General features: G+C 39.3%; 1 long non-coding RNA gene and 1 pseudogene across 1 annotated transcript; one reads left to right on the top strand and one right to left on the bottom strand.

Annotated features, from left to right (window-relative positions):
* Nucleotides 1-5,752: 5,752 nt before the first annotated feature.
* LOC101432495 (UDP-glucose 6-dehydrogenase-like) lies at nt 5,753-8,180 on the bottom strand (annotated as a pseudogene).
* A 12,278-nt stretch (nt 8,181-20,458) lies between these two features.
* Nucleotides 20,459-49,760, top strand: LOC131277929 (uncharacterized). The gene is made up of 4 exons (XR_009184990.2): nt 20,459-20,552; nt 20,666-20,743; nt 46,136-46,237; nt 47,453-49,760. It is a non-coding gene; the product is annotated as an uncharacterized lncRNA (long non-coding RNA).
* Nucleotides 49,761-72,089: the final 22,329 nt, after the last annotated feature.

Raw genomic sequence — 72,089 nt, forward strand, 5'->3', positions numbered from 1 at the left:
ATGGGTCAGATGGTCCATGGAATTGGAGGGAAGGTTTGGGAGGAGCAGGTGAACACAGGAGATTGTGAGGTAAGTGGTTGAAACTATAATGTTGAGAAAACTCTTTAGAAAATATAATAACTAAGGGTTACTTGTTTAAGATGTTTGACAGGTGGCTCCCAATGGGAGAGGACAGACTAGGGTGTTAAGCGCTCAGCATTGTTGCAAGTATCTGTGAATCTTGTCCTTCAAGCAGTGAAACTTGGTTGTCACTGTGGGCCCTGAGGGGAGGGAGAGATAGGAATAGAATAGATGGAAGAGGGGGTAACTGGGGGACAATGAAAGTGTTCCACAAGATCGTGCAATGATGGATATAGGCCATGTTAAATTTTGCCAGAAATTTATAAAAATGTATAGTCTAAAATGTAAACTATAATGTAAACCATAATGGAACCATGGTTGGTAGCTATGTTTCAATATCTGTGCATCAGCTGTGGCAAATGTGACATCCACATGTAAAGGGATCATTGCTGGGGAAGCGGGAAAAGAATCTGATGTTGGGTATATGGGAGTCCCCTGTGTTGTATATGTGACTTTACTGTGATCTAAAACTGTTTTGAAGACATTGTTCCTAGACACTGAAGAAGGTGTGGAAGAGACTGCCTTGCCAGTGTACATATAAGACAACACCTATTGCAGTGATGAGTGGCAAAACGTCAAAAACAAAGCTTTATGATATTTTTCAGTTTTTAATACCCCAATTTATATTTTACTTTATTTTAATTTTTTAAAATTAATGTTTTCTATTTCTAATCTTTAAACATATCATTACTATTTCATTTTCCAACTAATTGAATTTGGCAATATATTAGGCTACATTTTTCAAGAAGTTTTGGATCACAGAGGGGTTCAACTATGGCAGGGGAGGGCTGCTGGTGTGGGTGTCACTGATGGGGGATGCATGGGTGGGAGGGAGTTCTCCAGGGCATAAAAATATCTTTGGTTTTTGTTTGGTATTGTCATAGTGGGTAGAGTTACACATGACAGCTGAAGGAGTGCTGAGTTCCCATCTGGGGGAGCTCTTCCGCATTCCCCAATGGAACAGCAGCAATCCCCCAAGTGCAAGAGCAAAGATCAGTGAAGAAGGATGGTCCAGTGATGGGTCCTTGATACTGATGACTATGCTTATGAACCTGTGTGTTTGAAATTACAGCTAGGCCTAGAGCTGCAGGGTGCCTAAGAGTTACCTCCTGAGGGCCTCAGTGTTGCTCAAATGTGGCCACTCTCTAAGCCAAACTCAGCATGTAAATGCATTACCTTCCCCCCAGCATGGGACATGACGCCCAGGGATGAACCTCCCTGGTACCAAGGGATTTCTACCAGTCACCATCTGGTAATGCAACTAGAAAAAGACCTTGAGTAAAAGGGGGAGATGGTAATAAAAAAAAAAAATGAGTTTATATGGCTAAGAGACTTCAGAATGTGCCAGAAGGTCATCAAAGAGTTGCACTTACACACATCTCAGCAGGATTCCAGAGATAGCCAAAGTAGTTACAACCCCAGATGGTGGTGCTCCTGAAGGCTATGGAGACACACAGGCTCTACAGTCATGGCAGGTGGCTCTGTGGTTGGCTCTGGGGTTGGTGTGTGTTTAGGAGACTGAATCTCTGAACTCTCCATGTGCCAGCTGGGCCCTGAGCCTCAGCTGAGCTGCAATAGCTACTTTCTTGTTCATTGTACTTACCCAGGTCAGCTACCAGGGAGGTGAGGATGGTCAACTATCACATCAGGGAACCAAGAGAATCTACAACTGTGAGCAGGAGAATCACATCCATCAGCCATGTGGGATCTAAGCCCCCTCTCTATTTAGAGTTGGAGCAGACATCACCATCTCAGGGTCTGCAGGATGGAGGAATAATACATGGATTAAAGTGGACTTACTAGTATTCTACTATTGAACTATTGTGACTCTACTAGTGGAAGAAATTGTATCTTTGATGTGGAGACAGTGGCCACGGGAGTTGCTGAGGGCAGGGAGAGGGTAGAAGTGTGATATGGGAGCATTTTCGGGACTTGGAGTTGTTCTGAATGATACTGCTGGGACAGATGCAGGATATTATATACCCTGCCAGAACCCACTGAATGGACTAGGAGAGAGTGTAAACTACAATGTAAACTATAATCCATGTGGTGTAGCAGTGCTCCAAAATGTATTCATCAAATGCAATGAATGTGCCGCATTGATGAAAGAGGTTGTTGATGGAGGAGTCGGGGAGTGGGGTATATGGGAACCTCTTATATTTTTTAATGTAACATTTTGTGCAATCTATATATCTTTTAAAAAAAGGCAATAAAAATTGGCTAAAAAAGATTCTTACAAATTAGTAAGATACATTATTAATATATTGATTAATATATTAAATTTTAGTATTTTATGAATATAATGAAAAATTATGACTTTACGTAATGATAAAAATTTGTAAATTGAATAATTTCAAAAACAGTTAGGATCATGGACCATTGTGGTAGGTTGTGATTGTAGGAATCATAGTCTATTGATACAATTTATCTATAAGGTAATGAATGACAGGAGGGTTCAGGGGGTTTATTAATAACAGAGTTAGGACTAGACCCAAGTCTCTTAAAGCTCATTCAGGAAGCAGTATAGAAGGTTTTAACCTTTCTCAGCTCAAATATTGATATAGAACCCAAGAGATTTTAAGTTTTTTTCCACATGTGAGGGCTACCATGGTGTGAAGGGCACAGGCTCTGAAGCCAGACCACCTGAACTAGAACCCAGGTCCACCATGTACTGGCCTTACTATACCTAAGTTTCTGCACTTGTAAAGAGATAGCAACAGCATCATCTCAAAGGAGTAATTATTGGCTTAAATTGCAGTCAGTAAATGTTGACTACTGCTATTCTCACTTCACCTTGGTGACAAGAGGCTGTCTCTCAGCAGCTGTGTTTTCCTCTGTTCTCCTCACCTTGTCTTTGGAACTCCAGCTCACTCCATACCATTGTCTTCTTTATTCTTTTTAATACATATTTTTTTATTAGCAAAGTTGTGAGCTTACAAAACAATTATACTACTATGCAGAATTCCCATATATCACCCCTCCACCAACACCGTGCATTATTGTGGAACATTTGTTACAGATTATGAAAGAATATCATTACACTATTACCATTAACTATGGCCGTAGCTTACATGTGGTATGTTTTTTCCATACACCCCCTATTATTAACAGCATGTATTAGTATTGTATATTTGTTATAGTTTATGAAAGAACACTCACATATTTGTACTGCTAACCACAGCCCATTTTCCACCACATGGTTCATTGTGTTATATAGTCCTATGCCTTGTACAATCTAGCCAATGTGTACATTCAGTAGCTCTCATTTTCATCACAGAGTTGTACAATCATCACCTCAGTAAATTTTTGAACATTTTCCTTAGTCCAAAAGAAAAAATACCATACTCCCTTATTGTTGACCCTTAGCATTGATAATAGTGCCTTCTTTGACATTGATGCAAGAATATTACAATAGTGCTATTAAATATAGCTCGTAAGTTACATTGCTTTTTCCTTTTCATCACCATATTTTTAATACCTTGTAATAGTGACATACAATTGTTCTAGCTCATAGAAGTACATTTTTAATTTGTGCTATTAATCACAATCCTCTTCCAGCTCTGAGCTCACTGTTATTCAATCCCTGGATTACTCTCTAGTTTTCTTTCAGTTGACATTTACATTCCTAAACTTCCCTTTTACCCAAAAATCCATTTATAAACTAGCCATGTTAGTTATACTCATTATAATATGTTATGTCAACTCTATCCATTTCCATACTTTTATAGTCAAGCTAATTAAAAATTCTAAATTCTATATACCTTAAGCATCAGTACCCATTCTCAGCCTTTCACCTATGTCCTAGTAACCTATACCCTAGGTTTTAACTCCAAGTGTTTATTCTTTGTATTTACTTCATATTAGTGAGACCATACAATTTGTCCTTTTGTGTTTGGCTTGTATCACTCAGCATGATGTTCTTAAGGTTCATCCATGTTATCATGTGTCCCAATTTCATTTTTTCTTACAACAGCATAGTGTTCCATTATAGTATATACCACATTTTGTTTATCTATTTTTCATTTGGTGGACACTTGTTTCCATCTTTTAGCAATTGTAAATGACACTGCTGTGAACATTGGTGTGCATATGTCTGTCTGCAGCACTGTTTTCAATTCTTCTGGATATATTCCTAGTAGAGAGATTGCCAGATCATACAGCAGTTCTATATTTAACTTCCTGAGGAACCACCAAACTGTCTTCAACAAAGGCTGAACCATTTTACATTCCCACCAACATTGAAGGAGTGTTCTTGTTTCTCCCCATCCTCTCCAGCATTTGTTGTTGTTTTTTTAAAATAATGATCTCTCTGAGGTGTGAGATGGTATCTCATTCTCATTGTAGTTTTGATTTGCATTTCCCTAATATTTAGTGATATTGCACTTTTTTTCTTTGTGCTTTTCATCATTTATATTTCCTCTTTGGAGAAATGTCAAAGTCTTCCCCAATTTTTAAATTGGATTGCTTGCCCTTTTATTGCTGAGTTGTATGATCTTTTTTTTTTTTTGATGCAAAGTATGTTTTATTTATGTGTGATATCTATATAGATGTATCTATCATCTTAAATTTGTCTCTGTCTTTTTTCTGAACTGCAAAATTCCTAAAGGATGAGGACTACTTTTGCTTAACTTAGTTTGTACACACTCAGCAGAACCAAGTAAACAAAAGAGAAAAAAAAATGTAAATATTAAAGTTAAAAACAAACTTAAGAAAAGAGTGGATGGAAATACATACAAATAAAAATCCTTATTTTAGAAGAATGATGTACATAATTTGTAAAATCTACTTCTTTAAGTTTATACATGAGATTAAATTGTTCTTATTTAAAGAAAAAAGGGGAAAATTACTTTTTTTTTGCTCTCGGACTAAAAGTTAATGACAAGCAAGAAAAAACAAGAAATAAAAGGACAGAAAATTCCATATTGCTGATATTCTCTCTTTTTAAAAGTGCCTCTTAATCATATTTGGATTGATTGGAAATATACTAGGATCACCTTGTTAGGAATAAAAAAACAACAACAATGACACAGATCATTAAAACACAAGAAGCAAGGAAACTTTAACTAGATCACACTTATATGGTTATTGCTAAAATGTAATCATAGAAAAAAATGTTCACTAAAGCACAAAAGGCCCATTCTGTCCATTGCATGCTCCTTCTCAGCTCAGAGAGATAAGAAGTAGCTTGGAAAACACTTTACCCTATTAAACCAGAAATCTGTACATTTCCATGATAGTTTCTGAAAAGTTAACAGGATAAAGGTTAACAGGATTTAGCATAGCAATTTCGTGTCTTCCAAATGCACATTAAACTGAGGACACCAGGAAAACTGAAGCATGCCTTTCCTTTTACAAAGGTTCATTAAAGTGCTGCCTATGAACATTTTGTAAAGAGTGAAGTTTAATTTTTATTTTACAAAAATTGACACCATTAAAACCAACATGATTATGTTCCATCCAATAACTGAAGTAACAATATTATAAAAATATATAAAAAATATTCTAGATTCATAATTACTAGATATGCTGATACCCAAATAGCTAGTATAAATTTGATTATTAAAAAATAATTTTGTTTCCTTAAAAACACTTGGTTTATTTACTATTTAACATCAGATAGATATTTCTTATCCTGAAGTACCAAGAAAATACAAATAAAAACAGTGATGTCTATACTTTGGGTTTCTTCTTAGGTGGATCCTGAAGACTAAACCTTGGAATTTCACCAGAAGGAGCATGTGGAATTCTCTTTGAAGATACCTTTTTGCCGGTTGTTTCAATCTGGAAGCCAATGGTTTGTAATTCATTGTGGAGTCCATCCAAGACACGTCATCCATCAAAAATAAAAGCTGGTTTCAGCATTTTTCTATGAATGGGTTTGAAATCCAATTCCTTAGACATGTCCTACTCAGTGCAAATAACAACAGCATGGGCACTGTCACATACTTCATATGGATCCTTGGAAATGGTCACAAGTCAGGACACTTGGTCATCCCCTGAAACACCTGGATGACAAAGATCCACAACTATTTGTTCCCTTGGTACTTTTGGATCATATAAATGGAGATGTGCACCTTCACCCATCAACTATTTGCTAATATATATACTAGAGGATTTTCCTGTATGACCAGTGTCTTTTTTGAAAGCAAACACCAAGAGAGCTATCTTCTCATCAGTCACTGTATTAAACAGACTGTCAATAATCCGGGAAGCACACCTCCTTCTGTGGTAGTCATTCATGTCTATGACCTGCTGCCAATAACGAGCTACTTGAGGCAAATTCAGAGCATCACAGAGATAAACTAAATTCAGAACATCTTTTTGAAAGTAGCTCCCACCAAAACCAATACTGGCTTTCAGAAACTTATTTCCAATTCTGTGGTCCATTCCAACAGCTGTTGCTACCTCTTCTACCTCAGTTCCTGTTACTTCACACAGAGCACTTATAGAGTTAATGCTGCTGATTCTCTGGGCAAGAAAAGCGTTTGCTGCCAGTTTAGAAAGTCCTGAAGACCAAGAATTAGTAGTAAGTATCTTTTCTCTTGGAACCCAGTGCTCATACATGGCACACAGTGCCTGCTCTGCTCTCTGGGATTTCATCTCCACCAATCAGTACTCTGTCTGGGTTCTTTAGGTCCTTGATAGCTGTTCCCTCTGCTAAGAACTCGGGGTTGGACAATACCTGCAAATTCAAGTTGGGTTTTGTGCAGCGGCTTGCTCGGTCGGTAGAGGTGGGGTCTGGCTGCAGACAAGGGGTCGGTCCAGCTCTGGACGAGGGGTTGGTCCCACTTGGGACGAGGGGTCGGTCCCGCTTGGGACGAGGGGTCGGTCCGGCAGCAGACGAGGGATCGGTCTCACAAGGGGTTGCGCGGTTCGGCTGACGGGGTCGCCCGGCGAAGCCGGCGACGAAGGGGTCGCCCGGAGAAGCAGGCGACGAACTGGGGACAAGGGAGGCCAGGCCCTTGTCGGGGGCTCTCAGGACTGGAGGGCGCACGGCAGAAGAACTACCGCGGAGACAAGGTAAACACGCAAGTCCACTTTACTGAGGGAGAGGCAACAGTTTTATAGGGGCTGGGGAAGGCTGATTGGTCGAAGCCACGCCCTGTTCTGATTGGTTGCCGGCAAAAGGTCAGTGGGTGGTACTGGATGGGGGAGGGGTGGTGGTTAGGGATTGGCTGTTGCTGTTGCTGGGGGAAGGGGCAGGGTTTAGGGATTGGTGGCTGCTGTTGCTGGGGTGGAGGGCAGACTTGAGTTTCCCGCCCACGCCTGGCTGTTGCTGCTGTCGGGGGAGGGGAAAGGGCAGACTGGATGTTTCCGCCCACGCCTGGCTGTTGCTGCTGTTGGGGGAGGGGAAAAGGGCAGACTGGAATCTTCCACCCTGCGCCTGCGCAGGGAGAAAGAAGAAGAAGGGTGCCGCCCTACAAGGCATCGTGTGGCGCTATCCGGGAGGAGGGGCGGCCGCGGAAGCATGGCTGCCGAGAAGGGGAGACCCGAGGGCACTCTGCGCCCATGCCGAGCTTCCTTCAGGGGTGGCGGTGAGTCCGACCAGCCACCCTATTATGGGGGCAGCGGCTTGGCCTGCCGCGGCTGCTCCCCCGCCAGGCCAGCAAACCACACTTCAGCCCGAGGGGTGACCGCAGTTTTGTATTTGCATCAAATATGTGACCGATAGCACAGGAACTGTGCTTTTCTCAGTCACAGTTTTGTACCCATGTGAGTTTTGTACAATGCGTCTAGCACAAGCTTCAGTGTACTTCAGATCTGCTGGGCCTCTCCCGATTCCATAATTTTTTGTGGGAGTATTCACAGAAATAAATACAAGATCAGATTCTTTAACGGCATCATCAGTATTGGCTGAAAAAAAGAGATTCTTTCCGGCAAGATTCTACGACTTCCTTTAGTCCTGGCTCTTAAATGGGAAGTATGGGAGAGTTCCATGCATTGATTCTTGATTCACTGAGGTCAACAACCTTTACCCTGGGGCACATGTGAGCAATAACACTACCTGTGGGTCCTCCAACATAGCCTGCACCAATGCAACAGGTCTTAATTTCAAACATGATTGGCCCGCTTCCAGCAGCAAGCGCAGCATGGACTCCTTATGCTGGCGCTGGGACAGCACCGCTCTGGGCCGCGCTGCCGCAGCTTCTGCACCCGTGTCCTCCTATGCTTAATTTCCTCTCCTGCCCCAGGCTGCCAAGCCGGCACTCCGGGTCCTCCACTCGAGCCAGTAATTAAGGGTTTCTGTCCCAGAAGGAGGAGGCTTCACTCGCCCGCAGCCAGTCCCTCCCCCGCAGCCAGACCCTTCCAGACTCAGCCCTCAGTCACATTCCAGCTTCCCCTCCCTGGGTTCGAACTCTGGACCTCTTATATGGTAGGCGGACACTCTATCAGTTGAGCCACTTCTGCTCCTGTTATATGTAGGTCTTTGATCCATTTTTGAGTTGATTTTTGTGTAAGGTGTGAGAAAGGAGTCCAGTTTCTTTCTTTTGGATATGGATATCCATTTTTCCCAGCACCATTTGTTGAATAAAGTGTTCTACTGAAGCTGGGTAGGTTTGGCAGCCTTGTCAAAAAATCACTTGTTTGTAGATGTGAGGGTCTGTTACTGAACCATCAATTCAATTCCATTGGTCTATGTGTCTCTCTTTATGGCAGCAAGATGCTGGTTTTTTGTTTGTTTGTTTGTTTGTTTGTTTTACACCACTATATCTAGGTATATGATTTAAAATCTGCAATTGAGAGTCCTCCAACTTCATTCTTACTTTTTAAGATGTTTCTGACTATTCAGGGTCCCTTACCCTTCCAAATAAATTTGATAATAGTCTTTTCCATTTCTTTAAAGAAGGCTGTTGGAATTTTTATTGGAATTCCATTGAATCTGTATATAAATTTGTATAGAATTGACATCTTAATGTTTGTTTAGTTTTCTCATCCATGAACACAGAGTGTTCTTTCATTTGTTTAGGTCTTCTTGGATTTCTTTTAGCAATGCATTGTAGTTTTCTGAATATAAGTGCTTTCCATCCTTGGCTATGTTTATTCATAAATATTTGATCCTTCAGTTGCTATTGTAAATGGAAGTTTTTTTCCTTACTTCCTCCTTAGATTGCTCATTACTTGTGTACAGAAACCACTACTGATTTTTTATGGATTACTCTTGTATCTTGTTACTCTGTTGAACTTGTTGATTAGCTCTAGCAGCTTTGTTGTAAATTTTTCAGGATTTTTTAGGTTCAGAATCATATCATCTGTGAATAGCAAAATTTTTACTTCTTCCTTTCCAATTTGGATGTCTTTTATTTCTTTTTCCTGTCTGATTGCTCTAGCTAGAACCTCTAGTACTATATTAAACAACAGTGGCAGTGGGCTTCCTTGTCCCTGATCTCAATAGGAAAGCTTTCAGTCTTTCATCATTGAGAAGATGATAGCTGTGGGTTTTTCATATATGCCATTTATCATATTGAGAAAGTTTTTTCAATTCTTATCTTTTGAAGTATTTTTATCAGAAAAAAGTGCTGTATTTTGACAAATGTCAAAATTGACACAAATTCTCTGTGTCAATCAAGATGAGTATGTGATTTTTCTTCTTTGATTTATTAATATGATGTATTACCCTGATTGATTTTCTTGTGTTGAACCACCCTTGCATGCCAGAGATAAAATTCACTTAGTCATGGTGAATAATTCTTTTAATGTGTTGTTGGGTTTGATTATTGAATATTTTGCTGAAGATTTTTGCATCTAGATTCATTCAGGAAATGGGCCTGTAATTTTCTTTTTTTCATAATATCTTTATCTGGTCTAGGTGACATTGGCTTCATAGAATGAGTTTGGTAGTGTTCTTTCCATTTCAATTTTTAGTGGCGTTTGAGTGAGATTAATATTAAATCTTCTTTGAATGCTTGGTAGAACTCACCTGTGAAGCCATCCAGTCCCTGGTTTTTCATTTTGGAGAGTTGTTTGATGACTTTTTAAATCTCTTTACTTGTGATTGGTTTGTTGAGGCTCTCTATTTCTTCTAGGGTCAGTGTAGGTTGTTTGCATGTGTGACAATTTGATATTATTTATGAATTCCAACTCCCGTCGCCACTGTCTCCACATCCGTGTTATAGTTTCTTCCGTTGCTAAAGTCACAATAATTCTATAGTAGAATACTAGTAAGTGCACTCTAATCCATATTTTATTCCTCCATCCTGAGGACCCTGGGATGGCGATGTCCACTCCACCTCTAACTCTAGAGGGGGCTTAGGTCCCACATGGCTGATGGATGCAATTCTCCTGCTCACAGTTGTAGACTCTCTCAGTTCCCTGGTGTGGTGGTTGACCACCCCTACCTCCCTGTTAGCCTACATGGGCTCCTGAGGTGACTTGTACCACCAATTGGGGATGGGTACCAGCCTCCATGGGGTGGAGTACTCTACTCACAGATCTTCCTTCTGTTCTTCCAAGGATGTGCAGGATGCTCTTCTGGTCTCCTGGAAGCCCCTAACAGGTGATTTAGATAGTTCTGGCTAATTACTAATTCCACTGTAAGATGAGCTGACTCTTGGAGTGCTGCCATTTAGCCCCTCCCTCCCCAATGTCACTGTCTTTTAAGACAGAACCCTGAGCTCAACTTTTTGGCACTTCTGGGCTCATGTTTTAGTTAATCAAAGGGGTATTGATGCCAAGTACCATAAAAGGGATGGTTTTTATATTGAGGATTTATTTGGGGTAAAGGCTATGAAATGTTCAAACAGAATCAACAGAGACGTTTTCTCACCAAAGTCAGCTACTATTGATCCCTGCTGTTGCCACATGTTAAGCAAGATGGTTGCTTATCTCTGCTGAGGTTTCAGCCTTCCCCTCTGGACTCACCATCTCCTCTTGAGCTGCTCCATGAGCCCAGCTTCTTGGGGCTTTGTGCTTAAGCAATCCTGTAGTCCCTTCTCTCCTTGCATACGGCTTGCATCTTAGGGCTTTTCTCCTTGCAGCTCAGCTGTGGGCAAAAAAAGTCTTTTTCGCTCACGTGGCAGAATCAAATATGGCAGTTCTCCTATTTCCTGTGTCTGTCCATGTGAGTCCATTTATATCAGACCCAACAAGGTGATGGGGACCCAAACACATTCACATCTCTCTGACATAGTCCAACCAAAAGCCCTAAAGCAACCCTAATCTAATCAAAGGTCCCTCAACTGAATGTAATGCAATCAAAGGGTACCACACCCAGAGAAGTAGGTTAGTTTACAAATAAAATATTTCTCATTTTCAGAGTCATAAAATAATTTCAAACTGCCACAGTTGGTATGCTCTGTAGTATGAAAACATGCCAAACAAAAACCTCAACTCTCAGATTGGCTGACTCATGAAATCATTAACCCAGATACAAAATCCTACTTATTACTCATACACAGGTAAAATCTCTCTTGAAAGCAGATTTTACTGTCTCCTTAGTGATTTCCTAAGCCCAACAATTGCTGTAAGGGCCATACATATAACATGTAGTGGGAACAGAAAAGTGGAAGCCCTTAGTTCTGATTAGGGTTCTTTTCACCAAAAGAATCAGCAGCTCAAATGTAGGAAATATTTCCTTTCTTTTATAATGGGAACTATTTAATAATTGCTCATTAATTGAAAGATGTAAGATGGGTGGGAATTTGATAGACTGGGTAAGATGAACATTTCAAAACATTGAACATGATATGAAATTAACCACATCAGTAGGGTGAGGAGTTAGACTGGGAGAAAGTCAGAAAGGCTGGCTAGTAATGTCAGTCCAGATTAAGATGGCCTGAAAGTGTAAAATACACACAGGAACAAAGACTGAATATGGAAAAAAAGAAGGCAAAAAACCTCAATAATTTTTATACTGATCGTATTAAAATGAAATTGTATTGGACATATTGGGTTAAATAAAATATTAAAATTAATTTCATCTGTTTCTTTACTTTTTAAATGTGGCTACTGGGAAATTTTAAATTACATATGTGACTCACATTATTTTTCTATTGGGCAGTGCTACTATAGAATGTTGGCAAAGGTTTTAATAAAGAGGAAAATGGTAAAAATTTTGAATAAGATATGATTCTAAAAAAGGAATGCTGTGGTTACTTGAGTACATATATGCACATTTTAGGGAAAAAATCTACAAGAATTATTAAAATTATAGATGTACAGAAAATATTTCTGTTAAATACCCAGTAAGAACCCATAGATTGACTATATCTCATTAATGCAATAAGAGTTGTGTAATACCAGGCATTGTACTTGGTGCTGGAGTTCAAAAAATTCCTCCTTCATATATTTCATTGGCCAGGGCTAGGTCACCAATCATAGCAAAAGATAATGGGATTACCCCATGGACCTGGAGGGAATAGTCTACCTTTCTTGATATCAAGAAATCTCAGGGAAGCAGATTTGGCTCAAATGATAGAGCATCCGCCTACCACATAGGGGGTCTAAGTGTTCAAACCCAGGGTCTCCTGGCCCATGTGAAGAGCTGGCCCACGTGTGGTGCTGATGCACGCAAGGAGTGCCCTGCCACGCAGGGGTGTCCCCTGCGTAGGGGAGCCCCATGCGCAAGGAGTGCCCCCCTCACAGAGAGCTGCCCTGTGTGAAAAAAACAAAGCCTGCCCAGGAATGGCGCCACACACACACAGAGCTGATGCAGCAAGATGACACAACAACAAATGCCACTGACAAGAATGCAGGCAGACACAGAAGAACAGGCAGGGAATGGACACAGAAAGCAGACGATGCGGGAGGGAGAGAAATGAAAATAAATAAATCTTTAGGGGGAAAAAAAGAAATCTCTTCCTGTTACCTGTACAAAATCTGGGCTTTTAAGCAAAAAAAAAAAAAAAAAAGGCAACAATTGCTATATGCAACAAACAGTGTCTGTCACTGTGCTGAGGTTAAAAAATAAGTATGTCACAGTAATCAACTTTATGATTCCTTAAATTAACAATTAAAAAAACATTTGGAAAAAAATCATTTAGTCTAATCCACATTTGATAAAAACTTCAACCACAGAAATGAATTTTAGTTTTTCTGGCATAGCACTCTAACAATGTGCATTTCATTTAGGCTTAGGTTAGGGAAAAAATGGGTTTCAAATGGAAAAAGATACATATAAATGTATGGGCATTTTTTAAAAATTTAATTTTATAATGCCAAGAAAATGGGTGTAGCTTACCACTGATTTTTTTGGGGGGGAGGCTCAAAGCTTTCTAGCAGGTAGGATATTCTTAGATGGAGTATACTTATGATTACATTTCCAAAGACGTAATAAAAGTCATGTCTTTCTCTGGTGACTGACTCAATTACATAGCCTCTTTCAGCATGAACTGAACTAGAGATTTATATCATTAAACACTTGTCCATCTGTATGTTGCCTGTCTTTTTAACGCTTCTAAGAAGGCATTTTAGAAAATAGAAAAGAGAGAGGAGGAGTCCATTGACGTGATTGAATAAGCTTTCTTGAACAAGAATGAGACCATTAAGTAATAAGTGGATGTGGACATAATTCATACTAACCTTGCACATTTAATACCATTAATTCGTCAAAACTAATAATATTAATTCATTCAAAAATGAGATTAAGCCCAGGCACCCCTTGCAGCCGTAATCTGTGACTGATGGCTCTGTGACATTGGGCAGCACAGTGCCGCCAGCAGAGAGAGCTGTGCATGCTTGGCAAATTACAATGGAAAAAAACCATCCACTCTCCTGTCTTCAGTTAAATCACCTTTTTTTTTTTTTTTTTAAGATTGCTTATTTCTCTGCACACCTTGAATGTTACATTTTAGTAGCTAAATCAATGATTTATATTTAATATCAACAGGGACGACTCACACAATTATTTTTATAAACAGCATTTAATGGAAATCAGCAGGTATGAAGAGCCCAGCCAGGCTCACAAAATGATGGCCACTGCAGTTGACATTATTTCCAACCATGGAATTCAGGGGTATCAAATGCAGCAGGCTGAGGATGCTGCGACATGGTACATGGTGTCACTCTTTCCCCTCCTCATTTCCCTCTCTGGCTCGGTTAGGAATATATTAACATGCATGCCTATTTTTCTCCAGTCTTTTCTCTACTTTCAGTCTTTCTGCAAACAATTACTGAGCAGCTCTTAGAAGGTGCTGGGCAAATGAAGATGAAAAGGAAAAGGCAATCTTACCCATGGAGATGTTTTCCTATGGAAATGTGGGCACAGAAAAGAGCCCACAGATCCACCAGAGTCAGGCAACTCCAGTGTCTAATTCCAGCTGGAATTAGAATAACTAACTGCGTGAACTTGGGCAAATTATTTAGCCTCTCTGAAACCTCCATTTCCTCCTCTGTAAAATGGAGATACGAACCTCAATGCTTGCAACATTGTCGTGAGAATGTGATGAACTAAAAGTAACACAATGCATGGAAAATGGAGATTATTTAATAAATGGTGGTTAATATTGTTATCATTTTTCTTGTTGTAAAAAGTACCTAGTAATGTGCCTGTGTGAAGTAGATGCTCCACATACAGTCACACTCTTCTTCCTAGTTATTTAAGATGAGAATCTTCTCAGAGCTAAGCTTAGGGAGTGATGAAGAGAGAGAAGACTGTTTTGGGCACAGTCCCTCTTTGCCTCTTTCTCTCCTTGGTGAGCTTGCTCTCCTAATGCTCCTATGTCTTCTGTTTAAAACAACTGCTTTCAGGACAGAACCTGAAATTTCTCTGAGTTGAAAAATGTGGATAAATGACTGCTAAAGGAATGAAGCTCTAACAGTCAAAGTTTAGTTACTAGCATGTGGGTAGGAAGCCTTCTGCTGCAGAATTGTCATAAATAGCATATTCGTGTGATCTTGAAAAATTCTAATTGCTTTCTTGAAACATTTTACCAGGACCTCCACAAACTCTCCTGGGTAGAATTAATGTACCAGTTAGAGTGAATGGAGGCGCCTAGTCACACATTTTTGCCTTTCTTTATTATTCCATGGTTTTGAGAACAGGCTCTGTAGTCAAACTGCCTGAGCTTGAATCCTGGCCTACCACTCTAGCTGTGTGGTCCATTAGCAAGTTATCTAACCTCTCTGGGCCTTGGTTTTTCTCATCTCTAAAAGGAGATGGTAGGAGTTCCTCACAGAGTTGTTAGGAAGTTTAAATGAGATATTTTTTTCTTCAAGCACTAGAAGATTGCCTGACTTAGAGTAAATGCTAATGTTTTTCATCATCACCCTCATTACTATTTATAAAACATCCCTCTTTCCATTGTTTCTCAATTATACTAATGCCATCAGACCTAGAAAAGGCCTAATTCAACACAGACCTTACTACATTTGTGGCAACAGATTAGTGTTCAAGAAGGAGCTTGAAAAAACACTTATCTGCTCTTTGAGAGAGGAGGATCCTCTACCTGCTGTACCTTGGAGGGCATGGCCAGCACGTGTTACTCCTTCATCTGATGAAACCTTGACGATCACTTCTTCAGCAACTCATTTTAGGGTTGAGACAGGATCAGAAAGTGTCTGGAATTTATCCAAGGACACCCAGGAATTTCCTGGTGATGCACGATTACAACCAGGCCTGGACCAGAGAGTCGCAATGTAACCCTGCTCCCTAGAGCTCTGGGAAAACTGGCTCTGCCCTCTGTTCCCTTCATTGGCTCGCTACCCCTGAAAGCGCACGGTTCGTGAGAATTCTCAGGACAGGGGTGGTGTTCATATTTTCACGGCCTCTCACTTCCACTTGGTCTATGTCTTTGCTGCACTGCGTGATCCCAGTTGTGATGCAAGCTGCATCTTTAACTTCATAGGAAACTCACTCATAAGCATTTGCGATCAAAGAACATTTTCCTGACATTTTATGTTTTATTTTGAGAAAACACTGGGGATGGGGAGTTTGAGGAAATGACAGACCTTACCATTCTTAAAATGCCCTGGAGAATTTCACTGATAATATACTTAACATAATCCCTAATTTTTAAAATCTTGAGGTGTCAAAGTATAATTTTTCAAACATTAAAAACATGACTCCCATATGAATATAAAGTGAACATGTGTTAAAGATTTAACTCATTAAATGAAGGAAACAGTAGGATGGTAAAGATAGCTCAAAGGAAAATTTAAGGAATTAAGATTTATATTGTTAGCCAAAAGAATACCCAAACAAGTTTGTTGATAGATATAAAACTGTTTAATTTCCTTCAGGGCAACAAAATCTTTGGGTTATCTTTTCTACTGGAAAGAAACTTACAATGAACGTGTACTTTCTCTTGAACAGAAATAGAGAAGTTAATATATACCTTCATAGCCTCTGGTCCCTCATCAATAGTAAACAGTATGTTAAACAACAGTACAATCTCCCATAAAATTAGTCTTTGGGCAAGCCTAGCACTTAATGATTCAGTGTGATGCTGAAGACAAGCTATGCAGTTATCCTTTTGCTTTTTCCCAGTTATTTCTTCTTCCTTTTAAAATTTTAAAATAAGCTCTCGTTGATGCTTATGTTATTTTTCCGAGGACCACAATTTGAGACCCACTGATACACCAATAGGTGGCTAAAGGAAAAAAATCTTTACAAGTGGGCCAGTGTGATCTGGTGCAAAATTAGAAGGCTACGCCATCCCCTAAAGGTCAAACTTCTCTATGCCCTTTCTGCCTCAGTGCAGACCATTCTGGCTCCTTTTTTCCCATTTTCTCTTTCCTACATCCAACTCTCAAAAGTGCTCACAGATCTTGTTATCCTAATTCACCCTAAGATACAAATTAATCATAGCAGGTATTCCTCTCAGAGACCTTTGCATTTCAACACGAAACAAAACTTTATAGCAAATAAATGAAATTTGAATAGTGAAAAGGTATTAAATTCAATGGGAAAATTTTTGTTGGGAGATGGTGGCAGGAGCACGATCTTACCAAGAAAAGAGGCCCAAATAGGGAGCATGAATTCAGATAACCTCAATCTCCTATATGTCTATCTTCCAAATAACCACTTATCGTGTCTTACCTTATATGAGAGTACATTATCTTGCCAGAAAGATTGGTATCCTAAAATTCTTTTGCTTAAAAGGAGGATATTTGCCCCTTAGTATTAATAAATGGACCATCGCCTTCTCCGTCTGGTACAGTCAAGCAGGCTGTACACTGTACAACTTGAGAAGGTATCATTGACTCAGACTCTGATGTGGATAATACTGCCTGGAGTTGGTCAGCATGATGGCTTGGATTGTAGAAATAATTTTTATCTTAGATATTCTTTTATCACTTGTTCTAGTTTCCTAATTGCTAAAAACAGATACCATAGAATAGGGTGCTTAAACAATGGGGATTTATTGGCTCATGGTTTTGAGGCTAGAAGTCCAGAATCAAGGTGTTCATAAGGCGATGTTTTCTCATGGAAGACTGTGGCATTCTGCGGCTGGCTGCCAGTGATCCTTAGGGTTCCTCGGCTTTTCTGTCACATGGCAATGCCTATGCTGGTGTCTTCTTTCTCTTCCAGTTTCCATTGACTTCCAGCTTCTGGTTGTTCCCAGTGGTTTCTCCTTCCATGTCCAATTTCCTTTGCGTATAAGGACTTCAGCCATATTGGATTAAGGCCCACCCTCATTCAGTTTGGGCACACCTTAATTAATAATGTCTTCAAAGGCCCTGTTTACAAATGGGTTCATACCTGTAGGACATGCTTCAATCCCCAACACCCCCATACCAATTTTATAGATACAACTCCCTAAATCTCCCTCCTATTGATTCCTCTCAAACCTTACTGCCTCTCTCTACATTAAGCTTTCTTCCATCTCTCACTTGGACTAAGACTGGTTTCTTTACCCATTCTCTACCTCAGCCCTCACCTTTTCCATGTATTGTCTACATTGTGCTGGAGTAAACTAAGTCAAATCTGTTCAAGCTGCCTTCTTTCTTGCTCCAATTCTGCAGTGACTATCCTTTTTCCACAGGTAAATTTTAAATCTTTCTTTAAAAATTTGTATTTACAAACACGTATATTTACTTTTTCTTATTTACTTATTCTCAACTGTTTTTCCCCCTGTCCTCCCAACCCTTCCCTTCTTTTAATCTCTTATTTTATACCTCCTACTCTCAGTCAAAAAACAAATTCCACTCTTTGCCTCATGCAGAGAAGTTCACACTTTTCTGATGCCTGGATACCAGTTAATGTCCAGATCCTTGGGCAACCGTATGCTATAGCAGGCATTTATACTACAATATTTTCTCAAAGACAATTTTGTTTCTAGGATAAATTCCTGTGACAGTTGTTAGAATTAAAAAATAATGATATTACGTTTATAATAAGTACCATTTCTAAGTACTATGTATGTATATAACATGGATTATCTCCTTACATCCTTTAAAATTCTAGGAAATAGATTATTATCTGCATCTCACAGGTAAGAAAACTGAGGCCAGAGAGGCTAAATAACTCAACTAATTGGTAAATCCCAGATGTATAGCTTCTTCTGAATGAGTATAAAGATGCTGTTCATTATGTTATACTGCTGGAGAATCCTTTCACCCAAAGTTTAGCCTCAATAAACTATGTAAAGTTAAATACAAGTTTCTTTCTGTCATGTGCTTATAGAAGAACTTTTTCCTTACAACTGCTTTATCAATGAAGTAATCACACAAATCCTTCAGGAGCAGCTCATGACTCAGGGCTACCTCTGGGTGGCGCAGGCTTTTCACCACTGGCCTGGCTAACTGGGTGGACATGGGCAGGGCCGGTGCATGAGAATTTTGATGCCTACCCCTGTGGAGGGGTGTTCTTTCTGTGGTGCTACATCACTTGTCCTGCTCTCAGGCCTCCACCAAGGCCCTTCTTGTTAGAACTGAGGGCAGGAAACAGAAGTTTATTTTGGCTTTAATTTTTTAAATTAATGTATTACTTAACTAAATTTTCTAGGGGATTGTACCTATTTTTTTTTTGGCATGCTGTTTATGATTGATTAGGGCCCAGACTCTATGAAGTTAGATGTAACTTGTCTTTTGGAAGGTTAGTTTCCTTTTAATTATGTTATCTATTTCAGTGTTTTGAATGAGTGAAATAAAAACTCACCTTGTTTGAGTTGCACAGATCTCAAGGGATTGTGCCTGGTGTTGACCCCTGAGCTGATTGGGGGCATTTCTACAATAGTCTTTGGGGTGCTTGGTAAGGGACACAGGGATCTGCCCTCTCAGTTGGACCCCAAATTAACCTTTCCTGCATGGACAGTATCCTATATTGCAATGTGTGGCTTTCCTTTAATGGGCTCAAGTCAATATATTTTTTTCTTCTTATTTTTTAATCTTTTGGACAAGCACTTCTTGGAAGTACTAAATGAAGATATTTAGAGACCTGAAATTCTGAAAAAAATCTATTTTGTCTCCATTTCCCAACTATGTAATTCAATATACCATTCTAAATCACAAAATAATAAGGAAATCCAATGAAGTTAAGATCTTTCCATTGATGACCAGTTCAGTGTCCTTTTGAGATATTGATTTCTTAGGAAAAATATTTTCTGGGGCCCTTGCTTGTGCTCCATGCTTAGAGAGCCTATTGTGAAATCCAGCAGTGGTTTTTTGAGTGCCTATCACATGTCAGTCATCTTTACCAGTGACACAAGAAGGATTATTCCCCAGTTTCTGCCTTCCAAACACTCACTGCTTGTTGGGGAAAGCAGACTTGTTTGCAAATAAACATAGGAGAGTAGAGGCATGTAAAATGTGATGTGCCCACGAGAAAGCAGAGTTACAGAGTCTGCCTAAGGGAAGGGCAGAAGGGATGTACCAGAAGAAGCTACAGAAAGCAGGTGACATTTAAATGGCGTTAAAGGTTGAGGAATTAGAGGCAAACCAACAGGGAGCAGCTTCCAGAAAGGTACGCTGGGATGAAGGTGCTAGGTTTGTTTGGAACAAGGGAAATAGTTTGTTATGGGAGTAAATAAGAATAGACTGAAGGTGAAAATGCAAACACAGATTTGGACTTGATCGTTAAAGATCTTGATTATCAGGCTGAGGGATTTGTGTGCGCCCTAGTAGCAGGGAGGAGCAGATTGGTTATGTTTAAGACAAAAAGTTATAAATGAACTCTGAGTTTTGGATCACCTGGGCAGGAGGGTAGAGAGTGGAAGGAAGTTGGTGGACCTGGAGGTAGGGAGATCCATGAGTCTGATATGACCCCTTAGGTATGTCAAGGACCTGGGTTAGAGTTTGGTAATGTGGATGAAGAAGAAAGGAAAGGCGTTGGTGGTAGAATGGGGAGGAAGGGCAGCCCACTGATTACTGTGTGGATTAGGGGTCAGGAAGAAGACTCAAGGATAACTCAGAGTTATTAGACAAGAGATGACAAGTAGGTTTCATCCCAATTCTAATTCAGATTGAATGGCAGTGACTGACAAAGCACAGCAAGGAGGTGGAGAGCTGGCTTGACCATCTTGCCAAAGGCACAGAAGGAGCAGCCCACTTGCCAGGTATTTTCAATTCTTTCCAGACTACATTATTGGTTGGCCATGGAATAGGCCTTTGTCTTTAAACTAAATTCTCACTGTTTTCTAATAATGATGATTTTATTGGTCACCTTTAGCACGAATGCTAAAGATCAGAAGATGTTACAAGGTAATACAGAGCCAACACAAGAGCAACTGCAAAGCTGAGCTCAAAGGTAAGTACTGTGGGATACTAAAAATACTAGCAAAGTAAGAAAACACATTCCAGGGAGATATACAACTAAACTTACAGCTACAATTAAACTTTTTCAGACAATGTAAATGAAGGAAAACTTGGGGAAGGGCCTGTTTTAAAAATTTGACTATAAAACTCTCTTAAAAAGTATAAATCTGTGCTAATATATTCTCCACCAGCCAATATGGCTATTGAATATCTGAAATATGCTTAGTCTGAATTGAGATATGCTGTGTGTGTAAAATACACACCAGCGTCTTAAATACTATGTATGAAAAAGAAGGTAAAGTACCTTGGCAATTTTTTTATTGATTGTGTGTTGGAATGATAATATGTTGTATATATTGGGTTAAATAAAATATATTGTTAATTTCATCTCTGTGTTTTTATTTTTAGAAATGTAACCACTAGAAAATGTTAAATTACATAGATGGCTCACAGTTGTGATCCACATTATATTTCTGTTGAACAGTGCTGGGATAGACCTTCTAGAAAACTGGGAAACAAAAATATCTAGTTGGTGGAAATATACCTGCAATTTTTATACCTTAAAGACTCTACTTAACTGACCAAGAGACTCATAACTATTTATTCCCCCTCAAAGAGGCCCTGAGGAAACAGGTAGTTTCTTTCCTAGCCCTGACTGAATCTTGGCCTCTGTTTTCCATTACTCCAGATTTATTTACCTGAGGGTCAGAAAAAGAGGTTTCATTGTTAAGTGGAGGTAAGTCTTAGCAAAGTAACAGACGGGGCTCTGTATCTTTCTGCTGTGACGTAGGTGATGGGGATGCTCTAAATGATTTTACAGGATACAATTTTAAGCCTCCTGAATTGACCATGCTGTACTAAAATATCAACAGGATTCAGTTAAAACCTAATTTACAAATTTTAAAAAAGCAATGGCTGACATTTCATTCACAAAACTGAAACCACAACACCAAACACATGTGCTATAACACTAAACAAATCAGAATTGGGGCAATTTCACATATTCAGGAAAAAAATGACCAAAAAGAAAAAAGAAAGAGGAAGCACTGTATTTGGAGGCAAAACCTGTGATGTCCAAAGAACGATTCTCTGTTTGTAAAATTGAAATACTCTATTAGATGTTAATTTTGCAATTTGCTGGTGCTACTGCTGCTCAGGGTGAAACACAACCAAGGGTTTTCATTTCACTATAAGCAAGCAACAGCTTGGTCTCCGAGTGCTAGAAACAGCTATCATGAATGAACAATAAGCCAGGGAAAATTCCTAAAGTAAGGGCAGAGGGACACAGTTTTTGGATATTGACTATTTATAGACTCTCCTATTGAAGAAAGAGTCCTTGTAAGGTTGACCTCAGCCCCCCTTGGCCTTAGCACCATGCCAGAAGACAGTTCCCATCTCAGGGAAAACTTGGTTCTGTTCCTTTACATTTTCCCAAAGCAAAAGTCCTCCTTTCAATCTTATCAATAATAACATTTGCCTCCAATTTTTACTGTTGGTCAGGCATTGAGGTAGGAACAGTTTATACCAACTAAGCTTTCTTTTCAGCAAATTTTTAAAGTTGGGAAAGATTAAATCCCATTTTGAAGATAAGGAAAATGAAGCTCAGAGAAATTATTGGTTTATCAATCAGAAATGCTTTTGGCTGCCATTGGGGGCTTAGCCAGGTTGGGATTTATTTGGCTCATGAAACAGGACATCTTGGGAAGGCAGTCTAGGATTACCGTATGGGCTCAAAGATCCCAGGAACTCCAGCTCTTTGTGTCTTTTCACTCTGCCCTTCATAGAATGTTGGCTTTCATCACCATATGGCTGCCAGACTTCTAGTGGGAGAAGGACACTGGCAATCGAGCTTTGTCCCTCTTAATTAAAAGTTTCCCCAGAATCGCAGCTAGTGTTTCATTGGCCAGAACATGTCGCATGGCTACCTCTATCTGCAAGGAAGGCTAGGAATCAGCATTTTTAGCTGAACAAGGGACACAAAAAAGAGGTTTTATTTATTTATTTTAGCAAGGAATCAAGGGGATGATTAGGCAAGTAATTATAGGACTTGATTCTAGGATGGTTTGATTCTAAAGTCCATTCTCATGTCTTCAATACTTTGCATCTCCTGAGGATCCTACTTTATTTACCATATTCCCAGTGATGGGAAAATAGTAGGCACCCAAGGTTTGTTAACTTAAGGAACCATGTTGAAATCCCACCAGGCAGGGAAGCTTTGGTACCCTCCTGTGTAAGCATCTTCCTTATAACTTCCTTGGATTACAGTGAATGCAGTGTGATCAGCTGCTGTTCAACTGCACAATATTAAAATAGACTCTGCTTAGGGAAATTTAAAAAGGGCAGGGATGCTAAGCCTTAGCACTTTGCTAAGTGATGTTTTAAAAAGGCTTGGAGACCATTTACATGAAAAGATTTTTTTTACAGCTAGAGATAGAAAACAATTCCAAAACTACTCTTCTGTCCTCCTCCATTTAAGCTTTTACTAATATGTTTTTAGCCCCAAAGACTTGCTTCAAATCCTTTGCCTTTAAGTAGAAAGTTATTGGGACTAATCTTCATATCTTTGCTAAAATGACATTTTCCCCTTAGGAGTTGGGAGATACTAGTAGATGGAATGAGAAATAGTTTAGCAATTGCGAAATAAATGGGTGATTGTGAGTGAGCCTGCATTTATTCACACACATACACATGAACATTGGAGAGGGGAAGGTTTTCCTGGGATTTTGGGTTAATGGGGAAGACAATGGATTGCAGTTCTAAGGAAGGAGTGGTACTACTTGTCATCAACATGACATTCTTCTATAATAGCGATGGAATCCATCATAAGGAAACAGTTATGGATTGGTCAGACTTTCTGAGGCAGCCACAATTTAAAGTAAGCTAATCCTGTTGCAGAGCAAATGTTCAGCAATGTGTTCTGATATATTTTGTGTGAGATATAACACCTTTGTGGTGACCTACTGGCAATGTGTGGAACGTTTTCTTTTAAATGGTCTGAACCCCTTTAGGTTCAGCATCTATGAGGGATTCAAACTTAGCCATTCCCTCTTCTCTGCTCTTTTGTTTTTCCATTCTGTATAGTAAGTTTCCGGGAGTGAAATTCACATTTCCAAGCCAAAATCCTTCTTTAGTTCAGATCACAGAGCTTGGGGTCCTCACAAGGCCAGGCAGTTTTTAAAATTGAGAGTTTTCTTGTACTTGCTGATGATTAACAAATAAACAACACAAGTTCATTTTATCTGAAATAGTATTTGGTTACAGATATGCTAATCAAAAAGATGTAGTTATAGCTTTTCACCTAAATAAAGTAAGCCAAGAAATTGTTTTACTTTATAAGTATTGTTAATAATTGCAGAACAGTTTGGATTTTATCATATAAATAACATACATTTAATTCAACTCTATGGGCTGCTTGGATATTAACTAGGAGTATTTTTTTTAAAGATTATTTTATTTATTCCATCCCTACCCCCCCAGCCCCCCACCACTTGCATTTGCTGTCTGCTCTCTGTGACCATTTGCTACACATTCTTCTGTGTCTGCTTATATCCCTTTGTTGAATCATCTTGCTGTGCCAGCTCTCCGCAGCATGGGCCACCAGCTCTCTGCTGCATGGGCCAGCTTGCCTTTACCAGGAGGCCCGGGAATTGAACCCAGAGCCTCCCATATGGTAGATGGGAGCCCAACAGCTTGAACCACATCCGTTTCTCTTAACTAGAAGTATTGCAACCACTGTAAACAATTATTGCACAAATTTATACTCACTAGTCAACTATATAAATTTTTTTTTACATTTGTTTCACATCTTATACGAACTATGACATTTTTAATTGAAAAATGCTCACATTATCTTCCTACAGAGCAAGAAAATGTCATTTTGCTTAATTTATAATAAGAAAATATTATCCCATGGTCTGTTTTGCCCTTCCTCCCTCACCCCCCTGGGGACTTTGGCTGAAATCTGTATTTTAAAAGATGTTACAGTGAGGGAAGCTTTCTTTCCAAGGGGCTGCTGAAAATTACAATGGACAAGACTAAAAAGGTCAGTGAATCAGTGCTTAGCCTCCTCTAGTTAGCCAGCTCCAAGTTTTCAGTCCAACAAATGCCAGTTTGGGGATATTTCTACAAATTGGCATTAACGGTTTCTGAAGAAGCTCCTTCTATAGTCAGTACTATGCCATCTCAACACACTCTTTATCTGTAATCCTAGGATGGGCTCACATGTGACTAGTTTGTGTGAAATGTTTTCATTTCCTATTGACTGGTTGTATACTTCCCTTGCATTAATCCTTTATTAATGGACACTTTCTTTGAGCTAGCTGAGATCTGAGTTGTGTTGTCTTTGTGATTCTAGAAGATTTTATTACTTGGATATCTTTGTTTTCATTATTTTGAGATTTTGGGATTTTGTCTGTTTCATTGATATTGATTCTCTCAGTTAGAGATGGGCTGGCCTCCCACTGTTTCTGTTTGTATTTGATCTACAAACAGTGGGAGGGAATCCTCAGGCTGTAAATGCTTTGGTTCTATGCTTCAACTGGGAAAGGGATGGTAAGGGCCATTAGCAGCTTTCCCAACAGAAAAGAGATGGATGGGGTTTTAAATCTAGTTGGGGACTTGTACATTGTCATTTAAATGACCTCAGGTTATTGTTTTGGGACACTAATTTTAGAGGGTAATATGGGCTTTCGAAGAGCTCTGGCAATCAATTTCTGAGAAATCCAAGGAAAATCATAGCCCCTTTAGTTGTTAGTTCTCCCTCTTCCTGACAAGTGACTTTGGGCAAGTCTTTTTGACTTTCTGGTCTCAGCTTCCATATCTCTACAATGAAGATACTAGACCAGATGATCTTTAACTTCTCTCTCCCCTTGGTTAATAGACGGAAAGAAGTCCCAGCATTGAAAATATACTAGCCATATGGCTGCATCCAGGTACCAGGTAAAATTCAGATGGCAGTGAGGAGGACCCTGATAGCCCTCCACTTGAGATTCTAGGTATTTATTGTCTTGTCATCCAACTAATTGTCAGAAAGATGTCCCTTTCTATTCAAGCTCCCCTAGGATCTCAGGATAAGTAGCTGTCCATTGTCCTACTTCTGGGTCTTTCCATTTTTTCTGCTCTGCCCTTCTGTATTATATCCCTCTCCTAGATATTTATTTAGTCTTTCATTTATTAAACTTTTTTTGAGCCTTTATTATACACCAGGCTTTCTATGAGGTCCTAAGGCAATAGTTTCCCAGCCATAATGTGCATCAGAATTATCTGAAGATATATGATTTAAAGAGTAAATTTCTACCCTGGCCCCTTTCTTTATTAGTATGAAGATTCCCAAAACCAACCTGAGTCCATTCTATTCAATAGAGTTGGATGGGGGTGGGAATCTGTGATTTAAAATATGGCCCTCAGATGATTCTGATGTAGGTGATCTGGGAGCCTCAATTTGAGATGCTGTCCCAGAGGGTTTAGAGAAAGGACTCACATGTAGTCCTTGAGCCTGGGGAGAAAGATAACAATGAGTTGAAGAAAGAACTGTGAGGGCTAAAGTGCAGGACCAAGGAAGAGGGCCTCTGGCCAGGGAGCCAGTAGGGGCTGGTCTGATCCATGCTGCATTCACAGACCTTGGATTCTGTCCTCTTAATAGGAAGATATCATACGGACAAGCCACAGTCCATATGGTAGACATATGGTAGGCAGAGGGTTACCCCAATATCAGGGTTAGATCAATATTGATCAATACTTATCTTACCCTTGTAAGATCAGTTCCCTAAACTAGTCTGGGTACATTGCTGCTCAGTTTGTTCTGCCTCATCTCTTCTTGTCCATCTGGAGAATCCCATAGAGTTTTCAACATTCAATTAAATATGTCACATTCTGGGTAAAGTCTTTTCCGATACCTCAAAAGCCCCATTGATGCATCCTTGGTGCATCACGGCATTTTGTGCCTGCCTCTATTTGCTTGTCTCACCCAGACCGCCAGAGCTGGCAATGACTCTCAATCTTAGTATCACCTACACCTTGCTAGGGGCTAGCATAAGGCAGACACTCAAAAAATCTTTCTTGAATGGATGCCTGAGGGAAGGAATAGGCAACGGCTGGATCCCTTCACATAGGTAGGAGCAACCTGAGCAAAGGAAGTGAGATGAGAAGATTCTTCCCTTCCCCCCCAGCGTAACACTCAATTCATCCCCCACTCTAAAAAGGGTGAGGAGCAATGGGATGTGAACATCTCACTGTGAGGATCGCTGCATCTAGCAAGCTGACAGATACAGTTCCTCTAGAACTCACAGTCCCAAAGACAACTGGGGCAAAGATAGAGCTAGCCAACAAAGAATAGAAATGAATCAAGTAGTAACAGCTAACATAAAGTACTTTCTGTGTGCCAAGCCCTGTTCTAAGCACTTTATATGTAGTAACTTATACCTTATCCCTATTTAACAGATGAGGAAACTGAGGCACAGAGTGTTTTGCTAACTTACCCAAGGGTACAAAGCTCAAAGTGGCAGAAGTATGACTCAAACTCAGGCAGTCTGGCTCCAGCATCTGTATATTTAACCATTAAGCTCTAGTGGTTCTCTGTTAATACTGGAAAGTGTTCATTTTATGGCAGAAAAAGTGTGGAGAGAAGGTCATCATTTGTGCAAGACTCAATGTTTTCATTTTGTAGGTTTTTATTTCACTGAAAATCATTAATCTAATTTCCCAGTCCATTTGCAGTCAAGACTCATCATCATCCTCAGTCTTTATTGCCACCCCCAATTCACTAAGTTGAGGCTTTTAGAATTCAACATTTTTGCTTACCTCTTCAACTGCTACAAGGAAAGCAAATTGACCATACAGAATCCTTTCCAGTACTTCAAATGATTTTATAAAATAAATTATTTTAGCTATTTAAGCTTAAATAATTTTCAATGATAATTGCTTAATGCTCTCCACTGTGCTTGCTTTTCTTTACTCCTTTCTTTGCTTCAAGGTTCTCATGGGAAAAGATTTAAAATTATTGCTTAGAATGCTCTTTTCCTCAACCAAGAGTAAGAAGCATTATATACACCCAATAACCTGTTAACTCACCTTTTCCATTTAAATTTTCAGAAAAGTTACCCCATGCTTAATATTTGCAAGCAGTGGTATAAAGAAAAAAGCTTAGATATTGATGATTTCTTCAGGAATCAATGCAAGTGAGCTTAGGGCAAACTGGCAGGGCACAACACACAGGAAAAAATCATTATGAAAGGTGGAAAGGAGATGTTCTCCCCCAGGTAGCCTTGGCTGGCAGTGAGATGGGGGTAGGGGCAATGAAGAACACCCAGATGGGAGGCCTGGTACCACAGTCTGCAGCAGACAGCTATCTCCTCTGCCCTAAATTCAGTGCATCAGCAATTAAGAATCAGAGATTTTGCACTTTTACACGCATCAGGGATTATGCATTAATGTTAATGAATTTCTCAAATGATGCCTTAAAGAAGAAGGGAGTGAAGGAAGGAAGGAAGGGAGGGAAGGGGGGAGGGAGGGAGTAAGGGGAGAGAAAAAGAGGAAAGGTGAAGGGAGGGAAGAAGGAAAGAAAAGGAAGGACAGAAGACCCAGAGAGGAAAAACAAAACAAAACAATCCACAAACATATATATGGAAAGATGGCAGAAAGAAATGGCAACCCTCCAAAATTCTATGCATTATCCATAATGACTACTCATTTTTTCAATGGATAGAGAAAAGCAATTTGTTTTGTTTTTTGTTTGTTTTATTTTTCAGTCTTTAAAGATTAGTGCTAATGGACTCAGTCTAAAAGTTTTCTTGGACTGGGGTGAGAGAACAGGGGATGGTTTGGGGCTTCTCTAAGAAGTACAATGAATTAAAACATGCCAAAGCTTTCCAAACTTGGCTCTTGAAGGAGACAAAACAGGTCATGTCTGGTAAGGAGGTGGTGGTGGTGAGAGCTGCATTTAGTGCTCTATAAACAAAGTTCTAGTGAAAAAAAGAAACAAACCCAGACTGTGTCCTTCCAAGGATCCATCTACCCCAATATGGATGCATTATTCTCACAATATCTATAGTGGAACTTTGAAGGAAGTGCAAAAGTTGCTGTATTAGTCAGTCAAAGGGGTGCTGGTGCAAAATACCAGAAATCAGCTGGTTTTTTAAAGTGTGTTTATTTGGGGAAGAAGCTTACAGTTACCAACCAGGTCATAAAGCGTAAATTACTTCCCTTACCAACGTCTTTTGCCATATGTTGGAGCAAGATGGCTGCCAGTGGCTGCCAGGGTTCAGGCTCCCTGGGTTCCTCTCTTCCTGAGGTTCATTTCTCTCTGGGCTCAGTGCCTCTGTTTCCTCCACAAGGTCAGCTGTAGACTGTGAGGCTCTCTAGGCTTTGCCTCTTTCAAGGCCAGCTGTAGACTATCAGGCAAACAGTTCTGCCTCTCTCCCCAGGACTTCTGCTGTGTCTAAGGAGCCATCTCTGTTCCTCTGTGTTCTTCTGGGTGTTCACTTTCTGGGCTCTGCCTCAAAACTCCAGCATCAAAACTTCAACTCTGTCCTTTGCCATGTCTTTTATTTGTGAGTCCCCACCCATCAAGGGACAGGGACCCAACAGTCTACTGATGTGGCCCAATCAAAGCTCTAATCATAATTTAATCATGCCCAGGTACAAACCAGTTAACAAACATAATCCAATATCTATTTTTGGAATTCATGAGCCATATCAAACTGCTGTAGTTGCCTTCTCCCAAATCATATTCATGGATTATGGATGCTCCCTTGAAGCAATATGCTATTTACTGCCAATATTTGTTCTCTCTTTCTTCCTTGGTAGTAAGAACCCTTATATTTAGCTAGGCACATTGCCACCTAATTAAAAGAATACACTTCCCAATCTCACCTGCAGCTGGCCAAATGACTGAAATTTGGCCAATGACATGTAAACAGAAATGTTGTATGTAACTTTTGGAAAGAGTCCTGAAAGGGAGGAGTTATGCTCTTTTCTGATTCTTCTTTCTACTAACAGGGAAGTAGACATGATGGCTGGAACTTTAGCAACCAAATTGGAATGTGAGATGACACACAAAGATGGTACAGTAGCAAGCTAGAAAGTACTTTGCCCCTGATGACCAGGGAGCCACTCTACCAGCCTTCATTTGCCTTCTCTTGACTTCTTTTTTTTTTTAAGATTTACTTATACCCACCCCCTCACCCCCCATCACCAGTTGTCTGCTCTCTGTGTCCATTCACTGAGTGTTCTTTTGTGTCTGCTTATATTCTTATTAGGTGGCTCCAGGGACAAATCTTGGGATCTTCTGGAGTGGGAGAGAGGCTATTATTCTCTTGCACCACTTTGGCTCCCTGATCTGCTACATCTCTTATTATCTCTTCTCTGCATCTCTTTTTGTTGCATCATCTTACTGTACCAGCTCTCTGCATGGGCCACCACTCCGTGTGGGCCAGCACTCCATGTGGGTCAGCTCTCCACATGGCCAGCTTGCCTTCACCAGGAGGCTCCAGACATCGAACCCTAGACCTCCTATATGGTAGACAGGAGCCCAATTGCTTGAGCCACATCCGCTTCCCTTGACTTCCTTTATGTGAGAAAGAAACCTCTATTTTACCACTGTTTGTTATTGGTTTTTAGTTTTTGTTATTGTTGTTATTACATGTAGCCAAAGCTAATCCTAACTGATGCATCTCCTTTTCATAACTCATTACAATTCTGTTAACTATAATATTAGATAAATCTTTTGGGGGAGGGGAAAGTTAGGACAGATTTTCCCAGATACCTAGAACTTAGGAACCTACTGATACACTGAGATATTTTTGTGCAAAACAGAATAGCCCCTTTTGTGTTTTGCACAAAAATCTATAAAACAATAACAAAAAGCCCAATTAAATTTGGTAGTCAAAGATATAAGACATAAAATGAGAAAAATCTAAATGAAAGATTTTCCTGAAGGAATAAATTATTGACAATTCAATATCCTCCTTCCTTTGCTCCAGAAAAGGAAATCATTCTGATATTTCTATGTTTAATAATGAAAATGGCCAAGTGGCCTTCTGGTTCCCAGCAATAGCTGACATTAGTCCTATTATTTTAAGACTTATTTTATTAGTGCAACCGAGCTGCCATTTCCTCTTGCACTAAGTGAATCGAAGCCCTCAGCTGGCATGCATCACATTTTTTGATGTGTGAAAAACTGATAGCCAAAACAAAAGTTACCATTGCTTTCTCTCCTGAGACCATACACATGATTCAATATCTGCATTGGAGCTGTCAGGAAAAAGCCAGCTCAGTGTTAGGAAAATAGTCCAATACCATATCCCAGACACAAGATGTAAGTCTTTAAAACATTTTTAAAAAGCATTTTACACTTTCTGCAAGCCAGTGGAGGATTCAAGTAAGAAGTTGACTAACACCTAAAAATGGGCTTTAAAGAAAAATCCAACACCATTGTCAATGCCGTTGACATTTCTTTAGAAAGTTGATTGATGAATTAGGATTTTCTAGTGAAGGGTCACAGGGTATTCCTCTACAAGACTAGGGGCATCTCATTCTGATCATGAGTAGGTGGTTCTAGGGTTGAAACAAGAAACACGCCTGGGATATCTAATGCCATTTTACAACAGTAAATGCAGTTTGGTACTTGGATCTGGCAAAGAATTAAAAAAAACAGCTAGCACTTAAAATGCTTGGTTTTTAGTTTGTGCTTAACTGTCTATTTTTCTAGATCAGTTATGGTAAATATGTGGCACTTGTTCACTCTGTTTCCCTCTCATACCCCTGGAAAACAATGCTAGTTCTCTGGCCTGCTGCCTACTGAGTCCAGATATAACTTTGGGATATTTTTCAATACAGCATGCCACACAGCTACTACCAATTGTTGGCTTTGCCATAAAAATGATTATTGGCTGTCCCTGCTTTGGATGCTTGAAAGTTTAGTGAAAGTCATTCTTTCCAATGCAATTGTATGCAAGCTAAGGCCTTACTCCTGCATATGGGACTGCTGGAATTTCTAGTAATCCTGCTGGTTTAAAGAATGGCCATGGTGCCTCATCCATAATTTCTAGTATCAGTTTCTTTCCAGTAGGGTAAAATCTTTAAGAGATCCCTAAAGAAACCTAAGTTCAGAATCCCTTTTTATATTTATGATCTCCCCCACCCCCAGCTTTTCCTTTGCTTTGTCCACACCTATTACATCTGCAGTATTTTTTAGGGCTCAAATCTTTATCAAGTTTTACTAAGGCATTCCACTTGGTTTTCATAGATACAACAATTCTCTTTCTTTTTAAGCCCATATTTCATCAGCTTACCTAATATTTAATTAAGTTGCATAATTAAAATAACCTGGCATAAACAGGTTTGGGAACAATCCTTAGTAGCAGGAGGTACTGGGCAGAACCAGTGTGAGTAGAATGCACTAGCATAGCTACGGGCCCCGAACTTTAAGTTTGCCTTGGGCCTTAGTCAATGTGTTCTACACATGGAATGGAGTGTCAACTAATCCTCTGAGTCAGGTAAGAGGATTTTGCTGAGAGAGCTCCTCTGCAAAATAGAAGCCCCTAACTCACCCCATGGATAGCGCTATGACATGTTTCCCTTCTCTTGTGCATGTTTTCTTTCAAAAAAGGAACCAATTATCTCTGAATATCCCTTTGCTTTCTAAATGGCTTTCCCACTCAGTCCACTCCATCATCCCCTAGAATCTTCTATACAACCCCTTTTAGGCCATTTTGAGGTTGCCTCTCTTTCTTCAACCTCCTGGGAAGTGATAATCACCCCCCTCCAAGTGCAAGGCGCAGCTGTGGGGCTTTTACAGTGACCATTTCACAGTCCCCAGACATGGTTGCTGGGTCACATTCATTCTTCCAAGGTTCTAGGATTTTCAGATGCCTGTTAAATCTTCTGCAACAATCAATTCAAATACACAAGTTTAGCTATTCAAATTACTTTTTCCAGAAGTGCTTTAAAATGCATTAAGTTATTAATTGCCTGCTGGCACTTTAATCAAATGGGAAAATTGACATAGCCAGAGGCATGTATTTTTGTGGAAAGAAAATTTATTTAAGAAGAAACATCAGCTCTTACTGCTTAATTTAAACTGAGAAAACTGTGGAAAATCAACTGCTATGGAAAATTAATAAAAGATTTCCAGCTGCAAACAGTGACTAATTGTACAAGATGAAGACTGCCCAGAATTAATAACTTGCAGTCTTCTGTGTGAAGAACCCCCCACCACTTCAATTTACTGGGAGATTAAATTACTTCTAAGTTTGCCATATTAAAACAGAACATGAATAAAACGTTAGAGAACGCACATCTATTATTTACTGTCTGTGATATGGATATAATTATTTCCAAACAACTACAATGTGACGTGACCAGTAATATTTAAATGACTCTTTTAACAGGAGAATCTACCACAGTATTTTTACATGAAAGAAAAAAAATTCTTCTCTTATTTCTGAAGTAATAAAAGATGACCCCTAGTGGAATTCTACAGATGGTATGTCCCTGCCCTAGTGGACTGAAACGTGCTCAGTGTACACGCTTAGACTTCTTCCCTGCATCAGATATTACTGTGGGAGAAAATCTTAGCAACTAATTTATGAGCACTAAAATGGAAGCTGATGCCACGGCCCAAGGAAACCCAATGGAGATGCTTAAAGCTTTTCCTGATGCCTAGTGTGACCATGAGCACATGTGGCTGGCAGAAGAGATTCCTGTATGGGAAGTAGAATGGAAGTTCAGAATGATCTCCTGAGGAAACAGGGTCTTTCACAAGGGGCATATATCAGTGTAAGCTCAGTCAACATGATAGGCATTTCCTTGCAATTTGCTCAAGACATTCCACTTCCTTGTAGACCATGCTTTCCTCAGCAATAAGATGAGGAGAAGTAACATAAACAAATGGTATTCCTTTTATATCTTTGTTACTAGTTTCTTGCCCCAAGAGTCAATTTTCATAGTGCCCTCAAACTCTCAGAAGTCCCAAGAAGGAAGCTCTTGCAAGAAGATGCCTCAGTGCCTAGGAGACATCTGTTCAAGTGAGGGATTAAGAAAAAATTTTTTTAAAAAAAATATGATTTCTATTTTGTGGATGATGGGACTTCTTTAAAGGTTTGTTTAGTTAAAAAAATTTTTTTTTATTTTAGTTTTTTTAAAAAAATTTTTAGAGATTGGAAAATAACTTAAGAAATCAAGAAGGAATGAGCCAATTTGACATGTGTGCTAAGGAGACATATCAAAAATGGAGATTTTTCTCAGTGGAGAGGCACTGCCTCCTTTGGCTTTTTATCCTCTAATGTGTTCACAGAGGGTACATTCAGCCCCTTGCTATTTGATATTGCTGGCAGGAAGGTCCAAGTATTGGCTTGGAGAGAATAAAGGCATGTTGTTTAGAAATGCAGAGGCTTAATGTGAAGCATAACTGATTTGGAGTTTACCACAGAAGTTATCTGGACATATCATTTGATTTCCAGGTTTTAAATGTAATTCTAAACAAGATCTGGTCACACAGCCCTCTGCCATGTGGCACAGAGAGACTTTATCTGCCACAAAATGCCATTTAGGCCTAATGCAGTAGAAGTGACTTGTATAAATTGGGGCATTCTTTGAGGCCTTAAAGCATTACTGCTGCCCAGAGGAGGAAAAATAAGGCCTGCTACCTCCTCTCTATTGCTAGACAAGAAAACTTTTAGGTTGTCCCTCTCTGTTTGGGTTCATTTTGGTTTTTGCTAGACTAGAGCCTTATCCAGAGGCCAAGAGACACCACTGGATTTGATGAGACACTGAAAAGGTGGCCCTGACCAAGGAAAGCCTTCCTCTCCCTGCTGGTGAATGCCAGACATTCCTGCGGAACGTGAGTTATTCCCACAGTGGGAAAGACAAAGCCCCTTGTGTCTCGTTTTTTGCACTAAGTCTCCCAAAGCAAATATCCCCAAGAAAGGATATGAATGGATTCTTCCTTCTGCTCATGACTGCTGTTAAATAGGACTTGAAGGCTTCGACTCCACTGGTGCCTAAAGAGGAAGGGGAAGTAGAAAAGGCCACCAAAAAAGGGAGAATGAAGAGATGGAACACAAAGTCAGACTGCTTTTCCCTCGACTGAGCCAGGCCTTCAGAACTGGTAAACTAATCTGCCCTCTTGCCATCACATATCCAATCATTTCACGGGTAGGTGTTTAACCCAATCTTGAATTAAAACTGACACTTAAAAAATAATCAAATCTCCTCTAAAGAGTTGTCATTACTCAGTGTCTTCAACCCCTCCCTCTCTTCTGAACCCACTTCAGTTGACCTTTTATCCTTGCTACTCCTTCAGAACTCTTTGTCAAGGTCATCATGACCTTCACATTGTCAAAACCGGTCATCAACTCCCAGGAGTCATTCATGTTATTTGACTCTCAGAAACATCTGATGTAGTTGATTGTTCTTCCTTTCTGTATGTGGCTTCCAAGAGATCACACTCTTCTCATTTTCCTTCTACCTTCCAACCACTTCTCAGTGTACTGTTAATGGTTTTTCTCATTCACCACCTGATTTATATATTTTACTTATTATTTGCTTATCACCTCTCTCTCTACATCTAGAATGTAACCCCTTTTGAGGGCAGGGGTATTTGTGTTTTGTTCGTGTGGTCCTGATATGTGGTAAGCACTTGTTAAATGTTAATGGAAATGTCAAAGGAATATTCAGTTTAAACCAATTTAGGGATGCCTTTTTTTGTAAGGCATGTGAAATTAACACAGTAGAGTAAAATCATACATAGAGGTTAGGCTCTAAGGTCAGCCCTTAAGGAGAAAATCCCATACAGGGAAGATTACAAATCTTTTAAGAGAATCTATCTTGGCTTGTGACCTATCAATTTCTAGATGAGCCCAACTCAGCCAGTCTCCCACCTAGGATTGGAGTAGGAATTGCCACTTCTTTTGTTGAGCAGCAGATGAAGTTGTTGGTTAGATTTAGGGACCATGATAAAAACATGTAATTTTAAACACCAGCCTCTCATAATTGGGGTGGCAAATGGGTGTACTCTGAGAGGCTTATGACAGGCATAGGAATGCAGATCACACTACTTCCAGGGCTTATGTGCATCAAGTGGCATGACAGGAGAAAATGTTGGTGCCATTTCAACTACTACTCTCTGAGTTCTTAGAGTTGAATTCACTGGTACGTAAAGATGACTCTGCTCTAGGAAGGATCTCCAGTGCTTCTCAACTCTGTCTGGACTCTAGAGTCTGTTTGTATCATCATAAATGAATTTGAAACCATTTGATTTTAATGATTTCCAGGCCCATCTTATGTCCTGTAATTCTTGCACTGCATTATTGTAGAATCCAGGTAGTTCATCTTTGGCTGAAATCGTAGAATAAGTCTCTTCTCCCTGTTAGGGTCCTTCTCCATGATGCCTCCTCACCTCTACTCCACCAGGGCTTGAAGACTGCCCATGGGCAGGTAGAGTCCTCCAGAATAAGACATACCTCAGAAATGTCATCGTGGGCAAAACACTGGACATTTCCTTTTCTTTCTTCATCTCCAATTCCAACTTACCTTTTCCGTTTCCATTAAGTTAGTTAGAAATTAGTCTCTTAAACCAATCCCATCAAGATATTAATTATTGAAAAATCAAATGTTAGTCAAGTATTTGTCTTAATTACTTACACTATATTAAGACAAAAATGTAAGAAATAGATTTTGGACTCAAGAAGCTTGCCATGTGTTGTCTCTGCAGGGTTACTTGCATTTTTAGGAGTTATTCCAGTTATTCCCAGGTTGCCTCTCTAGACCCACCCTCCATCCCATTCTGTCCTACTCTGTGCCTGGGAGGCTGCCCTCAGTGGATTGTGTCAATTGAGCTGTCTTGCCTTCTGGCCGCTGATTGGGCTTGGTCAATCGTAAGCATTAATGGAAGACTGGAAGTGGGACAAAAGTGAGGTAGGCTATGTATTTCAAGCCCTCTCTGTAAAGAGCCAGGTTTTATTAGTAGCTGGGTCCCTTCCTGGCTACAGCCTTCTCAAAGTTCTGGTATCTCCCTTCTCTCTTCTTGGGCCTTCACGTCTACACGTGGTAATGGTTTCCTGCTACCAGCTGGTCCCAGGTGCTTCTCTCTTATTGATTCCCTTCACCCTATTCATACCTTCAAAAATATTCTGTTAAACTCTTTGATTGTACCTCTTTGAGTGTGCTATTTGTTTTCGGTCAGAACTCTGATACAGAGATTCAAAGTATTATGAAGAGAAAATCCAGCACTTTGGTGTCAGACAACCCAGATTTCAAATACAGTCATGGTTCTCTGAGCAAGTTTCTCTATCTCACTGATCCCCAGTTTCCTCATTTATAAAGTAAGGATAATAACACATATCATAGGGTTGTTAAATTAGACAACATATAGTGCCTGACAAATAGCAGAATTTCAACAATAATATTATAGAAGTAACTGTTTTAGTGTTTTTTTTTTCTCCTTGAGATGGCTCCCTAATCTGTTTGCTAGTTGTTTTTGCTTGTTATCTGCTCGTCATTTGCTGGTCTTCTTTAGGAGGCATCAGGAACCAAACCTGGGACCTCCCATGTGGGAGGCAGGCATCCAACTGCCTGAGCTACATCGAGCCACATCTTCCCCCTATAGTTTTTATTAAAAGACATTCTTAGAAATACAAAACTTAAGCCCAAAGGATGACTTTCTCATGGGAGGATTTCAGGTGCCACAGCAATTCCAAAGAGGAGATTGAGACTCTGACAGGTCCTGTGGTAGGCAGAATTCTAAGATGCCAAGTTACCCCCATATTTCTCATATATATACACATTCTCCCAGTTACTCAATCAAATACTAATGTAGCTACTGAAGGGATGTTGCTGATATAGTTCCAAATATGTTGACCTTAAGTTAGGGCAATTAAGATAGGTGAAGCTGTTGTCATCAGCGGCACGGGAAGTGTGGGCGGCACCATTCTTGGGCAGGCTGCACTTTCTTTCGCGCTGGGCAGCTCTCCTTACGGGGCGCACTCCTTGCACGTGGGGCTCCCCTACGCGGGGGACACCCCTGTGTGGCAGGGCACTCCTTGTGTGCATCAGCACTGCGCGTGGGCCAACTCCACACGGGTCAAGGAGGCCCCGGGGGTTTGAACCACGGACCTCCCATGTGGTAGACGGGCGCCCTAACCACTGGGCCAAGTCTGTTTCCCAACAGAAGAGGACAAAGAAACAAGACGCAGCAAATAGACACAGATAACAGACAACGGGGGGGGGAAGGGGGGGGGAGGTGGAGGAGTTAAATAAATAAATAAATCTTTAAAAAAAGATAGGTGAATCTGAACTATTCACACAGGCCATTTAAAGGCAAAGGTTTTCTCTGGCTGGTCACAGAAGACGACGTCAGAGAGACATGCTTTAGATGACCTGGAAACTTTCATTTTGTGAACTGCCTGTGGGGGCCAGGGGATGATGAACTGTGGATGGCCTCTAGAAGCTGAAAACTGTCCCCAAGTGACATCTAGCAGAAAACCAAGGACCTCAGTCCTACAGCCACAGGAAATAAATTTTTCCAACAACCAGTGAGCTTGGAAGAGGACCCCAAGACCAATATGAGCCCTGCAGCCCCAAGTAACACTTTGACTTTGATATGCTGAGACCCTGATCTACAGACATTATGAGATAATAATATTTTTATGTTGTTAACTTTCTGGTAGTTTGTTATGCAACAATAGAAAACTAATACATTCCTCAACCATGGTGCCAGCAAATTCCCATCCTGCCTATATAGAACATGCATTAGGTACCAACTGTCACCAAATTGTCCCCTTCCTCAGCTTCCCCATCAGCAAATGACCCATTTTGCCCTATATTTCCAGCTCATTTATCGTGAATGTTCACCCTCCAGGAACAGGAATGCAAACAAAGTTAAATAATAGCAACCATATAAAATAATAGCTACTGGCCAAAGAAATAAACAAATGAGGGCAAACAGCACAGAAAGAACATTTTCTGGATTCAAGTTAAATTGTTAGTAGGCTCACTTAATTTCTGAAGTGATAACGGAAGACTTTGGAAAGTTTCACATGTCAGGATAGGAAAAGGAAGGCTACTAAAAGGTGAGCCTACTGGCATTTAAGTTCTTGTCTGTACTGCTTGTTTCTTTAAGTGACCATGTACTCTTTCTGAGAGGGCCGCCATATTAAAACCACCTAAAGTCTTAGAGAAGCAGATGAATCAAATATAAAGCATGTGGGGAACCTGGTTTCATGAAGTAGAGGTGTTCCTGAAAAATGGGATTTAAATAATCATTTTGGCAAACCATGGCAGATAATAACTTGAAGAATGAAGTCTACTGTTTTAGGAACTATTTAAATGAAGAAATAAGAGGTTATAAGTTATTGGGGAAAGAAACTTATTTTGGTGGCACATATAAATCTTCTTAATTTCTCTATTGCATATATTTTATTTTTCTATTTCTTTTCTTTTTTATGATTTTGAATGACTTTTAAAATAAGGCCTTATGAGCATGTAAGGGAATCTAAACTATTTTTTGAATCCTCATTGTTTCTCTGTAGTTCTGTGGGATAATATGCAGGGTTGAGCTTTGTAGTACAGTGCTAAGGTCTTTGTTCTATTATGGGGCTAATTACCACCATAGGTCATTATAAGATAAGAAGTCACAAATATATTAGTAATGGCAAAGATCTGACTGTCTAATAAAGCATAAATGCTTAGATAGGGATATATTCTTGCAAAGATCTTTACCTTTCAGTAATTAAGTGTGTCATATTAATTGCATGGCCCTTTCACAAAACCTTGCCAAAAAAAAAGCAACAAAAAACCCCAAGAACTTTTCCTCTAGATATCAGATTAGAACTGTTTGCATAATTATATTACCTGGATAATTAAATACAAATTTAGTAGCCTAAGAACTGTACAGTATTGTGGTTTCATTTTCTAATAGAATTACCCTGCCTTTGGTGTAGAATTCTTGCTAAGCAATGACAGTAACTCCGCAGGGACCTTTCCTCAGAGAAAAGGCTTAGATTAAACATGATTCAAGGAGCTTATTTCTCATTTCATTACTAGGATCCAAATCATAAGAATTAAAGATGTGGGAGATCTATTAGGCTTTCTTCTCTCCTATTCGGGGGGCTGGAGAAGAGCATTCATCAGACATTGTTCTGGGTTTGGTTTAGTCCAATTTAGATAATGAAGAGCCATCTCTTTCACAGAAGGCAGTGTTGGAATGAGTTACCCCTGAAAGACACATCATTACTGTATCCTCACAATTCCTACAAAGATGATCTGAGGACACACTTGTTTTTCAAGGTACAGGGTGTTAACAGAATGAAAATTAACTCACATAAAAAATGATTGTAGGTAAAAGCAGACCTAAAATGGATATTTAAATATCTCAAATTCTCAGAAAAGAACTCTGTGAAGTAGTTCAAAAGCCACCAACACTTAGTTTGATTAATAGACATTGAAGCCACATTTGCTGGTCAAAGTCCAAATATTTTCATGGTTGTTTTAACTTAAACCAGTTTTAATTCTCGCCCTGAAAGTCTTTTGAGCAGGGCATGCAGAGAAACAGTAGCCACTGCTTTGACTAGCGGGAATGACTAGATGGAGCATATGTTTTCCAGGTTTGCAGGTTGTGTCAATTTGTTTATAGCTCATGAATCTGTGGTCATCTGGAGGTCAGCTAGGCAGCTCTGCTGACCTTGGATGGGCTTGCTTATATGTCTGGGGTTTGGCTGGCTGTAGGATCTTGGTTGATGTGACTGGAATGACTCGGCTCTATTCCACGGGTCTCTCATTCTGCAGTGGGCTAGCTTATGCATTTCCTATGGTAATGGTAGAAGTGCAAGGGAGAGCAAGTCCAATCCCAAATCTATTTAAGCCTCTGCTTGCAGCATGACATTGCACTGGAGAAAGCAAGTCACATGGCTGAGTCCAGTGTCAAGGGCTGAATAAGATATTCTGCCTAAGGTAGAAGGGCTAAGTTTCATAGCAAAGGGCATGGAATAGGGAGGAATGAAAAATTAGGGTCATCATTGCTATTTACCCCACAGTCCAATTGGCAAGTTTGAGGTTTCTCTTTCATTTAATCTGGAAAAGATCCGCTCTTGTGGTTAGAATGTCTATTAGACAACCCCCAATCCTGGAGTAGGTTTAGAAGTAAACCATTAAATGGGATTGTGTAGAAAAAGGAAAAAATGAATTGGCTTCATCTTCTCTGAATCCTTTAGTCATGATTGAAATTACTGATTAGAAAGACCAATCTTGGGTGCAACTGGTATCTTACATTTTCATCTTTATTAATCAGAAACATTATGTAGTATGGATTGATGCTATCCAAAGAAGTTCTTCCATACATGGGGGAGCTCCATGAGAGGAGCAGCTCTTCTGCTAAAAATAGGTTTCTATGGAGATGGAGTGAGGTGTGAGTGGGAGGGGATTGCAAATGATGTAGGAAGGAGAGAGGTTGAGGGTATACTACTTGTGGGAGCTTATTGCCGTGAGCTGGACTTCATACTTCACATTGTTTACTCTGTCTGAGGTCAGTAGCATTGTCTAAGATTTCACAAGGAAAACACCACATTTCCTGATGACTCCAATAAGGCCACAACTACTGGTAGTGGAGGGTGGGGAGAAGCACTAGGCAGTATCTTTACATTTATACAGGGACTCCAAACATTGCTTTTTTACAATTGCATCAGAAAAATGAAACACAGTTTATACTATAGTTGCAGAATGATTCAGATAATAATTGTTCATTTATTGTCATTGAAATAAAAGTAAAAGGAGAATTTATTTTTATAAACTTTTAATGTAAGTTTTAGGTTGCCTTTGAAGATTTTGCATTTGCAGAAGATACTATTTAGAAGATAACTTTAGTTTTAAAAAGATAATATTTGAGCAGAGTAGGTGTAGCTCATGGTTTGAGTACCTGCTTTGCACGTACAGGATCAATCAATCAATCCTGGTACATCCCCCCAAAATTTAAAAAAGTCTGCTCTTCCCTAAGTGTAGCAGTTTGGCATTATTTATGAACTCCAAAAATAGATATTGGATTATGTTTGTGAACTGGTCTTTTCCTCTGGGCATATTAGATTATATTGGATTCAGAGGTTTTGCTTCATTAAATAATGATTAAGGCTTTGATAGGGTCCCATGTCCTTAGTGGGTGGGGACTCACAGAGAAACAGAACCACAGAGAAGGGAGGTAGGAGTTTTGAGCTGGTGCCCAGGGAAGTAAACACATAGGAGGAGAACACAGAGGAGTAGAGATGATCCATAGACACAGCAGAGGTGCCTGGAAGAGAGAGAGCCTGATAGTTTACAGGTGACCTTGTGGAGAGAATAGAGCAGGTGAGCCCACAGAGAAACAAGCCCTGGAAGAGAAACAAGACTTGTCTCAGCCTCTAGCTAAGACTAGAAGAAGCTGGGACCATGGGGCCTTGGAGGGAGGAGGAAGGCTGAACCCTCACAGACATTGCCCACCATCTTGTGCCAACATGTGGCAACAGACTTTGATGAGGGAAGTAACTTATGCTTTATAGCCTTGATTATAAGCTTCTACCCCAAATAAATACCCTTTATAAAAACCCAAAGATTTCTGATATTTTGCATCAGCACCCCTTTTGTTGTCTAGTACAATAAGATTTGGCTTACAAATTTTATTATTCTGTTTTTCAGCATAGTAAATTTGAACAATCATTTTTAATTGGTCTTTGAATAAACTTGCATACTTAATAAACTTAGTTAATTAAATATCTTAGAATATTTAAGCTCCATTTATTAATCTATATTCTAAATTTCCTTTTAATGTCCTTTGTCTAACTGACCAAACTTCTCCTGTAATCAAATTATTATTAATCCGATAAATTAAACTTATATGGTGATCTCAAGCTCTCTTAGATAGTCCAAAACTATTTATAATCTTAAATTTCATCTAAAAATTACAAGTCTAAATCAGTTACTGAATCACACATATTACTACTGAAATTAAAAGGTGATCGGTTACTCTAATGGGACAAAGTCTCTTAAATATTCCAAGTTCTTAAAATATCAAATATATACAGATTCCTTTTCACTAAAAATATTGACACTACAAGCATTAGTCTCTTAACCATTATACATTTAATTTTGAAGTCTTTTTGGGCTTGAAAGACTTGATTAACTCAAGCTACATCAAGGATTGAGACGCTTAATGACAGGGTCATTGACTGGGTTCTCATTAGCCATTCTGATGGAATATCCTGCTCCCAACATGTTGTCACTATATTTAAACACCCTCTGAATAGGTGCTCCCAGATAGTCCCATTGCCCTGGGTTGAGTTGTACATTATCTAATTCTTCACAAGAAGAATTAGAATTAATCACAAGGTCTGCACATCCCTTCCTCCACCCAGGATAATCACTAGATTGGATTTGGCATATTTTTTGGCTCTCTATTGTATGTAAACTTCTTTTCTGCCTAATTCTAAAAACATCTGAATTTAGCAGAATTGTGCATTCTTCTCATATACTTTCTCTTTCAGTCATACAACTTTTATAGATATAAAATAATATCCAATTCAATTTTGTTGGACAATTTTGGTCACAACTTCCAAGATTAATCTAATGATACAAATGTTTTCTCAGAATGTCAGAGAACAAATGCTCTCTGGTTTCTTCATTTTGAACCACTGAGACCATTTTCCAGGTATGTTTTTCATCCACAGAACACAATAAGATTTGAAGTTTTATGAGGTATTCAAATGTAAATAACAAATTTCCAAAGCTTAACTTAAACCTTGGATGATTTGAGAAATGTATATTCTTCATAAGCAAAGCAGAATACTTTCAAATATTAAAATTTTCATATGTTTGTATCTTATCTTCTTCTCAAGTAGATATTTAACTCCTTAAGGAGAAGGACTTAGTCATACATTTATTATCTGGTGGATTATAATTGGCTGGATAATGAAGCCTAGTAATTTGAATATTATATTTTTTCTTTAATTCAGATGTTCAATCTATAGCAAGAAAATGAATTTTTGGAACAAAGATAATGCTTGGTCTGGAAAACTTATTTGGAATCCTCAAATCGAGGTTCAAGGACTTGTTTTCTGAAGCCATTGAGTTCTCTATAAAAGTTGTTGATTTCATGTTTTTATGTAAATCTTTTAAAAATGCAATATGATCATTTTCTGGATCATCCGGGTGACAATTTATAAAGGAGCTCTGACATGAATTTCAGCACCCAAGTCTGTGATTATATATGTAGTATCACTGGGGGAGCCCAGTAGTGCTTTCAGTGTTTCAGACTAATGAGTAAGCACAGGCAGACTCAATATATATATCATACATTAAGATTTTACAACCATATCAGAAAAATGAAACATAGTATATATATTTGAATCATTATGATAACAATTATTCAAAGATAATAATAATAAAAAATAAGGGTCAAATGATTTCATGGTAATTTGTTTAGATAGTTGTATTGGCATGCTCAACTCGAAGAACCTGGGAGGGAGCCAGCACCATATTCATGTTGCAAATGGTAATTCAATTTCAATAAAACATTCTATGTCACATTAATTTAATGTTAATTTCAATTTTATTGGTTTTGTAATTTGTTTGTAATTAGTGTATCTACTTTGGTTTTATAATTGAATAAGAACTGCAACTTAAGAAGTTCATAGCTGCTTTTATGTTCATACATGCTTAAATATTATTATAAACATAACTGAAGTCAGCATCTGGGGATCACATCCATTTAAAGGAATTTGTACAGCCCTCAAGTTTAGAAGCTATGATACATTTAAATACCAGTATTATTTCCATTTCCGTTCCAGATAATTTATGAATTTTCATAGTATAGCAATTGATAATTACATAGATTATACATACATATGAATGTGTGTGTGTATATACATATTTACCAAAACAGACACAGTGCTTTGAACTATAGAAGACAAGTTAGTTTTACAAATGTTCTACTGCAATAAAAATTATTATAACTTTGCACTGGGGTATAGGAAATAAAGCCCAATAGGTTAATTCTCATCCAAGTTTGCAAGTCTTACGCAGTGAGGTCTGTTAATTCTTCCCCTGAAGTGGAGCTATTTTTAAGCCATTAGGCTAACCTGCTTCTTGTCCGCATTTTGCTCTTTGGGATTTTCACGCCAAATGCAAGCACCAGGACGGAGAGTTGTCTGCTCTGAAGGAGGGAGCCTAAGAGTGCTCCCTGTTTCACCTGCTCACTGTTCTTACCTGAGTTTCACCTGGAGCTGCCAGAGCACCAAGTGACTTTTGACAGGGGAGATGCCCGACACAAGGTCTTTAAAAACAAACAAGAAAAAGCATTCTCAAGCTGATCCTCTTAACCTAAAGTTTTCACCCTGGGGAGGACTCTGAGAGCTGGGGTGGGGGGAGAGAAGAAGAAGGAGAAGAAAGCCCTGTTCATATAGAGGAGAGCAAATTGAAAGTCACAGAGGGGTGTGCCTCAAGGCAGTTTGTAAATCCACTTCCTTTGTCATAACAAGAACAAATCCCACCTTTGAAGTTTTTCCTTCTTGTTATATGGGGAATGTCTTTTGTTTAATCCATTTTAGCCCTTAATACCTGACCTGGATCAATCCTGTTGGTTAGATTACACAGCGTTCATGCTGATTTTAAACTGGCCTGGAGGGGAGGGGATGTGTTTCTGCCTCATTGGTGTGAAAATCTCAAGAATAATCAACATTTATACCCAGACCACCTTTTCTATGAAAAACAAACTATCCTTTTATAATCAAATCCTTAATCAAAATGAGCATTATTAATCAGATTTTGATATGCTCTACAAGTGATGTATTTTAAATATTCCTTTAAAATTCATTTATTCACTGTGTGAGGAGAGACTATGATGCTCTATATAATACCTTCAATTGAAAAATCAAGGACTATCTTCTCTCCTAGTTCCCACATCAACTGTATGTCTAAGTATAAACTATTTCAAGTAGTTGGGGACACAGCCGCCCAATCTCTATCCTTGGTGGCATCTCTCTTTCACAGGCATCTAATTATTGAATAAGAAGGAAAAAGGAAGAAGGCTTGATAATTACATAGATTATACATACATACAAAACACAGCCCTATTTTTCAACCTCCGTGAAAGAGCTTTCTGCTCCATTCCTTACACGAATTCTCAAAGCAGCTGACAAGCAATAGTGAGAGCTTCTTGGGGCAAACTTACTAACTGCAGCTTACTAATTAGGTATCTTTCTAGGCAAGTGGCCATTCACTGGTTCTTGACAATACCTATTGTTTCTCAAATCTGCTTCAGGTTGCCTGAGAGCTAACAAACCTTCCCAGAAAACTGGTATGGCCAAAGTGGGAAGGAGAGATGGAGCAGGTTGCAATTATCTGTGGGACTTTCACTTTTATTTTTATCCAGGAAGGAGCAAAAGAACTCATGACTTCTCCTCATCCGCCCAGTGTGTCTTTGAAAGAACAACCACATAAGAATGTCCAGAAAATGGCCACATCGGTGGGGCAGGTACTGCACAATTTGACAATTGAGTAAAAAATTTGCCCCTGGTTTTTTCATTTTGGGGGGTTATGTTTGATCAGACAGTCACTTCAAGTGTCACAAGGGTAGAAACCATGTTTGTCCATCTCCCCAGTGACAATCACTTCACAGGGCTTGGGACATTGTAAAGTCTCAAAATTGGTTTATAAGTAACTGAATGAATTGATTTTGAGAGTATATCGGGTTCCCCCCCCCCTCCCCGCCAAGGAAAATATCATTTGTTTTGTCACAATAATCACATTATGTAAAGACTGTTGAACATGCCATGTTACTCTTTAACAGGAAATCAGTCAGGAGAGATAAGTGCTATGTCAGTTATGGTATTTGAGAATTGAAATTGCTTATTGGATGTCATATTAATTCAATTATTCCAATTATTCTTATGATGCTTTTTCCCCCATCTAAGTCCTTTCTTTCTGGCAGGTAGAGAATAATGTTGCTCTCATGATATAGGAAATACATAAAATGATCCATGAAAGGGAAAGTGGAGCATCTTAGCCCCTGCCCTTAAAGTAACATGGGTTAGATGACAAAGTTACCAATTATCTTCTTTTTCTTTTCTTTTCTTTTCTTAATTTTGATAGTCAAATTTATCAATGTTTTATTTTATTGAACATGCTTCTTCCCCCCCACCCCCATGGCTCCCTTGTCTGTCTGTTCATTGTTTCCACTCATCTCCTTGCTGTGTCTGCTCACTGCCTGCTCCTTGTGTCTGCTCCTTGTGCCAGCTCATTGCATCTGCTCATCTTCTTTAGGAGGCACTGGGAACTGAACCTGGGACCTACCATGCAAGAGTGGGCACACAACTGCTTAAGCCACATCTGCTCCCCCCCCCCCCAATTTATCTTAATATAAAAAAGAAAGTGGGATAGGTGAAATGCTCAATAATTTCAATGTAAGAAATACTTTCAGAAGGCTTCATCTGTTTTGTTAAGAATTAGTATAATGTTAACTTTAAAAGGCAAGATTCAAATTAATATGGATATTGACAACCATGTCAAATATCAAATAAAATACATATGGTGAAGAGATTGAAGGAACATACGTCAATGTGTTAACTGTGTTGTGGAACTTGGGGTGATATTTTTTCTTCTACTTACTAATGTTTTGCAAAGTTTATATTGTAATAATGTATTGTTGTGTGATAAAAATGAATAAAATTTACTTCTAATTGTTTTTCAGAAAATGAAGGTAGGTCCAGGAATTGACAAGCTGATCCTAAAACTCATATAGAAATGCAAAGGACCCAGAATAGCCAGTTTGGAAAAAGAAAAAAGTTGGAGGATTCACTCTTCCCAATTTCAAAACTTATTACAAAATTACAGTAACAAAGTCTGTGGTTCTGGCAAAGATTGTGATGGTCAGTTTTATGTGTTAACTTGGCTAAGCCATAGTCCTCAGTCATTCAATCAAATGCTAACCTCAGTATTGCTGTTTTGTAAATGTAATTCAAGAAGTGTTTTGTAAATGTAATTCAATTTACTTTAAATTAAGAAGATCATCCTGGATAATCTTGGTGGGCCTCATTCAATCAATTGAAAGACCTTAAGAGCAGAAATGAGGCTTCCATGAAGAAGAAGAGATTCCACCTTTGGTTTATGCCTGAGAGTTCCAGTCTGCTCTTCCAGACAGCCTGCTCTACAGATTTTGGACTTGCCTGGTTAACCCCCACACTTGTACAAGCCAATTCTTTGCAATAAATCTCTTGGGGTGTGTGTGTGTGCAATCCTACTAGTTATGTTTTTCTGGTGGAATCCTGATGGATATGTAGTTTGAAAGAAAAGAATTGAGAGTCCAGAAGTAAAACCTTACATTTATGATCAATTGATTTTGGGGGGGTGCCAAGACAATTCAATGGAGAAAAAACAGACTTTTCAACAAATGGTGCAGGGACAACTGGATATCCACACACAAAAGAATGAAGTTAGACACTTACCTCAAACCATATACAAAAACAAACAAAAAACCCAACTCGAAATAGATCAAGAACCTAAGTGTAAGATCTGAAACTATAAAACACTGAGAAGAAAACATAGGTGTAAATCTTTGTGACCTTTGATTAGGCAATGATTGCTTAGATATGACACCAAGAACACAAACCACAGAAGAAAAAATAAATTGGCCTTCATTAAAGTTAAAATCTTTTGTACTTCAAAGGATACTCTCAAGAAAGTGAAAAGACAACCCACAGAATGGGAGAAAATACTTGCAAATCATATATCTTTTAAAGGTCTAGTATTTAGACCACATAAAAAACTCTTACAATTCAAGGATAAAAGACACATGACCCACTTCAAAAATGGGCAAAAAGTACTACTTCAAAAGTAGATATTCAAATAACTAGTAAGCACATGAAATGATGCTTAACATCATTAGTCATTAGGGAAATGCAACCCATCACCTCAATGAGATACTACTTTATACCCACAAAGATGGCTAATATTAAAAAAAACAGCAACAAGTGTTGCTGAGCATGTCAACAAATTGGTCTCATACATTGCTGGTAGGAATGTAGAGTGGGGAAGTTGCTTTGAAAACAGTCTGGTGGTTCCTCAAAAATTTCAACATGGAGTTAGCTTAGGACCCAGCAATTCTACTCAGAAGTATGTATGACAAATGAAAACATGTCTACACAAAAACCTGTACGTGAATGTGCATAGCAACATTATTCACAATAGCCCCCAGGTGGAATCAATCCATATGTCCATTAACAGATGAATGTATAGATAAAACATTGTATTTCCGTACAATGGAATGCTATTCAGTCTTAAAAAGAAATGAAGTATTGATTCATGCTACAACATGAATGAACTTTGGAAATCATTATAGGGGAAAGAAGCCAGACACAAAAGGCCACATAAGGTTGGATTCCATTTATGTGAAATGTCCAAAATAGGCAAATTCACAGCTAGTAGGTTAGTGGTTGCCAGGGTCTGGGAGGAGGGGAAAACAGGGAATTGGACACAGGATTTCGTTTCCAAGTGATGAATATGTTTTGGAACTAGATGGTCGTGATGGTTGCACAACACTGAATATATTAAAATTCACTGAGTTGTACACTTTAAAGGATGAATTTTTTGGTATGTGAATTATATTTCAATAAAAATGAATGTCAGATTCACTACATATTATAGTGAATAGTAATATATTAAAATTTTTCATCAGTAATAAAAATGAATTATCATAAGTAACAGGAACCAAACACTAAGTACTGCGTATTGTTTGATTCCAATGATATAAAACGTAAATAGAAATAGAAGTACAGAGATGAAATTAGATCAACGGAAATGTATGGCAGGGGAAGGATAGAAGGATTGAAAGGTAACTGCTAAGAAGTGGGGGTATGGTTTCTTTGTGGAGTAATGAAAATGCTCTAATATTCCTTGTGGTGATGAATGTACAACTCTGTGATTATACCAGAACCTATTGAATGTATGCTTTAGATGGATTGTATGATATGGGAATGTATCTCAATAAAATTGTAAAAAATGAATGTGGGCTAATCACAATTTTGCATACATTATAGAACATACACAGCCTTAATATAAGTAGGTCTCCTTGTTTATAAGACTATTGACATTTAAAACACACAGGAGCTGGGAAGCAGATGTGTCTCAAGTGATTGGGCTCCTGCCTACAACATGGGAGGTCCCTGGTTCAGTTCCTGTTGCCTCGTAAAGACAGTGGGCTGGTGAGATGGGCAAGTGTGGTGAACTGATGCGGCAGGATGATGCAACAAGAGACACAAGAAGAAAAAACATGAGTGACACAGCAAGGCAAGGAGTAGAGGTGGCTCAGACAATTGTGCACCTCCTTCCTACATCAGAGGTCCTGGTTTCAGTTCCTGATATCCTGCCATAACCCACTGAATGGAATGGATCTGTAAACTATAATCTATGCTGTGCAGCAGTGTTCCAAAATGTATCCATCAAATGCAATAAATGTACCACACTAATGAAAGTTGTTGATGTGGGAGTGGGGGGTGTGGGGATTGGGGTATATGGGAACCTCATATTTTTTAAAGTAACATTTTGTGTGATCTATGTATCTTTACAAAAAAAAAAGAAAGATAAAAAAAGAAAATAAAAAATGAAATAAACAAAGACTAACTGACATAGCAAGTGCAGACAGTGGTGGGGTGGGGAGAAATAAATAAGTAAAAATAAATCTTTGAAACACATTAAAAAAAATAAAATACACACAGCAGTTTCCATAAGGATATCTGTGACTTTCCTCAATACTAGGGGTATAATTATCACCAAGTTTTTTGATATAGAGCTGTTTAGATATGCACATGATACAGAGCTGAGAAATTTCCCTAATCCTTTGTGTGATATGAAATTTTTTGACTCTAGGGCAGTGAAAACACCTGCAAATAAGAAAAATTTGACCTAATTAAAGCACACATTTGAAGATCTGAGATGCATTCAGTAATAATAATACTTTTGGGGGGCATCTACCATGTGCTAAATAGTTTACATACATTATGTCATTAAATGTTCAGAATAACCCTATGAAGTTGCTATTACAATTATATTCTACCAATAAGCAAACTGAAGGTCAATGAGGTTAGTAACTTTTCATACTTACTCATGTGACCCACTGTTAGAATGTGATGATGGCAGAGTCAAAATGCAGACCTTCAACAAACCGGAGAGGAGGTGTGGCAACTTTGCTCAGGCTCAGGGCCCAGCCAGCACAAAGACATTCCAGAGATTCAAGTCTCCAGAGCACACACCAACCCCAGCGCCAACCACAGGTTCACTAAAAGAGACAGAAGAGGTATGCACAGAGAGGTCACATCTGAGTCCAACTCCATTACACTCAGGAGCACAAATTCTAAAGTAGGGCCCACTGGCAAGGCATCAAACTCCTGAGCCATCTGTCATGACTGTAGGACCTTGGTGTCTCTGTAGCCCTCAGGAGCACCCCTACCCAGGCTGCATCCACTTTGGCCATCTCTGAGATTCCGCTGAGATATACATAAGCATGACCCCTCTGATGACCTCCTGACTCTGGTTCATTGGATTTATCCCGGTCAGCTGACAGGGAGGTGAGGATGGTCAACCACCACACCTGGGAAACAAGAGAGTCTCCAGCTGCAGGCAGGAGAATTCCATCCTTCAGCCATTGGCATCTGAGCCCTCTCTTGATTTGGAGGTGGGGTGGACGTTGCCATCCTGGGGTCCTCGGGATGGAGGAATGAAATATGAACTAGAGCGGACTGATTGGTATTCTACTGTAGAATTATTGTGACTCCAGCAATGAAAGAAATTGTCATTGGTGTAGAGACAGTGGCCACGGGGGTTGCTGGGGGCAGAAAGAGGGAAAAAGAGGTGTGATATTGTGGCATTTTGGGGACTTGGAGTTGTCCTCAATGATATTGTGGGGACGTATGCAGGACATTGTATGTCCTGCCATAGCCCATTGGGTGACTGGGAGAGAGTGCGAACTACAACGTGAACTGTAGTCTGTGCTGTGTAGGAGTGCTCCAAGATGAACTAGTCAAGTACAGTGGATGTGCCACACTGATAGGGGAGGTTGTCTGTGTGGGAGGAATGGAGGTTGTGGGGGATGGGGTATATGGGAACCTCTTATATTTTTTTAGTGTGGCATTTTGTGTGATCTATGTATCTTTAAAATAATAATAATAAAAATTTTTTTCTGAAAAGGCAGACCTCCAAATTCAGGCTCTTTTCCCAATGAAACACTGCCTTGCTAGAGATGGTCTATAGCTAAGGGCAACCTCACTCTACCAGAGTACATCTGGGGAAGTGGGTGGGTGAAGGCATGGTATAGGACCTGTTGGTACTAGAAGCCATCAAAGAAAGGTAGAAAAGACAAACAGGATCACCTTCTCTTCAAGGCAGAGCATCTCTTTCTCGAATAATGTGCTTCTTTATAATCCTTAAATAATGGCATTTTCTGCGTGTGCTTTATCCAGAAACAACATTTCTTAAGGAACTACAGCATTCAGTTTAGCTCTTTTTGGAATTTTCTTTCATTCAGTTAATGTTTATTGATGATTTCTCTATGTGCCAGGCTCTGTGCTCAGTTGACATATATGAGTAAATTTCCTCAATGAGCTCAATCTGGTGATGAATAAAGAAAAGAAAATAGACAACTACAGTTCAGTGTAATACATGCTAGTGCAGAGATCATTGTGGGAGCAGTGGTGGAAGCATCTAACACTGGGAGGTTGGTCCAGGAAAGACCTCAGGGAGGTGATTTCAGTAGAACCTCAGAGATGAACATGAATTTTCTAGGAATCTACTTGTGTGTCTGTAAGAAGAAGAAAGGAGAGAGAGAAAGGAATTCAAGGTAGAGGGAACATGTGCAACGGATGGATGGAACCATAGTGTTATCATTCCATAACCATATTAGGTCACACTGCTGATTATCTGCTCAACAACTCCCCTCCTTTATTCCTAAAGAAATTCCAGTTTTATTTGTGATAACCAACTGCCCATTCCCTGGAGATGAATCATGGTTGGTCTCAACCATTTATGGTAATCCTTTCCTCCTAGAGAGACCCTCACTTTCCCACATGAGGGTGACCATATGTCCCAGTTCTGACCCAAGCGATTAAGTGGAAAAAGTTACTCCTTTCCTGATAGAAAAGGCAGAACTGGTTGGTGTTGCTTCTTCCTCTTTCCTCTTCCTTAAACTTGGACATGATGCCTCAAGTAATAACATGAAGCAAAAAGTAAGGAACTGAAAAGCCAGCATGCTAAGAACGAAGGACAGAAATGATAGAAACAGTGTGGGTCCTTGATGCATCACAGATCATGTAGGACTTCTTGCTGTGTGATAAAATAATCCCTTGTTTTTAAAGCCACCATTATTGGGCTTGCTCTAAGCAATAACCTAAAGCATTTCTATCTAATACAGAACACTTTCAGCTAAAAAAATCAGACAAGCAATGCTTTCTACCCACTCTTTCGTTAAAATTTTCTCATCAACAGCTTTTATTTATTTGGCACATGGACTTCATCTCTGACTTACACTACTGAGAAAGACCAACCCTGTGGTTGCCTTTCCTGTTGTCCATTCATTTCCAGTTCCATTAGCTCTGGGGAGTTACAAGAGAATGTAGCCATTCTGCACTGGCATATTCATGGTAATGCACCACCCAAGGCAGCCATATTGAACCAGGCCCCTGACGTCACTTCAGATAGTAAATGGCTATGGTGGAGATGGCCCATGATCCTGGGGCCATCCTCATGTCAGGCTGCAATTACCAGAAAGATTTCAGCTTCTGCTCCTGGCAGAGGAGCTTGTTTGTCCTTGTCTTTGTCTTTGGCAGCAGTTGCTTCCAATTGCTGGGTCAAAAGCTTACTAGACACTAGAAGTTGGCAGAGGCACATGGAGCAGAACTGCAGACTATGACTGAAGAAGTAATAGTCTTGCAGGGAAGCAGACTTGGCCCAGTGATCCAAAACTTCTTCAAAAATGAAGTCAACAAAATAACCAAAGAAAACGAATAAGAAAATGAAATAATAATGATAGTTTAAAATGACAAATAAAAACAAAAAATTAAAAAGAATTTGAAATAATTTTGAAAATAATGAAAAAAATTAAAAAAAATAAATTTTGGTATTATGTCTTTTATCACTGTAAGATCTGTTGTCTTGTATGTACAGTGAAATTTTCTTCCATTTATTCCCCCAGAGTCTTATTTTTTTCATTTTACTTTCAAAGAAGCTTTAGGTTATAGAAAAGTCAGGTACAGAATAGAGGGGATGCCCATATATCCAAAATTCTCCCCCTTTCCCCTGTTAATAACACTTTAGATGTGGGTAGTACATTTGTTACAATTGATGTACAAATATTGAAGCATTGCTACTAACCGTGGTCAATGATTTACATTATGGTTTACATTTTGGACCATACACTTTTATAAATTTTGATGAAATTTAACATCACCTGTATCCATCATTGCAAGATCATGTAGAACAATTCCAATGCCTCCAAAATGTCCCAATGTTTCATCTATTCTTTTCCTCCTTCCCCCTCCCCTCAGGACGCATGGCAAACACCAAACTTCACTCCTTGAAGAACAAGATTCATAGTTACTTGGAACAGCATTGAGGGCTTGGCATACTGGCCTGTCCTCCCTATTAGGCACTGCCTATGCTCTTGAGAGACTCCTGCCGCTTTATTTGAGAACATAGCAGGACTCCTGAGGATGGGAGTCCAACACCTTCCCACCATTCACTGTGTGGGTCTATACCCACTGATAAAATATACTATGACAGGATGAACACTCATGCACTCCCTAGAAGCCTGCCCCAGTTGTGCCCTGTCCTGCATGCCCCTATACTCAATATCCTAAACCAGTAACCCTCCCATGCCATGTTTGCCAAAAAAAAAAAAAAAACCCCAAAAAACCAAACCCATTTCCAAGGTTGTAGTTTCAACCACATACCCGAGATCTCCAGAGTTAACCTGTTCCCTCTCCGGACGCTCCCCCTGGTTTGACAGTGCAAATCCCCACAGGCCAGCACTGCCCAACCCAATAGCATCACTGCATCACTCTCATGGGTATCCACTGCACAACTACACCCTTTCACCATATTACAGATTTTGCGATATGGGCATTGGCTCACATCCCTCTACTCCCTTTCTGTCTTCTGTAAACCTATCTTCCAGACTCTAGCTCTGCGAATCTGCTCAATTTGCTTAATTCATATCAGTGAGGTCATGTAATATTTGTCCTTCAGTACCTGACTTGCTTCACTCAGCATAAGGTCTTCAAGGTTCATCCATGTTATCCCATATGTTAATACAGCATTCTTTCTTATAGTTGAGTAATATTCCATTGTATTAATATGTATATACCAGAGTTTCCTTACCCATTCATCTGTTGATAGACATTTGGGTTGTTTCCAGCTTTTGGCAATAGTGAATAATGTCACTATGAACACTGGTGTGCATCTATCTGTTCATGTTCCTGTTTTCAATTCTTCTGTGTGTATACCCAGTAGTAGGATTGCTGGATCATATAGCAGTTCTATATTCGGCTTCCTGAGGAACTGCCAGACAGTCCTCCACAACGGTTGCACCATTCTGCATTCCCATCAGCAGTGGATAATGGTTCCCATTCCTCCATATCCTCTCCAACACTTGTAGTCCACTGTTTTTTTAATAGCCGCCAGTCTAATGGGTATGAGATGACATCTCATTGTAGTTTTGATTTGCATTTCCCTAATAGCTAGTGATATTGAGCATATTTTCATTTGCTTTTTACCTATTTGTATTTCTTCTTTGGAGAAGGGTCTATTCATAATCACTTTTCCATTTTTTAAATGGGTTGTTTGTCTTTTTATTTTTGAGGTATAGGATTTCTTCATATATGCTGGATATTAGGCCCCTATCAGAAATACGGATATCAAACATTTTCTCCCTTTGGGTAGGCTGCCTTTTCATTTTCTTAACAAACTCCTTTGAAGTGTAAAACTTTTTAATTTTGAGGAAATCCCATTTATCTATTTTTTATTTCATTGCTCACACTTTGGGTGTAAATTTCATAAAACCATTTCCTAATACAAGATCTTATAGGTGCTTCTCTACATTATCTTCCAAGATCTCTATAGTCTTGGCTCTTACATTTAGATCTTCGACCTATCTTGAGTTAATTTTTATATAGGTGTGAGATGGTGTTCCTTTCTCAGTCTGTTGGATATGGATATCCAGTTTTCCAAATACCATTTGAAAAACCATTTGAAGATGCCATTCTCTCTCAGTTTAGTGGGATTTGCGGCCTTGTCACATATCAGTTGACTGTATATGGGAGGTTCTTTATCAGAACTCTCAATTTGGTTCCATTTGTCAGTATGTCTATCCTTGTGCCATGCAGTTTTGACCACTAGCGTTGCAGTATGTTTTAAAGTCAGGTGTGATTCCTCCAATTTTGTTTTCTTTTTTTCAATATGTCTTTGACTATTCAGGGGCCCTTACCCTTCTAAATAAATTCCATACTTAGCTTTTCCAAGTCAGTAAAAAATGCTGTGGTAATTCTTATTGGGATTGCATTAAATCTGTAAATCAGTTTGGTTAGGATAGAAATCTTAATGATGCTTAGTCTTCCCATCCATGAACAGGGAATGTTCTTCCATTTATTTAGGTCTTCTTTAATTTCTTTTAACAGTGTAATGTGGTTTTCTGCATACCAGTCATTTACATCTTTAGTTAAATTTATTCCTAGGTATTTGATTCTTTTAGTTGCTACTGTAAATGGGAATTTTTTCTTTATTTTCTCCTCAGATTGCTCATTATTGGTGTACAGAAATGGTACTGATTTTTGCACATTAATCTTATAACCTGCCACTTTACTGAACCCATTTATAAGCTCTAAAAGCTTTGTTGTAGATTTCTCAGGGCTTTTGAGGGTATAGGATCATGTCATCTACAAATAGTGAAATTTTTACTTCTTTTTTTTCCAATTTGGGCACCTTTTATACCTTTTTCTTGCCTAAGTGCTTGAGCAAGTACTTCTAATACAATGTTAAATAAGAGTAGTGACAGTGAACACCCTTGTCTTGTTTCAGAATTTAGAGGGAATGCTTTTAGGATTTCACCTTTGAATATGATATTAGCTGTGAGTTTTTTCATATATACCTTTTATCTTGTTAAGAAGTTTCCTTTTGAAGTGTTTTTATCAGGAAAGGGTGCTCTATTTTGTCAAAGGCTTTTTTTTCCATCTAAGAAGATTATCATCATTTTTTTTCTTTTGATCTGTTTATGTGGTGTATTATATTGGTTAGTTTCCTTATGTTGAACCATCCTTGCATACCACAGATGAAACCCACTTGGTCATGATGTGTAATTCATTTGATGTGTTGTTGAATATGATTAGTAAGTATTTTGTTGAGGATTTTAGCATCTAGTTTCATTAGAGAGATTGGTCTATAGTTTTCCTTTCTTGTGGTGTCTGTTTGGCTTTGGTATTAGAGTGATGATGTTGGCATCATAGAATGCCTAACAATGTTAGGCAATGTTCCCTGCACTTTCATTTCTTGGAAGAGTTTAAGCAGGATCGGTGTTAGTTCTTTCCAGAATGTTTGGTAGAATTCACCGGTGAAGCCATCTGGTGTTGGGCTCTTCTTACCAACTTTATTTTAAAGCAGAATTTCCCACTCATGGTACTTTTAGAGCTGGATGATTTTTGTTGTAGTGGGCTGTCCTATGCATTATAAGATATTTAGCAATATCCTTATACTCTTCCCACTAGATGACAGTAGCATCCTTTCCCTTGCCCATTTGTGACAACCAAAAAATGTCTCCAGCTATGTCAAATGTCCCTTAGGTAGCAAAATTAACCCTAAGAACCACTGATTTAAAGCTTTATCACCCACTACTTCTGTTACTTTGCTATACTCTGTCTGTTACTCTGAATTATCTTGCCTTCATCCCTTTGCTTAGTCTGTCCCTTTGGTTTGGGATATCATCTCTCTCTCTACCCAACATCACCAACCTAAAATCCTATTCACTTTAAAGCCAAAATCAAATGTCATTATCCCATAAAATAATATCTGATTTCCTCTCACTGAAAGAGTTAAGTGTTTGTCCTTTAAATTCTCAATATTGTTTTTTAAAAAAGATTTATTTTTTTATCTCTCCCCCCTTACTCCCTTTTCTGCTCTCTCCATCCATTTGCTGTGTGTTCTTCTGTGTCTACTTGTATTCTCACTGGGCAGCTCCAGGAACAGATCCTGGAACCTTCCAGAGTGGGTGAGAGGTGATCATTCTCTTGCACCACCTCAGCTCCCTGATCTGCTGATCTTATTATCTCTTCTCTGTGTCTCTTTTTGTTGTGTCATCTTGCTGTGGCAGCTTTCTGTGTGGACCAGCACTCCTGCCTGGGCAGTATCCTGCACAGGCCAGCACTTCACATGGCCCAGCTCACCACACAGGCCAGCTTGCCTTCATCAGGAGGTGCTGGACACCAAACCCTTGACCTCCCATATGGTAGACGTGAGCCCAATTGCTTGAGCCACATCTGCTGCCCTCAATATTGCTTTATCATATCTCTCATGTACCCAAATAAATACTCCATTTCCAGTTGAGTCCTTGAGGACAGTGACTATTTTGTGGGTTCTAAACAAATAAGTGTTTGCTGAATGAATATGTAGATGTGGTTGAACATGAGGGTAGAAGCTAATGTTCTTTCTCCTTAGTGAAGGAGCTCACAGGGAGCTCTTTCTCATGCTTTTTGCATCCTTCGTACTGAGTTTGGCAATATGTTTAAGAAGATCTGAGAATTCAAATGACCCTGCCCTATTCAAAGGAATTTGAGTGGTGGGTGCCCTATATCACACTCATTGTTACCAAGTGACCAGAAAAATATAGGCCACTGCCCCCTCTAGTGGATCCCTAGGAATCCATAGATCCCAGGTTCATCTGACCAACTCCAGCTCCCACAGTGCCAGCATTCATACTGGGGAAGCTTCTGCCTCAGCAAATCACATCAGCAGCATAAAGAAATTAAGATTTTCCTATCAAGGCTCGAGCTTTTCCTTTCAAGTCCTTTCCCACCTGTGGAGACAGGGAATCTAGAAACTCTGGATTCCAGTAGAGCCTTCCAGTTGTCATGGCTACTAACCCAGTGTGGTTTTGGGAACTGTCCTTACAACCAACCCACTGTGACAGGAGTCCTTCACGGAATAGTTGGACCTCAGTGGGGATATTCATTTAAAGTATTTCTACACTGCCATCTTGAGTTCACTGGAAATAGTGTGCCCTCCTTCCTCTTGTCAGTGAACAGACACCTGCATGATTGAATGTTCTTTGTGTCACAAATGGCAGGCACTACATCATGCTCCAGAAACAGCACTGTCCTTATCACTGGAGTTTGTCACTCTAGCTCTTCTCGCCATGAGACCAACCTGTCAACAGAAACACTTGATGTCTTATTGCTTGCTGACATATCCTAGACATCTCATATTGCATTCTTTAAAGGAAAAGCTTAGAAGTAAAATCTTGCAATGAATAGGATGACAAAAAGAGAAAAAAGAAAATCCCTTTCAGAACCTTAACTCCCACAAAAATGACCATAGTTCAAACTTTTAAAACCAAAAATAAGAACAGTTCTTTTTGTTCTATTTTCTGTAAACAATAGACAAATTACATTCATTATATAATTTCCCTCTGACTTCACAAACAATTCCATATCACTGAAGGGAATACTTTCTCATTCTATAAAATGAAATTTCTCTTTTTACCTGAATAATGTATTTAAAGAAAGGGTGTTTAAAATTATTTCACTACTTGTAACCCTGAATTTACTTTTTCTCCTGTGTTGTACCTGGCAGGCTGTTCACAAATCTAGAGGCTCTTTTTCTTTTCCCCTCTCCTCCCAGCCCCCCCTTTTTGTTAGTGGGAGTATGTTCATTAAATAAATGCCTGTCACATTAATGACTACAATTCATTAAATTCATCTTGGAAGGTGTTATGAAAGGCATTGATATCTTCATTCCAATTAGATGATTTATTGCCCTCTAGTGGTATGACATGTTAAATATTGATATAAAATGAAGGCTGAATGATGTAAAATAAAGACACTCAACAATTATTTATTGAACAATTACTCTGTGCCATGCATAATATAGGCTCTGGGGTTACAGCAGCATAGCAGTTTGATATTATCTATGAATTCCAAAAAACATATATAGACTGTGCTTGTAAACTGGTCTGTTCCTCTGAGCATATTAGATTGTATTAAATTCAGAGTTTTCACTTTTACTTGATTAAATTATGATTAGGGCTTTGAATTTGCCACATCAGTAGGACCAAGGGGGCGGGGATTCGTAGAGAAAACAACATGGCTGGGGAGAGAGTTTTAGATTTGATGCTGGAGCCCTGGGAAGTAAATACACGGAGAAGAAGAACACAGAGGAAGAGAGACAGCTCATTAAGCAGGATCCTGCCATCCCGGGAAGAGAGATGAGGCTGATAGTCTACAGCTGACCTTGTGAAAAGTCCATAGCAGCTGAACCAGGAAAGAGATGAGCCCTGGGAAGAGAGACAAGCCTTATACTAACCTACAGCTGAGAAAGGAAGGAGCTGGGACCACAGAGCCTTAGGAGGGAGAGGAAGGCTGAACCCTAACAAAGACTGGCAGCCATCTTGCTCTAACACATGGCAACAGACTTTGGTGAGGGAAGTAACTTATTCCTTATGGCCTTGTAACTGTAAGCTTCTACCCCAAATAAATACCCTTTATAAAAGCCAACAGATTTTTGGTATCTTGCATCAGTACCCCTTTGACTGACTAATACAAGCAACAAATAAGATAAGCCGGAACCCTCGCTTCAGGGACCATGCATTCTAATGGGAGAGACAATATATTAAATGTTAAAAAGAAAATTCTTAGATAGTGAGACGTGCCCTATAGATTAAAATAGAGTGATGTGGCAGAGAGTGACTGAGTGGAAACTTTAGATTGGTATGTCTAGAATAGCCTCCCTAAGTAAGTGATCACTAACCTTAGCTCTGAATGCCAAGATAACCAGCCACGTGAAGATTGGGGAAAGAGCTCTACAGGCAGAGGAAGGAGCTAGAAGAAGAATCTCAGGTAGAAATGAGCTGGGGTATTCAAGGAGTAGAAAGATGGTCTGTGTGGTGGGAACATGGTTGATGAGAAGAACAGTACGAAATGAGATTGGACAGATAGGTAATGAAATCATGTAGGACCTTGGAAAACCAAAGAAAGGCAATTTGAGGGCTATTAAGCACGGGGAATAACATGATGATTTGATTCACAGTTTTCAAAAGTTCACACAGCTCTTTGCTGTTTGGAGCACACATTGTGGGGGTGAGGCACAGAAGGAAGCTAGGGGCTACTATAGCAATCCCCTGCCAGAAATCATGCTGGCTTGGTCCACTATGAAGGTGCAGAAATGGAGAAAGTTGATGGATTTGGGTATGTTTTAAAGGTAGAATCAACAGAACTTGTTGGATGGACTGGATGTAGGTGGTAGGGGAGAGGGAGGACTCAAGAATGACAACTAGATTTTCACTTGAGTAACCTAGTGGAAAGAAATGCTATACACCACGCTGAGGAGGAGCAGCTAAGGAGTTGGGAAAGAAATCAGGTCATGGCCTTCATAGCTTGGTTACAAAACATATCTTTTTAAGGAATGTGTTATGCAATAAAGATGGGCCAATAAAAGTAAATATTTATGTTTCAAGAGGTCCCAGGAGAACAACAGAGCTTATCAAAGAAAATTAAGCAGTGCTCCCAGATTACCGTGTGAGGCAGCCCCAGCAGCCAGGAAAGAGGATTTAGCACAATGGGGCTAAGAGCGGAGGGCTTTGAAACCTTCTGTGAGGAGTTTCTCAGTTCCTTTTCTATGTTTTGGGGATTATTATGAGAGTGTTGTGGAATCATAGAACATCACAGGTGAAAGAACTTGGAGCAAATCTAGTCCTCCCTGTTCCATTTTTTTTTTTTTTTTTAACAAATGAAGGTGCTGAAGCCCAGAGCCAAGGTGGTAGAAAGGAAACCATTTGTGGAACTCCTGCAATACACCAAGTACTACATGAAGGACTTTGTATAGCTTATCTCATTAATTCTTTGAACAATCTTGCAAAGTATGTATAGATTTCCATTTTCTAGCTAAGAAAACTGAGGTTCTGAGAAGCCAAAAGTCCTAAAGCTAGCTACTGGCAAAGATGGAACTAGAACTCTCAAGTCTCAAGTTCCAGAGCTCTGAAATCTGTACAATGCTGTTCAAAAGAAGATTTTTGGAAATATGAAGAGGAAATTGATACTAATTTGGTAACTCTTCTTAAGTCTAACATTCCATCCTCCCATTCAGACATATGGAAGCAAACCAGATTGCAATGCCTCTATAAAACAGCCAAGCAAATTCTCCTGGCTATACCAGAACTAGACTTGAAAATAACAATAATGCTGCTGATGATAATGTAACTGCCATTTACTAAGTGCTTTCTATGTTACAATGTTTCAAGCACATTCTCTTGCTCAATCCTCACAATAAATTTGCAATCTCTTATCAACATTTTACAAATCAATCTAGGACCCAGAGAGATTAAGTCATTGCTCACTCAACCACCATAATCAGGGAAGAAGTTTGGCTCTGGATGCAGATGTGCATTCCCTCTAAGCCTCCATTCCCCTTTTAACAAGTTCTCCTGTCAGGAATTAGTGCAATGGCCCACACAGGCCTGCTCTCATTTGGAGTGTGAGGGACCAGAGAAGGGAGACACAGCTGAGGTAACCTTGGGGTCACAACTGAACGTTACACCTAGCATAAATCTTATCTAACATTGTGCTATGGCCTACAGGGGAAAGGAGAAGAGGAAAAAAAAGCAAATGCAAGTCACCGGAGGGGTTATCTGTGAGGCTGGAAACTCTGAAGGTCCTTTCTGAGTTGGAGGAAAGTCTTTTCCTCTGGTAGATGGTAAGTGTGGCAGTTTGAGATTATTTATGAACCCCCCAAAAGGGAAGATTGTTTGTAAACTAATCTATTCCTCTTTGTGTGATACCCTTTGATTGCATTAAAGCTGAAGTGTCTTTGATTAGATAACCGTTTAAGATAAGGAATTTAGGTTTGACTGTCAGTGGGCAAAAACGGACACTCACACAGACAGACACACAGGGATGAGAGAGCTCTGTCATTTTTGATCCTGCCATGTGACAGAAATTAGACTCGAACAGCCTAAGCCCTGGGGAGAGATGAGTCATTTTGCCTGATAACTTACAGGTGACCTTGTGACGAGAGCAGGACAGCCAAGACTGATAGAGCAAGCCAGAAGAGACAAGTTCTATGCCAGCCTTCAGCTGAAATCTTGAAGAAGCAGAACAGCTGAGCCTGAGAGAGGAAGCCGTGCGGGGGTGGGTGAGGGAGGCTGAAACCTCACAGAGACCTCCCACCATCTTGCTTCACCACATGACAACGCAGAGGGAGGAATCCACAGTAGTTAACTTTGGTGAGAAATGGTACCTTGACTTTTACTTTTCATGGCCTTGTAACTGTAACTTTTACCCCAAATAAATACCCTTTATAAAGCCAGCAGTTTTCTGGTACTTTACACCGGCAGCCCTTTGACAGACTAATACAGGGGTATCCTTATAGGCTTAAAGAGGACTTCTGGGGCTTCCTGGAGAGCCAGTTATTACCATGATACCCAGTTCAGTTAGCAGAGCTAAAGGTTGTGAGTCTAAGAACAGAAAGCAGATGAGGGTGTATGTCTTTTCCAAAAAGAAGTTCCCGCAAGATTGCAAGATAGATCTCAGGGCTAACCTAAGGGCCTGTTACATATTTCCTAGAGATGCCTGAGTAACCAGCTCTTGTTGTAGTTCTGTAGTTGAGAAGTAAAACCAAACATTGTTAGCCGTGATAGACCAAGAACTATGCTCATGCCTGAGTATGGTACACCATACTGTTCTCTGGACTCATATTGTTTATTCCATAAGTCTGAGATGTTGAGCCACTTCAAGCCCAAATGAGTGGTCTCCATCATATTTTCAGACTAGCTAATGAGCAGAACTCTCTCCAATCTCTTATAAAATTGGAGAATGACATTTCATCCTCCTGTGATGCTTACTCACACAGATATTTTTAGTTACAACTATGTACTCCCATTTGTGAAGATTGGGGGATCTGAAAACTTGTACCTCTGCCTATCTTAGACAACTCTATTGTTTATCTTGACTGCAACCTTGTTTATTTTATCCAAATGCTGTCTGAGTCTGGTTTTTTCCTTTAATCCAAGTTTGCTGTTGACTTTGTCCATATAGTTACCTTGCAGATTAGAGGCAGAAGTGAGATTAATTATAATACCCCAGTTGCATTATAGGTGAAAGGACCAGGGTGATATCCTAGTGTCAGACTGATCAGCTAAGTGTCTATGGTTTGAGATTGCTAACAGTTTTGAGATGCATGACAGGAAGAAGCATGTGTGAAGCCATTTTACTTACCTCCCCGGGCTTGGTCCACGAATTTAAAATAGGGTAAAAGCTGCATGAAACCGGCAATGCCTTGACTGTTGTTTACTGTTCTGGTGAAAATCATTGAACCAATAGAGGGAGCTAGTGCAGCACAAATAGGACTTCTGAATACAGAGAATAATTGCAAACGAATTCCCAAATACTGGTGGAAGATCATAAGTAACTTATTCCAGGAAATTTCGAGATGAAATAGAAAAGGGGCAAAGGATCAATGAAAAGATTGCTAATAAGAATTCTGTTGCGATGTGGTGATTGCTTCACTACCCAATATTTAATTAGAGTGGATATCATGAATGGATGGAAAACTTCTTGTCTATCATCCAGGTGACTAAGATACAAAAAAAATGCCCTCTTTCCCTGTTTTAACTGGCCATGCCAAATGGGAACCTCGGGATTTACCAAAGCTTAGAGATACATAAAAAAAATAGGGCAAAGCTTAGAGATGTGTAAAAAAAAAATAGGGCAAGGTCCCAGGAAACAACAGGAAGTAGGACTTTTAAGTAAAGAAACAGAAAATTCATGGTTATTAATAGTCACTAGCTTTTTGTACATTACCTCAATTTGGTCATGAAAATGTCAGGTGGGACCTGGTGATTTACCATGGGCTGAACTCTATAATTGTAGTAAAGAAAGTTCAACAAATTGGAGAAGAATGGGATGCAGTGATTGAAACTTTCTAATGCCTTCTTTTCCACCCCTAAGATAGAAAGAAGAAGCTGGGGTCTTTATTTATATATATATATATATAATGTAATGCAATATACCTTTATTGTGATATATTAGAGCTATATTAATTCTTCTATTTATAGTAAAAATAAAAAAATATGAGGGAGAGGTTTGTGGGAAGATGGCAGAGTGGGAAACTCCAGGAATCAGTCCCTTCACCAAAAGAAGTGTTTAACTGTAAGAACAAATCCCTTACAGAGAACTCTATATACCCCTACCATCCCAGATACCCCTCTACTACACAACAACAAAGAAAAACTTCTGAAAACTGCAAGAGAAAAGCAGTAAGTTACGTGCAAGGGAATCCCAATAAGATTGAGTACTGCTTTCAGAACAGAAACCATGGAGGCAAGAAGGCAGTGGTACAAAAATGTTTAAAGTGCTGAAGGAAAACAACTGCCAGCCAAAACTTTCTATCTGGCATGACTTTATTTCAAAAATGAGGGGAGATTAAGACATTCCCAGATAAACAAATGCTGAGGGAGTCTATCACTACTAGACCAGCTCAGCAACAGAAGCTAAAGAGAATCTGAAGGTGGAAAGGAATGGGCAAAAGACAATAGGTTGAAGCTGCACAAACAAAGAATGATCTCCAGTGAAGGTAGTTACATGGGTAAATATAAATGCCAGTACCACTGTAGTTTTGGTTCGTAACTCCACTTTTTACTTCCAACAGGATCAAAAAGGCAATGCATAAAATGTAATGAGAAATCAGTGGTTTGGGACTCATATAAGCATATTTTAGATTTAGGATGTTAAATTTAAGCCTCATGATAACTACAAAGAAAATATCAAAGAATATGCAAGTTCACAGAGTCAGCAAATAGAGCACAGGTTGCTAGGGGCAGGGGGCAGGAGAAAGAGAAGTTAATGCACACTGGGTGCAGGGTTTCTGTTTGGGGAGAGAGGAAAGTTTTAGAAATGGAAGATGGTGAGGGTACCGCAGCATTGTAAATATTACTAATCCCACTGAATGGTATGCTTGGAGTGCTTGAGATGGCAAAGTTTATGCTATATATATGTTCCCACAATTAAAAAAAAGAAAGAGCAACTAAAGAGATTACAATAAAATGCAATACATGATCCTGGATGGGACCTAGCAAGGAAGGAGAAAAGACTCAAAGAGACATTATTGGGACATGAAAAAATGGAATATGGATTGCAAGTTTCACATCAATATTAAACTTCTTGAACTTGGTAATGGTACTTACGGTGGTTGCATAAGTGAATATTCTTGTTCTTAGAAAATGAACATGGCAGCGTTAAGTTTTCCAGAAGCATGATGGATACAACCAAACTGAAGTGTTCAGAAAATGGATTGATAAGCAGACAGATGGATGAAAGATTAGATAAATAGATAGATAGGCAGATAGAGTATAAGAGAGATCGATTCACAAAATGTGCCAAAATGTTAAAATTGGTGGATCTAGGAATCTGGGGGTAATGGGGTGGGGGTGTGTTGGAGTTCTCTGTATGGAATTTGTATTATTATTATTTTTTTTGTAATCAACCCATAAATTTGAAAGTATTTCAATACAAAAAGATTTAAAAATAATTTCCTGGGAAGTGAATGTGGCTCAAGTGATTGAGCTCCCACCTACCACATGGGAGATTTGTGTTCGGTTCCCAGTGCCTCCTAAAGAAGACAACAAGCAGGTGTGACTGGCAGGCACAGCAAGCTGATACAACAAAATTACGCAACAAGAGACACAAGAAGAAAAATGTAATGAGAGACACAACAAAGCAGGCAGCAAAGTTTCCCAGTGCCTCCATAAGAGGACAAGCAGGATGGTGAGCTGGCATGATGAGCTGATGCAACAAGATGACACAACAACAGACATGAGAAAAAATATAACGAGAGACACAACAAAGCAGGGAATGGAGGTGACTTAAGCGATTAGTAGCCTCCCTCCCACATTGGAGGTTCTGGGTCCAGTTCCCAGTGCCTTCTAAAGAAACAAAGAAGAAAAGACACAGCAAGTGCTAATAATGAGGGGGTTGGGGGAGACAAATAAATAAAATAAATCTTAAAAAAATATAATGTCCTAAAGGAGCTCAATAGAAGACTGGAAATAGCAGAAGAAGCTCTGAATTTTATGCATGATGTTTCTGTAAACCTACAATTTCCCTAATTAAAAAAAAAGAAATCTGACCATGATAGTCACATTCTTTTAATAAAATTGTAACTCTTTATTTTGAGTAGTTTAAGACTAAGCCATACTTTTCTATTTGGTGATATGAACATTCTTATCTGGAGGTGACAGAAAATATGACATCATTTTTTGGCTGATAATACAATCTAAATAAATAAGAACAGAAGTCCTAAGCATATATTAAGCATATCTTGGGCTAGAATTTCATAGGACAGTCCATTGGTATTAAAAAAAACAAGCTGGAAATATTTCTAATTTCATCCTGAGATGGAAGCAAAAGGTTGACAGAATTATTTTAGTTTTGCAGAAGTCATATCCCATAATTTGGTATATTTTGGGAATTTGTTAGATTCCACATCAAAATCTTTAAAAGACTTTATGTGAGGAGAAAAATAGCAGACTCCACTGGATCCTTATGATCTTATTGGGAATGTCACAATAATGACCTATTGAGACTTGAAACTCTGGCTGAAGTCAGTGTTAGTCACAGACTAGGGTCTGATAATTACCTTTTGCAGCTGCCCATTGTTCCCCTTTTTTGTTTTATTATTATTTTTTAAGGAAACTTTAGATTACATACATGTTACATAAAAAATATAGGGGATTTCCAAATGCTCCATCCCCTCTCCCTTCCACACTTCCCCACATTAACATCTTTCATTAATTGTACATTTGGTACAATTGATGAACACATACTGAAGTATCGCTACTAACCATGAGCTATAGTTTACATTATAGTATACACTCTGACAAGTACAGTTTTATAGGTTATGACAAAATGTATAATGGCCTGTATCCATCACTGCAATGTCATGCAGGAGAATTCCAATGTCTCAAAAATGCCCCCATGTTACACCTCTTCTTCCCTCTCCCTTCCCTCAGAACCTCAGGTTGCCACTGCTTAATTGTCTGTGATTGATCACTGGTTAAGATCCCATCTCCTATGGAAGGAAACTAAAGAGTCTAAGACTAGAAATTCCAAAAATGTCCTGGATAGTTTTTGAAAGACATTTATTTTTATTTTTTATTTTTTTTGAAGTTTTATTTTTTTTATTTTTATTTTTTTTAATTATTTATTTTTAAAAATTACATTCAAAAAATATGAGGTCCCATTCAACCCCACCGCCCCCACCCCCCACTCCCCCCACGGCAACACTCGCCCCCATCATCGTGACACATCCACTGCACCTGGCAAGAACATCTCTGAGCATCACTGCACCCCATAGTCAATGATCCACATGATAGCCCACACTCTCCCACGTTCCATCCAGTGGGCCCTGGGGGGATCCGCAATGTCCCACAATTGTCCGTGAAACACCACCCAGGACAACTCGACGTCCCGAAACCGGCTCCACATCTCATCTCTTCCTCCCATTCCCCAAACCCAGCAGCCACCATGGCTACCCCTCCCACACCCATTCCACCTTTTCTCTGTGGACATTGGATTAGTTGTGTCCATTGCACATCTATGTCAAGTGGGGGCTTAGATTCCATATGGACACTGGATGCACTCCTCCTGCTTGAAAGACATTTAGATATTGGAAGGACAGCTCAAAAATGATTACTGATTAGATAGAAATGATATATTAAAGAATACACTTAAGGAAATGATTTGTTAATGGTCCATAGGGTCCATAAAACTGGCGGCTGCATTCCTAGGGCCACAATTGTCCTTACCATAGATTTACTTTTGACAATAGAGATTTATGAGTATATGAATTAAAAAGAACATGGCCATGGCAAATTCAATCTACTGAACACTGTGTCCAATGAACTGAGTCGGGTTATGGAAGGCTATGACCATCCCCTCAGTCTCCAGGAAGAATCTGGAAGGCAAGTGTGAGTAAGTTCAATGGGCTAAGTCGAAAGTGTTTTGATTGACTCTCATACTCACAATACAAAAAGCTTTCAATATTACTGTTTATTTTTTATTTAACTTCTTACCCAGGAACAAAGTATGTCTACAGACTCTTTGGCTAGAACTTGTTTTTACTTTAATAAATGTTAAAAATACCTCCACATAGGGAGAAGACTTATGGAAAAAATGCATGGGCTTTTTTATTTAAAAAAAGAACATTAATAAACTAATGCTAGTCATGTTTATTTATTTATTTTTATTCAAAAATGCTCTGTACCCACCAAGCAAAAATTCCCAGCTGTAGGTTTTTGGGTTTTTAAAAAATCTTAAATATGAGTTGCCCATGTTGGTGCCTGCTTGTTAAATATGGATGAAAAAAGTGGGTGATTAAAACATTAACATAGCTCTACTGGTGAGGGTTTTGGAAGTGGTAACAGGGGTCCACAAGATGAGTGGACACTGGGAGACCACAAAATATGAAACAGTGTAGTCAACCATGTTATATCCCTTTGACTCCATCTAAAACTGCTTATGTTCCCCAGAATTGCTCACCTAGCCAATAGCCAAAGACACACAGGTTTTTGTTCAAGGGACAGAGCCCAAAGGGGTATGAGCCATTATCCCCTGGCACATTAACTATATTAAAACTTTACCTATACTACTAGGTAGTTTTAAGTTTTACTGATTGGTATTGAGAGTTTTTGTTTTGTTTTGTTTCTGGTTTGGACTCTGTCCACACTTAATCTGGAGACTTAGTATAGCCCCAATCAATGGACTGGAAATCCAGACTTCCATAAACTCTGGTCCTCAGTGAATATATCATCAGGGAAGGGATTATATTGTATTGACTGAACAGGGTAGGAATGGATCAAGAAATGAAATACAAGTAGTCCTTTTATATATTTTATATTTATATTTCTCCCAAAATAGTGTGACTGAAATTTGGAACTGGCAATTGAAGCAACTGATGCAAAATAGTGATAGGGGTATGATGGATTGATTGGCTTTTGGCCAGAAGAGTATGTGATGAAACCACACATGCTGAGCTGCAAAGGCACATCATTGGCTGAACTTACTGCTAAAGTATGAGATCAAGAATGAGGCAGTGGGAATCAATGGCTTAACCCATATCTATCATTATCTACCATGTTATGTGCTTTACTTGGGCAATCCATTACCAAGCCCTATAAATCTAGAGGGTTGTTTTTTCTCTTCATCCTTATATTATACCACTATGTGTTGTTGACCCTACTCTGGCTAATACCACTACTGTAAGTAATAATAGCAAACACTTGGAGGGTGCTTTTTATATGCCTGAAACTATTCTTAGCACTTTACATGGTTCTTTATGTTAAATTTGGAATTAATTGACTCTGAAAAGTCACCAATTTTCAGTGATAACTGGCTCCCTTCCCTGGCAGGTGATGTAGCAAATTCCTCCAAACAACTTTGGAAAAGGGGAGCAAGGGAAGAAATAAGTGAGGAAGGACCCGGAATATTAGTCAGGTATTGGTCAAAATGTTTGGATTACACATGACAAAAACTTCAATGCAAAGCAGCTTAAGCAATATAGAAAGTTTACTGGTTCAAGCTACTAGAAAGGGAATAGTGTATAGCTACAGACAACTCAAAAGAGAAAACTAACACACTTAAGACTCTTTCCTCACCTTTTGCTTCTTTTTGAATGACAGTATCATTCTCTCCTACTACATACCCATTTCCTCCTTGGGCTAGAACCATGGCCTATGACAATTACTGAGCTAACATCTTTCCAACTTTGTCCTTCAAGAAGAAAGGGGTTTCCTGTCTCAGCTCCAATTTCAAAAACCTAAGAGGTTGGGGAATAAACAGAAGAAAATGTCACTGTACATACAAGATAAAGACATAATATCAAAAAAAATTTTAATCTTATATTTTAAAATTTATTTTATTATTCCAAATTTAAAAAAAGTATTTTATTTGTTACTTTTAAAACTGTCATTATTATTTCTTATTAATTGTATTTCATTATTTTCTTAGCTTCATTTTTGAAGAAGTTTTGCATCACAGAAGGGTTACAAGTATGGCAGGGGAGGATCTTTGGTGCAAGGTATCAGTGATGGGGGAAGCATGGGAGGAGATTCACTTAGGGTAAATCTATAAAGCATATAAATGTGTTCAAGTGTTCATGGGCCATTGTCATGGTGGGTGGAGGTTCACACAATAACCGGAAGAATATCAATTTCTCATCCTGGGGAGTTTGCCCCATTCTCTAATGGGGCAGCAAGAATCCCCTGTATACAGGGGCACTGACTAGTGAAGGAGGATGGACTATTGATGGACCCTTGATATTGATAACTGTACTCATAAAACTTTACTTTTGAAATAGGAACTTAGCTTAGTATTATAGGGTGCCTAAGAGTTACCTCCTGAGAGCCTCTTTGTTGCTCAAATGTGGCCTCTCTCTAAGCAAAACTCAGTATATAAATGCATTACTTTCCCCAGGGCCTCCTGACCTGTGTGATAAGCTGGCCCATGCGCAGTACTGATGCACACAAGAAGTGCCGTGCCACGTAGTGGTGTCCCCTGTATAGGGGAGCCCCACGTGCAAGGAGTGCACCCTGTAAGGAGAGCCGCCCAGCGTGAAAAAAGCACAGCCTGCGCAGGAGTGGCACCACACACACAGAGAGCTGACACAGCAAGATGACGCAATAAAAAGAAACACAGATTCCCCATGCCGCTGAAAAGAATACAAGTGGACACAGAAGAACATACAGCGAATGGACACAGAAAGCAGACAACTGGGGCGGTGGGGGGAAGGGAGAGAAATAAATAAAAAATAAATCTTAAAAAAAAACCAAAGTGAGTTGGGAGGTCACTTCAGTAGTTATGCTTATGTACATCTCAGCAGGCTCTCATTGACGGCCAAAGTAAATATTGCCTCAAATAATGGAGACATTCATACTCTATAAGCTGGGCAGATAGCTCAGGAGTTTGGTGTCCTTCCAGTGGGCCCTACTTGGGAATTTACGCTCCCCAGCATGACAGAGTTTGACTCAGTTGTGATTTCCCTATACATGGTTCTTCTGTCCCTTATATTTCAACCTATAGTTAGAGCTAGAGTTG

This window comes from Dasypus novemcinctus, chromosome 3, assembly GCF_030445035.2.
Source record: "Dasypus novemcinctus isolate mDasNov1 chromosome 3, mDasNov1.1.hap2, whole genome shotgun sequence".
NCBI lineage: Eukaryota > Metazoa > Chordata > Mammalia > Cingulata > Dasypodidae > Dasypus > Dasypus novemcinctus.